Genomic DNA, 72,089 nt, shown 5'->3' on the forward strand with positions numbered 1-72,089 from the left:
TAACGCAGAAGAAACTTCCTGGAAGGAATTCTTTTGGAATGAAAGGGAAGCGATCGGCTTGCAGGTAAGGATGGGCATGGTGGGAGGATTCTTTAGGATTTATGGCATAGGTTTCAAGAATAATGGCATCAGTGAAACCATGAGAGAGGAGGAAATTATGAGGCAGGTTGATTTATTAGTTTTAATGCAAAAACAATAAAGGCTTGAAACCAGCCTTTAGACATTATTCTTTTTATCAAGTAGTACAAAATAGAAATATCGTGTAAATACTTCAATGAGAAGGATGGCCATCACTAAATCCCTCTAGTGAATTACAATTTCTATTCTTTGTTCCTACCCACTTCTTTTTGCATCCTATGTCACTATTTTTCTTCCAGAAGAAACCTATACCTCCAGTCTCTAAGAGCAGAGAGAACACAAGTAGGAATAATATTTCATAGTGATTATACTGATCAGAATTCCTGACTCCTTTTGCTGTGACATTTAGCCAGCTCCTAGTTTAGTCCCAGCCAGATCTCTGCTGTAATTTAAATGTGTACCATGCCACAGGTAGAGAAATGCTTCCGAATTAAGTGGGACTGCTTAACTTTAAAGTGTTGGGCATTCCTAGGAGATACCAGTTAAAACGCTATTAATATCTAATGTTTGTGCATTTTGAATCCTATTACAGGAATACCTCGTATTATTAGGCTTCACTTTACTGTGCTTCGCAGATAATGCGTTTTTTACAAATTGAAGGGAAGACCCTCCACCAGTAAAAACATTAGTACTCACTGAAGGCTCAGATGATAGTTAGCATTTTTAAGTAATAAAGTATCTTTTAATTAAGGTATGTACATTGTTTTTTAGACATAATGCTATTGCACACTTAATTGACTATAGTATGGTGTAAATATAACTTTTATATGCACTGGTAAATCAAAAAATTCCTGTGACTTGCTTTATTGCAATATTTGCTTCATTGATGTGCTCTGGAACCCACAATATCTTCGAGATATGCCTATATATTTATAATTGTTTACATTTTGAAAACCAAATAATATAAAACAGGGATCATTTATCAAAGTGAATATTTATGTGACATTTTATTATACATGGGGTAATTGCAGAATAGATATGCCCCTAATTCAAGGTCAGCTAACCTCAAGTTATCACTTGAGATAAGCCATATTTTCTAAAATACTTTTTAACACTATTCATTTTTATAAAAATGAGAACCTTTGTGCACCTTTTCTTACCTCAAGCTCAAGTCATGGGTCGAGTCCCTCAATTCAGGATGATTCTGAGTACAAATCCCAGCTCCAGAGCCCCCTCTGGGATTGTTTGAGGCCTCTATTGCACATTGTTCAGTTCAATTTCTCCCTCTGCCCAACTCTGCTTCCATCACTCCATTACAGGTGTTGTTCCCAAGAGTACACCCCAATAATTCTCCTGCACACAAATCTCCAACTCCAATCTGTTTCCCAATGCACTCAGCTTTAGAGAGTTGGTACTGAAAGTGGTCCTAGAAACGAGACTCTAAAATGGGACTTTGGAGCTGAATCCTGTAGTCACCTAGAACATACAATCCCATGGGTTGGAGTACTAACAGCATCTGGCAATGCTGTGGCAGTGTACTAATTTGAATCTACTTATGCTAAAGCTGTGTCCCACCTGCTTACCTGTTAATTTAAAATAAATAAAACACAGGGCTTTCTGCATGTATTGTATTGCATTTTCTCTCGCAATAGCTTGGACAAGACTGCCACCTCCTGGAGAAGCTAATGAATACTGGGGATTGTGGGGCTCACCCGCCTAGGGAATCAGTATGAGGAAGTTAAGTCTCAACGCAGTTAAACCAATTCCTAACTCCTCACAACCTCAGTGAACAAGTTTTTTGCATAGAACCAAGACTTCAAAGAACTTGCGCATCACAACTTTTTTAACCTGAAAATTTAAACAAAAGCTAACATTTGCAGAGCGCTATGTGCCAAGTGATTTAATTCTTAAACCTCACAACAGCCCTATGAGATAGGAATTCTCATAAACACATCCACGTTTCAGATGAAGAAATTAAGTTTTGGGAGTTGAAGGTGACTGGACGTTAACCACAACGCACCCTCGAGTAGTCAGAACTCTAAAGACTGCCTAGCTCTCCACCACTCTAGGTAATCGCCTCGCCCTCCCCGGGCATGCGCACAAAAACACGGAAGCAAGTTCTGTAGGAATTCCAGCAGGCCGGCACTGAGGGGCGTGGCGGGGCCTTTAAGATCCCAGCATTCCCTTCGTGTCGCCACCAAGATGGTGGCGCCCATGTTGCGGGGCATTTCTCGGGGCCGATGGTTTTTCACCGCTGGTCCACCAGGAGTCTTGCCCCTGGGACTTCGTGAGGCCCACTCAGCCACCCAGGGGTTGCTGGCGGTGCAGAAGGCTCGGGGTCTTTTCAAGGAGTTCTTCCCCGAGAGGGGTACGAAGATAGAGCTCCCAATGCTCTTCGACCGTGGCACGGCGGGCAACTTTCCCCAGACCATCTACTGCGGTTTCGACCCCACGGCCGACTCGCTTCATGTGGGACACCTGCTGGCGCTGCTGGGGCTGTTTCACTTCCAGCGAGCCGGCCACAACGTGATCGCGCTGGTGGGAGGCGCCACTGCGCGCCTGGGAGACCCCAGTGGCCGCACGAAGGAGCGCGAGATGCTGGACGCTGAGCGCGTGGGAAGGAACGCGAGCGCCCTGCGCCAAGGACTGGAGGCCTTGGCGACTAATCACCAGCAGCTCTTTAGCGATGGGCGCACGTGGGGCAGCTTCACGGTGCTGGACAACTCTGCCTGGTACCAGAAGCAGCATCTGGTGGACTTCCTAGCGGCAGTGGGCGGCCACTTCCGCATGGGCACGCTGCTGAGCCGGCTGAGCGTGCAGACGAGGCTCAAGAGCCCCGAGGGCATGAGCTTGGCCGAGTTCTTATACCAGGTGCTCCAGGCCTATGATTTCTACTACCTGTTCCAACGTTATGGATGCCGGGTGCAGCTGGGTGGATCTGATCAACTAGGCAATATCATGTCCGGATACGAGTTCATCCACAAGTAAGCGCCTTTAGACCCGGGAGAATTCCCGGGACCAAGTAATTTACATACGAATAGCCTGTGGTGCACTATTCAGATTGTGAAATAACGCCCTTCAAGCCCTTGTTGGTTTTATCCCCAGTAAGGGTCTGTAATGGTGTTGTTATCACCGGCTAATGAGAACTAAAGGGCTGAATTAAAGTATTAGGTATGGGATGTGTTATAGAGCTCTGCAGGAAGTAGACCACTAGTAAGGACTCGGATTGTATGTTTTGCATCCCCTCATTAGCTCTTTCTGTGTTTTTGATTTGAGAAACTGCTTTTCTTGGTTTATATCTGAATGCATTTGGGCCTCCTTGAGTAGCCTCTGCTTTGGCGCTGCAACGTCCATGAAGCTGTTGTTAGTCCTTGGTTGGCATCCAAAAAAATTTTTTAACTCCAAATAATTTGGCAAATAATGTAGATTTTAATGGCATTTTCTTGAGGGAGATGAACCAGGACTAGCCCATGTGCTACTTAAAAAATAACTTAAGTCATCTCCGTTAGTGTCTCTATCTGACTCTCCCTTTACCCAGGTCTCTTTCCTCTTCCAAGCCAACCTTTAAAAATGTCTAGGCCCTAGTGAAGCATCATCTCCCCCTGGTTTGCCCAGAGACACTGGTTCAATGGCAGTTCAGAATGATAAATGCTAAAATAGAATGAATGCTGTGAAAGCAGTAAGAAGGACAAGAATCCAGATTTAGGAGGTCAAAGAAGTTTTCTTGGATCGAGACCACTGAAATTTGAAGTGATTTTCAGAACCGACCACCACCTAGGCTTGATTCATAATGAAGTTCTTCTTTATGCATAGGTTGACAGGAGAAGATGTATTTGGCATCACTGTTCCTCTAATTACAAGTACAACTGGAGCAAAACTGGGAAAGTCAGCTGGAAACGCTGTTTGGCTAAACAGAGATAAAACATCTCCATTTGAATTGTATCAGTTCTTTGTCAGGCAGCAAGATGATTCCATAGAAAGGTGAGTTCTTAGTAGTGTGTTGAGAAAAATTAAATGCATAAGCTTGATACAATTTTAGCTGTTGAACCTCTCTGTATCCTTTATAATTTTTCGTTTTTTTAACTTAGATTCTATGTAAGGCATAAACCATTACATCACAGAACATTGTAATTTTAACTATTCTAAAGTTAAAACAGTTTTGATTAAAGCAGAAAAGCACTCTGGTTGCTAGAAAACTTATAGCCTCTGTTGTGATCTACAGCTAGCATATATTTAGAACATTATCATTTGCATATTCTAGTTTTTTCACTCCTTTCATCTTCAACTTCACTAAGCCTTATTTTACCTTTGTCTCTAGGGTCCTTTTTCTTTTTTTTTTTTTTAATTGGGGAAGGGGAACAGGACCTTATTGGGGAACAGTGTGTACTTCCAGGACTTTTTCCAAGTCAAGTTGTTGTCCTTTCAGTCTTAGTTGTGGAGGGCACAGCTCAGCTCCAGGTCCAGTTGCCCTTATTTGCAGGGGGCACAGCCCACCATCCCTTGTGGGAGTTGAACCAGCAACCTTGTGATTGAGAGGATGTGCTCCAACCAACTGAGCCATCCAGGAGCTCAGTGGCAGCTTAGCTCAGGGTGCCATGTTCAATCTTAATTGCAGGGGGGAGAGCCCACCATCCCTTGCAGGAGTCGAGGAACAAGCAACCTTGTGGTTGAGAGCCCACTGGCCCATGTGGGAATCGAACCGGCCGCCTTCGTTTAGGAGCATGGAGCTCTAACCGCCTGAGCCACCTGGCCGGACCCCCTTTTCTTTATTGTAACATAAAAAACCTTTTGAAAAGCCTTTTTAAAAATGATTTCCTCATTCATTCACATTATCTTAAACTCTTGGAAGAATTTAAATTAGAAATGAGAAAACAAATACAAATGCGACAAAGGAAATGAATTTTTCAAAAGTCATTTTTGATATGACTTATCAAAATAATATAAGAATAATTCTTCAAAATTTTTTAAATGTATAAGACACTCTTGCAGAACATTCAGAAACACTATTGAGCAAAAATAAAGAAGACCTACATAAATGTAGAGTTACAGTCTGATAGAACTGATAGATATCAGTTCTACTAGATTTGATCCATGTATTCAGTGCAATCTTAGCCATATCTAAACAGGGTTTTTTTTTGTATTTAGATATGTCAAGTTTTTGTGAAACTTGACAAGCTCATTGTAAGATTTGCATGAAAATAAAAAGGGTTGAGATTGGCCAAGACATTTTTTAAGGGCAGAGTAGAAGATATGCCTTATTGTAAAACTATAGCAGTTAAGGGGGTTCTTTTTCCTTTACATTTATTCTTAGCATATCTGATGATATAGTCCTAGGGTTTTGATGTATCAAGAACTGATACCTTTTGAAAACTTCATTTTCTATTTGGCTCTGGAATATAGAAATAAAATTAATTTCTATATATTAACTGTGTATTCAGCAACCCTGCTAAACTCTCTTATTAAATCTAGTAATAACCTTTAAACTTTGAAAGTACAAGCTTCAATGTAAGGTTAAGTAAAGAGACCAATGGAACAGATTAGAGAATCCAGGTCAACTCCAGCATATATAGTCACCTGATCTCAGTGGCACTGCAGAGTGGTGGGTGGGGTAAGGCAGTCTTTTCAGTAAATATCACTTGGATAATTAGATGTCTTATGTGGGGAAAATAATAAAACTTAACCTCACACTGTACAAAAAAATCAATTCCAGGTTGATTATCAACCTAAAGCTATTACAAAAGACAGAATAAATAAAAGCTTTTAGGAGATAAATAAGAACATATCTTCATGACGGGTAGAGAAAGATTCTTAAATTGTACACAAAGAAAACCTTGAGAAATTAGACTAAATTAAAATTAAGATCAACTGTTCATCAAAAATTCGTCTTTAAGAGTAAGAATATATTTTCAGTACATATACCTAACTAACTGATAAAGAGTTTATATTCAAATTAATATAAGGAAATTTCTATAAGCTGATGATAAAAAGACTGACAACCCAGTAGAAAAATGAGAAGAGACTTGAGTAGGCACATCACAAAGATTCTATCCAAAAGGCCAAAGACATGTGCAGAGGTTGCTCAGCCTTAATAATGAGAAGAAAAATACAAGGTAAAGGCACAGTAAGATGCCAAAAGTTGATAATCAAGGGCTAGGCGCTTGATCCCAAACCCAATAGGAAATCAAGTCGACTCATGTTTGGTCCAGAGCCTCCCGGAGGCATATTCAGGTATAGTCAAGGACAATCAGAATGTGGAGCCGGGTGGGACTGAAAGTAAGGCTTGTTGGGCTGTCTGTGGGGCATCTTCCAAAACACAGTTGGGCTTCGCCCCAGTGGGAGGTGACAGACTTGCATGAGATGGTGTGTATAAGGCAAAGAATTAATGAGAGATCAGGGATGTGTTGACCCCAGAACATGAAGAGACCCAGTATACATTGTACTGGTCTGAGTTTAATGGGTGGTTAATAGGAATTGATGTTTGACTGTTGGGATTTCTTGGCCCTTAGAGGATCAGATGATGCATGGAAACTTGACAAGGAGCCGTTACCCGGCCACACTGGTGTAGGTGGTGTGTAAGGATGTGTAAATCTGCCCGTACCGCTTCCACAGAGGGTATGCTTCCCTCAGTGTAATGTCATCAGTAAATGCCCAAAACTGCAAGCTTCCAGTTGTAAGGTATTTAAATCTTGGCAGTGGAGGTTATGTGCATTTGCAGGGCTGTTTAAATAACCCATTAGGAGCCGCATAAATGGATATTGAGCCCCTTCAAAAGTAAAATTTTAAAAAAAAGCAAATTGGGCCTGGGATTCCTCTACAATGGAAATAGAACAGAACGTATCAGTTCGGTCAGTGACCACAAAGGATGCGTGCTCCTTGGGCCCATTGTATGTCCTCACTCAATTCTCTACTATTAGGAATTGGAGCCTCCACCAGGGGAACCTGAACATTAGGTTTTGATAGTCAGTGGTGAGGCACCCTTCATTGGTGGCTGGTTTAGGTATCAGCCAAATGGGGCTATTGAGAGGGGAGGTGGTGGTCTTGTTGACTCCTGTCTCCAGCATGTCTTTAATAACAGGTTGTAGGCTTCAGTGCCCTGTTTAAGTTGCTATTGGGGGTGTTTATCATCTATACCCGAAGAGGAAGAGTCAACTGGCCATCCATTTGGTGAGTCCCACCAGGAAGGCCCAGAACTTGGAATTGTTCCACGTGGCATGCATAGCATTGGGTCAGTGCATTCACGCCTGTAACAGGGAAAGAAAGAGCCAAGGGGGCCTCCATCCGAGGAATCTGAAGAGTTTGGTCCCATTAGTTACATCCGAATGGATTTGTATACCTGTGATTGTTTCACTGGCAATGCCCTGTAGGTAGGGCTTCCCTTGCAAGAATTTAGAGGGATTGCCTGGAATGACTTGGGCCCTGGTCTTACAGGGCCGAAAAGGACTGCCTTTTTATTGTTCTGGTGGCCTACGAGAGTGGTATAGGAGCAATGGGCCCTGCGAGGTGGGACGAGTGCTGGCTGCCCACCAGTTCCTAGGGTAGGGGCTTAGGTGGCTGCCAGTCTTGAAGGGTAGGGAAGAGGGCAGAGATAGTAGTGGCAACAGGGTTGGGGATAGAGGGTGGCTGTGTGGCAAGAGAATGGACAGCAGAAGGAGGCTGTAGCTGGGAGAATGCTAAGCTTAGGTCTGGAGTTTAGAGACTGGCTGTCCAGAGATTAAGGCTCCAAGAACCTCAAGGTTTCATAACTCCCGGTAGAAGTTAGCCGGTGTATTCCCATAACGGGGGCAAAATTAAGTTGGGGGTCTCTTGAAGAGGGAGTGGGGATCCGTTTTCATTGAGGAAGACCTCTAGGGGCAGTGTGGGTGTCGCGGCATAAGTTTGACATATCTGGGTGTCTGGGTGGGAATCTCCTGTCCAGCAACCATGACGGTGCCCTCCAGTGCCTTCTGAATGGTTTTGAAGTCCCAGTAAAATGGAGCACTGCTCCATAATTAGGGGGAGCTCCTTGGAAAAAGAATTCTCAGGACTTAATGTCAAATGAGGCCTCTTTAGGGTTGGAAATGAAGAGGTCATTTGAGTCACTATGGTCAAAAAGGATAAACCCACTGGGCCATGCAAATTTTGCACAGGAGACAGGCGTCATCTAATTTTTCCACTCACTGGATCCTTAGCAGGGATCCATGATGGAAGGATGGGCGTAGTGTCAGACAAATACCCAGGTGAGAAGAGCGGGGGCCTCTGCCTTTCTTCTCCCTCTTCATCCTCACTAGAGGCCTCGATAACTCTGCCAGCTTTTCCCTTGGTGGCAGGGGTCCTGCATGAGGTGTGTTGATTTTGATCTGCCCCATGCAGGGGAACGCTGAGGGGGGTCAGGATATGTGGTATCTCAGAGGAAACGGACATATAGCCTGGATAGATATCTGGACATTTATAGGTTTTAGGGTCTTTAGAGAGACCGGCCAGTTGGCGCATTTTGGCGCCATGAGTAACAATTTAGGTTCCAAAAACCTGCAATAGCCAATCAGCTCCCTTTTCCTGCTGCACAAAGTCTTTAAGGAAGATTAGAATTTCAGTTAAAGTGTAATTTCTAATCTCAACTTTTACATCCTGATTTACTTTGTTACCTTGATCTTGTGTATTATTACCAGAAAGTTTGTGGAAGATGTCCACGTGAGCCAGCTGCCTCCCTTTCTAGGGTGTCCCGGTCAACCTCCCCAGGATTGGGGTCTGCCTCCACTGGCACAATACCCCACGGTCTTTAGGAAAGCCGAGGCCTCCCTGGAGCCTAACCCCAGAGACTTGGCATGTTAGTAGTACACAGCGGCACTAAGCAATGCCCAGGAAGCTTCTGTGGGGTTTTACATTTATCAGGGGCTGGCGTACCCCCTCAGGGATCTTAGGAGGCCCTGCACAAAATGATCAGGACATTTATATTTGCCCATCAATTGTCTAGCAACATTGCACCAGAGATTGGACCTGTGATGTCCCATTGGGTTAGGGGACAGAGAGGAACAACAGTGAATATAGTGGCCACAGAGGTACAGCAAGCCTTGGCTGCATTTCCCCTTTCGTGGTGCCGTTAGTTGTCTGTTGCATGGCTGTTCAATACATCCAGGTTAGGACACATAGTCCTGGTGTGACCCACCACTTGGTGGTTGCAGCGGGAGGTCTCCCTCCTCCTTACCTACAGAAATATCCTTTCCTGGGGGAGGAGGATACCGTGCTTAGCTCTCTTGGCCCGAGGCATGAGGACCCTCATGTACATTACTAGTCAGTTACAGTTGTTATAATTAGTGGTCTCATCATCTTGTTAGACCATATGGCCTTGATCATGCTGCTCTGTGGAGATCAATGAATGATTTATGGCAGCAGTGACATTTTGGAATGGATACCCTGCAGAGGCTGTATGCAAAAGCACATAACAGCATGATGGACCTCCAACAAGTGGGGCTGCCTTCCCAAATGGTGTTACCCACTTAGGTCAACTAGTTAATAAGCTAGTGAAGGCTAAAAGGCATTCCCCTTACCTAATTGCACGTGCAACCATACAACCCTGCCAACTACACCAATTGTATTGATCTCAGCCTGTTAATAGCGATGCTGTTGGCTAGAAATGGGCCCATACTACTGTGGCGAGCCCCCAGACATTTCCTCCACAGGAGACGATGCTGTGGCTGGACCAGCCCTTGTGGGTCTTATGATTGCGGGACGCACCTCAGCAGCAATCATCAGGGACTTTGAAAAATCAAGATTTATTACTCCCAAGTCCTGGAGAGTACATGGCACTCTGAGCTCATGGGTAGAGAGGGGTGAGGGAGTGTGTGGACCTGGGGCCCTGCCTTTATTGGGGTCAAGGGTGGCGTGCCCAGGGTTTCATGGGTTCACTCTATTGACAAATGTAAAACATAAAAGTGGGAGTTTAGGAGTGGGAAGGGAGAAGCAGGGTCACTCCCGCAGTCATTATGTAGATTACTCAGGGCTTTCTAAAAGGGAAACTTCATGAGTGGGGGGATCCTGCTTCCTTATCTAGTTGGTTTTCGACTACTCGTGTCATACAGCTGGTAGTATGTTTATTCAAGATGGATGTCTGCATGGATACCTTGGCAATCAAAACTGAGTGTCAGGCACTTATACTACACTTACAGAACCACTTTGGGAAAATATGTGGCTAGGCCTCCTCAAGCTGAATACGCACATAACCTATGAGCCGGAGTTCCTCTCCTGGGTACATCCCCAACAAAAATGAGTGCACGTGTGCACCAAGAGAAATACGTGGGAATATTCACAGCAGCATTATTAGCAATGGTCCACGAGCAGAAACAGCATGAACACTACCAGTAGAATAAATAAATACACTATGGAGTGTTCATAGCCTGGAGTGCTGTATACAACAGCTGTACACATGGCCGCAGGGACGAATCTCCTAAACATAGTGATGTTCCTAAGAAGCCATACACAAGGATAGATCCCGTGATTCCATTTACATCGTCTGCAAACAGGCAAAACTAAGTGACGCTGTGTAGGGAAGCACACAGCGATGGTAAACGTGTAAAGAAAAAGAGGTGGTTACCAGAAAAGGCAGACGCGTGGTTGGCTTGGAGGGAGATTTTTTGGGTTGAGGCGATGTTGTATATTTAGACAGTTGATGGTTACACGGTGTTTGCTTTACGTTTCCATTACGTTATATGTTTGTGGCTTGTGTCCTTTTGTGTGTTTTTCACCTAAGAAAATATTTTAAAAAGAGAATACATATGAAATATTGTCAGTTTTTTAAGTGCACAGTATTTTTTATTTATGGGCACATGCAGAGAAAACAAGTATAAAAATATGCTTGGGAAGGACGCACACAAATTTAGATTGGTGGTTTCTCTGGGGGCAAGAAGGAGATTGTGATGTAGCTGGGGCCTTCATCTATACCTGTATTATTTTATGACTTTAGAAGAGGCAAGATCTGAAACAGAAATGGCAAAATAGTAACATCTTCAATGATTATGTTGTGTTCGGTACATTTCTGCATGTTTGCTATGTTTCACAATTAAAAGTAAATTTAAAGAGGGGCCGGCCTGGTGGCTCAGGCGGTTAGAGCTCTATGCTCCTAACTCCAAAGGCTGCCGGTTCGATTCCCACATGGGCCAGTGGGCTCTCAACCACAAGGTTGCCAGTTCAATTCCTTGAGTCCCGCAAGGGATGGTGGGCAGCGCCCCCTGCAACTAAGATTGAACACGGCACTTGAGCTGAGCTGCCGCTGAGCTCTTGGATGGTTCAGTGGGTTGGAGTGCATCCTCTCAACCACAAGGTTGCCAGTTCGACTCCCGCAAGGGATGGTGGGCTGTGCCCCCTGCAACTAGCAATGGCAACTGGACCTGGAGCTGAGCTGCGCCCTCCACAACTAAGATTGAAAGGACAACAACTTGACTTGGAAAAAAGTCCTGGAAGTGCACACTGTTTCCCAATAAAGTCCTGTTCCCCTTCCCCAATAAAAAAAAAAAAAAAAGTAAATTTAAAGATATTGAAAGGTTAGGAAGCTGGAGATAAAAATTAGGTGTCTGATATAACTCTACCAGTTGATTTCTCGTCCTGCAGGTACCTGAAGCTCTTCACGTTTCTGCCCCTGCCGGAGATTGACCACATAATGCAGCTGCATGTCAGAGAACCAGAAAAGCGGGGTCCTCAGAAACGACTTGCTGCAGAGGTCACGAAGCTTGTTCATGGACAAGAAGGGCTGGATTCCGCTAAGAGGTGGCCTTTTAATATAATTAACACTTAGTAGATATTTAGTTAATAGAGAAAATGTAGAACTGCACTCCTTTAGAGTTGTCTTTTACGACTAACGAGAATTATCAGTGTGTGACTTCACTGCTTTACAATAGCCTCCTTTAATGGCAAGAGTATCATGAGTTCAGTTTATAAATTAGGCAGATAAATGTTGCTATTACAAAAATGTTCCGTCTAGAATATAGCGGGCACTTCCTAACTGGTTACTGGGTATTAGAACGTGTATCTGAAGCGCTCACATGGCTGCTCTCAACATGTCTTCCAGGTGCACACACGCCCTTTATCACAGTAGCATCGATGCCCTGGAGGGCATGTCTGATCGCGAGTTAAAAGAGTTGTTCAGAGAAGCTTCATTTTCTGAATTAGTTCTTGACCCTGGAACAAGCGTCCTCGATACCTGCCGCAAAGCAAATGCCATTCCCGATGGTCCCCGGGGGTAAGATTATTTAACTGTGATTCAGTTAATTCCACGTTAAATGTTCCGGTTCACAGCATGTGTTTCCAGAGAGTGTTTACCTGGTAACACCTTAATGGCATCTCATTCCTTCCAGAAGTTGGGTTAGTCTGAGAATCAAGTGAAAACAGAGTACTTGTTGCTGAAAATACCTCAAATTTTCTATGAAGTCTAGTACTACTATACTGTTTCTTATTCATTCTAACCCAGTCAGTTTTTCTCCAGTATTGGAAAAGGCTTACATTTAAGGGACCACTATGTAAATACACTAGGATTAGTCAGCTCAGGGATGGTCACAATTTGAAATCACAAGAACAGAGGACCTAAGTGAATAGATTCACACAACCCCTATAAATTCAGCCTGTATCCTTTTTAGTTTGGGGAGTAGTAGAAGGGTTGTCCAACCTATTTAAAATAGTTGAGTTTCTGAAAATGAAATAAGCATATGATGTAACTTCATAAGTCTATTATAAACTACATACTATTCACCTTGAGAATTGGATTTTCTTATTCAGGAAGTTGGTAGAATATTTAAATTCCTTAACTATGTAGTATTATTAGGAGATAAGATGTTCCACAAAGAAGTTATTGGCATGTGCTTGATGCTTAAAAATGAAACAGTGTGATGTAGAAGAAGCATTAGTTACCCCGAAGACCCTGGGGTGCCTCGTCCACAGGAGTAGTAGCATAAATCAGTTATCAGTCTGGGCTCACAGTGACGAAGGACATTTGTTATAATTGCTGGAGTTTAGGGTTTTTTCCAATTGTTTTAGATTATTTGCCTCTATCCTAAAGAGCCTTAGATTATACAGAGAAAATACCCATTATCTCTCTGTGTATCACCTGCCACTCCACCTTAATGATTTCCTAATATACTATTTTATTTAATATTCACTGATTTGAGGCTGACGTCATATGTATACCTCCCCACAGTGAATCACTGATTCTAAGAATTTTCCTCACTATGGAAGCACTTTTCATTTACTGTTCTATTTACTGATACTGGAAATTTTACTGCTACTGACACCATATTTGATATAGTCAGAGTTCTAAGTAATACCGACATTTTTTAGATTGTATAAGCTAAGTAAGGTGGATTTGTGAATTTAATCAAAATGTAGAACATGATCTGGAAACTAGCAAACAGTCTAAATTAATATTTCTTAAGAGAAGGAAATCTGCCTTTAAATAGAAAATCTTTTACTATTGAGTGTTTATAAAACCATGCATAGTAATCATTTATTAATTTCATTTGGTAACATATTCAGATAACAGAAAACCAACATTCGCCTTGCAAAAGGACTTCCAAGGCCTTTCATGGAAATCCTCTTCTCAAATCTCACCTCGTTCTGGCTACTCCCATGTTTTCTCATCCTGCTTGTGAAAGTAACTGCTACTCATTCATTGCAGTTTAGGTGACCCTTCTTTAAGGAAAATTTCCAGCTGCCACCCTTCAGTGTGTTCCTAGAGGAACCTCTCATAGCTCTTTACAGTCATTTAATCAGTGAGTTCTAATTGTTAATTCGTTTGTCTGGCTCTCTCTACTAGTTTACAATACTACCATGTTTCCCCCAAAATAAGACCTAGCCGGTACATCAGCTCTAATGCGTCTTTTGGAGCAAAAATTAATGTAAGACCTGCTCTTATATAAGACCTGTTATTATATTATATTGTATTATATTATACCCGGTCTTTTATTATATAAGACCCGATATTATATTTTATATTAGATCTGGTCTTATTTTAATACTGGGTCTTATATAAGACCAGGTATAATATAGTAAAAGACCGGGTATATTTTATTATATTAAAATAAGATCGGATCTTATATTAATTTTTGCTCCAAAAGATGCATTAGAGCTGATGGTCCGGCTAGGTCTTATTTTCAGGGAAACACGGTATCTATATTTAACACCTAGCAAGGGCTCTGGAAATGTTTATTGAATGAATTGTATTACTAAATAATTTGACTAAAACCTATTTACATAGGCCAACAAAAATTCTGTTAGTAATCTGGGATTTATTAAATCAGCTATTGATTTTCTATTTCTGAAATCAGCCAACTTTTTAAAAGAAAATTTTTGGTTTTAACAAACAAAATTTGCTATTATTTGCAGTCTCAAAGTATAATTTGCAAGGATTTTCCAGTTTCATAAGCCAGTTTCTAAAGATTTCTATAGATTAACACTACAATAGCAGGTCCTCAAATAGTGTTTAGTAATAACATTGATGAGAAAAAAAAAGATCCCCAGCCAGGGCCACTGTCTGTGGAGTTTGCACCTTCTCCCCATGTCTGCGGGTTTTCTCCAGGTACTCCTGGTTCCCTCCCGCATCCCAGAGATGTGCACGTGAGGTGCACTGGCGTGTCTCTACTGTCCCAGTCTGAGTGTGCCCTGCAGTGGGTGTCGTGTCCAGGGGAGTTCCCGCCTGGCACCCTGAGGTGCTGTGAGAAGCTCCAGCATGAGACCCTGAAGTGGCATCAATGGGTTGGAAAAATCATTATCTTGTTTTTATCTTAAAAGAATGTATACCGCGTGTTTGTTTCTATGTTTATTATTAGAAGTATTTTGGGTCTTTAGAAATTTGGTGATATTTTTGTGACCAGAAATATGCCACAGGAACTTGACTCATTATCAGTCAGCCTGTGGTAAAATTGGTTTTGTTACATGTTGTTTCACTTGAAGTTGCAGTTTCCAAGAACCTCTAAACTACATTTAGTGAGGACTTACTGTAGTTGTGACTTGTATCTCATTAAGATCAGCACTGTCCTCCTCTTTTATTTCTGGAAATTTCTTTTCTGTGATTTTTTCTTTCTTGTCCCCAAGGTAGCGGCAGCCCTCCAGAAAATGATCCTTCATTATTCCGATTCACTTCATTTTTAAACCACTACTCATGATCAGTTCTGTGAAGAGCTGAGAGAGATCCCAGCTCTTTTTCTCCACTAAACAAGATACCTATTATGCCTTAAACCTGCTCCTTTAAAAGAGCATTAAAGGAAGGCAGAATCTAGTAAACATGAAGGTAACAATTCAGCACTAAAAGGTTTCAGTTGGAGAGCCTCTGAAATTTAAATGAAATACAGTAATGGTGTATCTGTATTATTGGGAAAGGGCAACAGTGATTGGATTTATCTAGTTACCAAACATTTCTATTTTTAGGTATCGGATGATAACAGAAGGCGGAGTCAGTATAAATCACAGACAAGTAACGAATCCTGAGAGTGTTTTAGTTGTTGGACAACATATTCTTAAGAATGGACTTTCATTACTTAAAATAGGAAAAAGGAATTTCTACATTATAAAATGGCTTCAGCTATGATGAAAAATCCTTCTGGTGGTTCAAACTTACCAGTCATTCATTCTCAAGACATCGGGAAGGTTGGCTCCAGAACTTTTACCTTCGCTTATGCAGATCAACAGAGAATGGAGTATACTCTAGGCCTCACAGTGTGAGTAACTGCATTATTTACATAGATTGATTAATAAGTGTTTATGTAATGATGGGATATTTTATTTCCCAATCCTTAAACATTACGGACTACCACAGAAAACCATGCTTTCCAGTGTTAATCTCTTATAAAAATTATACTTCATTAAAAAACTAAATGGCGTCTTTCCTATCCTATCCTTGCTCTCCTTTTTGGACATGAGAAGGAACAATGAAAAAGAGGTAGTATAAGGAACTGTGGATACTTTCACATCAGGCACGTATGTCGCACTGACCTCACTAGTGTGTATATTGCTCAAAACCAGTAGCATCCTATTAGAAACACGAAATCTAGTACTGGAAATTGATTTGTTTGTTTTTTAGTTGAGGAAGCAAATATAGTTCTCCTTAAAAAGAAAAGTTAAATAAAGCTTTAATTGGCATTAGAAATTATAAAAGGAATAGTTTCTTTTCAAAGAAAAAAATAAAAATCCGTATATGACTTTTCAGAAAGTTTCTCATTCACTTTTCCTGTCCCATGCCTGTGTTTCAATATAATTAAATTTATTCACAGCCTTGTTTTGTCAGATTACTAAGGTAGCAGTATTTTATAAATTTGGAAACTTTTAAATTAGTTTTAAATTTCAACTTCTGTCCCCAATTAGATTGCAACTTGAGATAAACTGAAAACTAAAGTAACCAAAGAGATAAAATAGAGGCACATATTATGCCAGATATCCAGTTACATGAGAATTTCAAAAGAAATTCAGGTAAAGGAAGTTTCAGGTCAAATTTAAAAGATCTGGTGTAAGACTTACTAAGCTCTACATACATTACACAAGTTTAATCTCTAGAACTGTTTCCACATCTGAAATCAAGGTGATAGCACCCCTATTTCCCTAAGGATCAACTGAAAGACAAGACACAAACATACAAAATGGTTCACAAATTTTTTCTAGAAAACCTTACAGGCAGCAAAGCATGGCTTTAGTGTTCAAATTCTAGCCATTTGCCACCTGGATTACTTGGAGCAAGTCACCTACCTTCAAAGGAAAAGGGAGATGTAATGCTACCTCAGTGAATTGTGAGAATCTAATAGAAGAAAGTCATAAAATTTTCATACGGTATAAGCTGTACTATTGTTCCAAAGTAGATTTACATGTTAAATCTATAGTTTAAACCTTTTTCTGCGAGTAAAGTTAGGAAGAATTCATTTATTGATAACCTTTAATGTCATTTCATACCAGCAGTTTTATTTACATAGGAAGAACATACAGGTATCCATTATAAATGTCATAGATCACCTCCACATTTCAGAGCTTCTCTCAGTTTGGGCCAACAGAGAAAGGTTTGCTCTTTCCATATCTTTCTTGCCTTTTTGTCCTTGTACAAGGTGTATATAGTACTAGAAAGTGCATTACCGTAGCATGTCTTTAAAGATAACATTGTTAATTAGAAATCTGGAGAAAGGTGTATTATAAGGTTTCTTTCTTTTCCCTTAAAATTCAAATTCAAAAAGCTAGAATGGTAGTCATCTGATCTGTCTGAAACAAGTAAGCCATGGATGGCTCTAATTTCAAAACTGAGGTTTAATGATGGCAGGTGATTTTTAAGTGTGCTAACAAACGGTTTGGTAGTATGTATTCTATCAAGATGGCCCTACTAACCAATTGAAAGTAGTAGTTCCATATCATGAGACAGAATCTGTTTTTTTTCTATGGGATTAGTTGCCAAACTTGTTGTTTCTTAATAAATGGGTACCATAAGCTAAAATTAACATACATTCATATTGCCAATAGTGCTTCAATAAATGTCACAATTTTTAAAAAATTTCAATATCTGTAATATATTACATAATTTATTTATTATCTGTTAGAGATAGAGCCAGATGCCTTAAGGATTTTGACCCTTTCACCTGGGGGATTTTAATAAAATGTATGTATGTTCTAAACCTCACCCCCAAGCCCTGAATGCAGTTCAGTAGTCTATAAGCTATTAGGTGTGTGTGTCCAGGTGGTTTTTTTTCAAATAATAAGGCTCCACCAGCATTTTCACATCTCTATTATAATGTATTTTGCTGGTATGAAGCAAAAGTAACTATTGTCAACTAAAACTCGTAGAGAAAAGATACACTTCTGTGATCAGCGCAGTATTTGGTTTTAAGTCCCACCTCCAAGTGTATCTTGGAGTGTGGTGTAAGTGGCCCAATTTGAAAATGTATATGAATTACTACTATTACATTTGGAAACCAAGGGGCATTTACTGGAACCTCTAAAAACTAAAAGGAACTGGTCATTACCAAGTCTTAGATGGTTGTTTCTAATACAGGAAAATGTAATTCATGCTTCCAGGTAAGAATCAAAGCTATTTTAATTTTCAGTGCACTAGAGCCACGTGGACCCAGAAGGGGAAGGGCTGTAGCCACACATTACGTACACCGCATCCTTATCATTGTCACAGATCCTCTTGTGCATCCAGCTTTCTTACTAACACATCAGAGATTGCAGAGAAGCTCCATAAAGCTAAATGGAAGGACAGGTGGAATGCAGTGACTATGCGAAGAACATGTCAGCCCACAGGAGTTCATACAGTGCATGCATCAGTCGTATGAAATGCTGTCTCGGTGCGCTCTTCCTGAAGGACTATGGCGGCAGCTGTAAGACTACTAACAGATCACACAGGTCATCTTATCCACAGGCAAACTGCTTTACAACTAAAACACTAACATTTCCTTAAGCTCATATGAAACTGTCACAAGACAGACTTGATGTATTTTATATATACTGGGAAACTTTAGAAACATCCATTTATTTGGATTAAATGTGTGATTTGTTCTGTAATCAGAGTATAATTTCAGTTTATAGCCAGTCTTCACATGAGCATATTCATACCATTGTAATACCCTGCAGTTCATAAATAAAAAGCTACTCAAGTAGGCAGTAACTAGCAAGTTGAGTCAACAAAGTCTCAGTATTACATAGTTCTCTTCACCAAAGATGAGTCTCTCGGATTTCAGCAATAATTTGACCTGCTCCTTGTAATGCCTGCATTAAAGATACAAATTATAAATGTTTATTAAGTTATATCAAGTAATCTGAATTAAGCAGAGTAATCTTTCTATATGTACCGTGTTCCCCTGAAAGTAAGACCTAGCCAGACAGTCAGCTCTAATGCGTCTTTTGGAGCAAAAATTAATATAAGACCTGGTCTTATTTTACTGTAATATAAGACCCGGTCTTATATAAGACGGGGTCTTACATTAATTTTTGCTCCAAAAGACGCATTAGAGCTGAGTGTCCAGCTAGGTCTTATTTTTGGGGAAACAAGGGTAGTCAATTTATATTAAGCGGTATTTTCTCTGGAATTTCAATCTAATCAAATACCAAGAAAAAAAAATTAGCCATCATATGAAGACTATATATGTAGACAAGGATCAGGATGCATTTTAAACAACAGATGTTTATATGAATGTTTATATCTACAAAGCAAGTGTGTAAGTCAAAAAAAAAAAAAAAGAAACCACAATAATACCTTTAGCATATCAGCTGCTTCTTTTCTACGCTGTGCCATGTCCTCAGATTCAGTCAGAAGATCATCCAATAATGATGATTTATACAGCTGTCCTACTAACTCACTCTGAAGAGTATCTTTCACATGATTAACCAAAAAATGCATTACTGCCTTTGGCACACTATAAAACAAAACAATGAGATGATCCATTTGATTTAGAATAAAGGCCTAAATTTAAAAAAAAATACATGTATTTTCAAAACATTACAAAATCGTCTAGCAGTATTATAGCCGATTTATATTCCATAGTACTAACCTGTCTTGAATATTCTTTCTGACAATAAGAAAGTATGATTTGATGAGTCGTTCAATAACCTCACAATCTCGCTGTTCACGGGCAGATAATTTTCGTGCAACAGGAACCGGCTAAATAGTGTGAGGGGGAGAAAAGAATATTACTTTTGTGCAATTTTGTAATAGTAACATTTAGCATTCAGAGATCAGTAAGTCTTTGAGACTTCTAGTTCCTTTTGTCTTTTGAAGTGTTTTCCTCGTAACCGGTTATCTTACTAGTTCCCACCAGATTCTCCCGGCTTACCACATCCAGCAAGTTCACAGCATGGCCTTTCTGTGGGCTGGCTGGCATCACTGGAATTGGCTTTGATTTTTCCTCAGCTAGTAACTCCTCAGCTTTGGAAGTTTTCAGCATTCCTCGCCAGTTGCCTGTTGTTGGTTCTTGAACAGCATCTCCAACCCCACCCCCTCCAGATGCAACCTGAAAGAAACAGATGTTCCAAAACCTATACCAACCATATCAAATCTGACACTAACTAAACAAAGTTCATTTTCTTTGACAGTAGTCAAGAAGAACACACATCCAGTACCCAGCTGGAGTTTAATCTATTCCGATGGATAAGAACGTCAGAAAGAGGTAGGGTGGCAAGTTTAACTGGAACTCTGAGTTATGTAAAGAGGTTCCGTTGTAAAATGTTTGCTAGGCCTCCGCCAATATTATTTCCGTTTTTCTAACTCCGCTAACACTAGATTGTGGCAAAGTGTAAGCTGCCCTTAAAAATAAGACTGCTTATTAAAAGCACAAGGAAAAACAGAACTGCCATTCAGCTTAATTTCTTCAGAGTAACCTTAAACACTGTTGAACTATAATCTCTCCAAAAGTTCTGTGAACTCATATCTCCAAAACTTACGAGTTTAAATATAAAGTGACCTGAGAAATAGTCAACAAAATATCATAAAACAGAAACTCTTTAATAAAAGAAACAAGAATTTACCCACAAGTCTCTCTTAGGTTGATAGTGACTTTAAGCTGCCTGAAATATGGAATGTGACATAAACACAACATAAGTTCCTTCAATGTCTACACTCTTGAGTAAGGATCTGCTGAAAGAAATCTGCTACCATTAATTAGAACTGCTTTTGCAACTCTTTTTCCTAGGATATCTGTTAGTGTTGATTTCTAAAGAAAAATAAATGTTCAGGATAATGGGGAAAACAGTAATTCATCAACATTTAAGGTCTTACAATCTGAAATGGAGATGACATCCAAAATTTATAGATAGAAATAAATCTGTCATATATATATTTAACAGGAGAGTGTTATGGTAACTGTTTAAAAATGTCAGTTTTCATTATCATTCTCATTGAATCAAAACATTTGTCTATATTTGTCTCTAATATGTTAGTTAAGATGAGTTTTGTCTAAATACTATAGGCATGGGGGCAGCCGGTTAGCTCAGTTGGTTAGAGCGCGGTGCTCTTAACCAGGTTACTGGTTCTATCCCCACATGGGCCAGTGTGAACTGCGCCCTCCACAACTAGATTCATACAACTACTTGACTTGGAGCTGATGGATCCTGGAAGAACACTTAAATAAAAGTTTTTAAAAAATAAATAAATACTACAGGCAGTATGTTTAGATTTATCAAATAAAATCTTAAAGAAAATAAGCAAATTCAGGGTGATGCCATGAGTGAAATAACACTTAAGCAAATGCTTTAGACAGTTCTCTTGAGGTCTGAGCATAGTGGGCTGAGAGAAGATAAGACATGTATCAGCTTTTGCTTGAGGTTCAGAACCTTAAATCTGGACAGTAAGGAAAGGAGCAAAATGGAGGTAAAACCAGAAATAAGAATGGGTCTTAATAATTTACAGACTCTTAATTTCCCCTAAAAATGTTGAGAATTGACAACAGTCTCAAAGTCTCACAGTTCCCTATTTGTTTTAATGAGCTATTGAGGCACATGTTAAGCTACATATACGGGAAGACAAATACAAGCTGAAGAGAAGCATAAGAAAGAAGTGTGAGAGGATTATCTATTAGTATTACACCTCGGAACTTTTAATGAGGAAATGTCCAGAAGTACAATTTCCATCTCAGGAATCTTAATTCCCTACCAAAATATTAAATTCAAAACTATTCTTGAAGGTAACAGAAAACAGTGGGAAAGCCTGTGATTGTTATCATTTAAAACAATGTTAAAACTAGAACTAATGCCATCTTAGAAGGGTTAGACAGATAAGAAACATTAAAAACATAACACAGACAACGAGATAAATGCCACTGTACAGACAGGTTCTTCACTAGTTTTCAAAGTGTTTCAGTTAGAACCAAAGGTACCAACATTGCCATTCTGAAGCAAGAGACTCACATTTTTAGTTTCTCTTCTGCTGTCCTGAATTAACTGTTAAAAGATATGTTAAAACATGCAGTTTAACAAGCAAAATTTCAGTATCAGTAGCTTGAAATTCAAAAAGTGCAGGATAATTTCCTCTTTAACTTCTTTTTCTCTGTGCATCTTCTATATCGCAAGCAAAAGCATGTTGACAATATTCTATGAAATATACATCCTTACATATATAACATTTCTATTAGACTAAAATGATCTGACCTTAGCACAGTCGCCCATATTAATATTAAGCTTAGTGTATTGTTTCCAGATGATATTTGCACCACAACTAGGCATGCATGCTTAGATTAAGAATCAGAACAGACCTTGCCATCAGCCTCAGCAGAAGCAGCAGGGGAAGGCTCCTGGGAGGCAGGTGCCAAAGCACTTGGAACTTTAGAAGACTAAAGGCAAAAAATGCAGGGGGGAAAAAAAAATCAAGGATGCCAAAAATGCATTCAGAAATGTTCTATAAATGTGAATTTTTCTCCTCTCTTCTGTCACCTTTGTTAAAGGCTTTCTTCAGATGAATACCTAAGAAAAATCCAAATCCAAAAACTTCACTTTTATTTTTGGAAATTTGGTAGATTTTGCTGGTAAAAAATTCAAGGCAGTAGATTTTTGTACACACAAACAGTTTAATATGTGCAACTATTACAGGTATTAACCTGTTAATGTGCATATTGTCTTCCCTCTTCAAAAAAACCTTGTTATAATAAAGTCATTAATCATTTCAACTAATTTTACAAAGTTGATAAAGTTGCTGTGATTTTCTTAAAAAATAAAGCTTGATGCTTAAAATCTACCTTTAAGCATTTATTCTAATGTATTAAAAATACTGTTATCTTTAAATTACTCAATGCCTGTTTTTAAATTGCATACCTTTACTCAATGAAATAGTTCCAATGGAATATTATAGGAGGAAAAAGAAAAAATTGCTCCTAAGACTAAGTAGTATCTTCAGGCTTACCAATCCATCTTTGTATATGGGAATGTGCTTTAAAAACATTTTTTTACCTTGTCTCGTGATACAGCTGAAGGTAATTCTCTTGCTAGCCTGTTTCTCCTTTGTTCCTGTAAAACACAACCAAGCAAAACAAAAGTGATTATCAAAGCATTGAGATACAAGCCTACTAAAAAACGTTCAGCCTAAATGAAAAGTGTGGAATAACTTACAGTATATATCCTCTCACTGTTGGGACTCATGTCATAATTATATTTTAAAACAAACAAGAAATCATTTAACCCAGTGCTTCTCAATCTTTTTTCTGCCCCAACACACCTGAGGGATACAATACAACGTCAGTAACAGTGGCTCCCCTATACCAGGCGTTCTCAAATGAGGGGCAATGGACTGACATCTCTGCCTTTCCCATTAAGGTAAAAACCACTAATTTTGTATAAAAGTCTTCAGCATGCTATGTAGAATTTGAAGTGCACAGATCACAGAAAACTAAACAAAGCCTTTAAAAATCACTCCAACCTGCACAACTTTGTGTTAAATTCACACAATTCCCACCCACAAAACCTTACCTTTTAGAAATACCTATGGTGGAGGTTATTCTGAAAGAATGTTCCATTTTCTTTATCCTAAGCTATCTCCAGGAAATAAACGTAGTGTTGAAAACTGGTAGTCCATTCTATAACCTGGCTAATTTAACAGACTGATCATCTGCCCACTCTTCTAATTTGCAAATATTATCAAAGTAACTCTAAAGCAACTGATCAAGTCAAATCAACAGGTACTGAACACCTACTGTATGTCAAGCACCATAACAGGTACAAGACTCGAAAAGACAGAAGGATGTAGGTGTTAATATGGTTCTCTCACACGCAACATCAAATACAATGGAAAAGCATTTAGGTTAAATACAATTAAAATTGTTCGTAAATAGAAAGCATTTCATGAGCACGCTCAAACTTTCCAAAAGTTGTAAGTTAACAAAGCTTCACAATGTTTCATGGTTAATAAAATTTTGACTGAAATTTGGCCCATTTTCATTTTTTCATGGGAGGTGATCCAGTGATTAAAAATAACAGCAGATAAAAACATGGATTTTAACTATATTCAGAATAAAAAGTTAAAATGTATGTTTTGAAGGGGGACACAAAGTAAGAGACGGGGGACTCCGAAGACCAGAAATTCTCATCCTCGTCTGTTCCCACCAGCTACCGGCCTTAGCTCGCCTGGAGTCCAGCAGTCCTGGCTTCTCTGCACAGGCCGTCAACTCTTTCTAAGCATTGGTTTCCCAATCTGTTAACATTACCTACCCTCACAGGATTGTTGTATTAAATGAGAATCCGCATAAGGTTTTTCAGCACAGAGTCATTAAAACCAGGACATACTCGTCTATAGAAAAATACTGATCTGAAATCATATCATAAATGTCGTTGTCAGTAATTACAAAAACTGTTCCAGACACCAGTTTTCCATGAAGTTGGTTTCAATGTCACAAGAACTAAATCCTTATCCTAAGAATGTCTACATGATAATTCACATAACTATTACCTAGTTTGCAGGTGTTTTAAATTAAGTGCCTTACTCTTGTGCATTTTAGAATTTTTTCTGACAATAGGAGTCACCTCAGCTACGTAGCTAACAAACAGTTCCTTGTACCTGTTAAAGAGAAGGTGCTTGTTTCCTCCAACAGTGCCCAACAACATAAGCACTAAAGTAACAGCTGTTATCATCTGTGGGCCTCAGGTTCCTCATCTGTTAGTTTAGCCAAAGGGTTGAAGTCAATAACCCATGGTCCCTTCCAGTTCCCAAATTCTGTTTTTATAATATTCTTTCCATCCATATGCATAAGAGGAAATGTGATAGAGAAGGGGACTCTGAGGTCTTACTGTATTAAGGGGCAGCAGAAAATTTTACTGTTCTTGGATAAAAGTGGCAGAGGAAAAAACTAGCATGCAGATAAATTGTTATATCCACCAGCTTTGGCTCCGTCTGTGATCTTATGCAACTTCCAACATTAACCTCAAATGGAAGAAAAATCTATGAAATGCAGCCACCCCCAATAGTGGTAAAAGGAGTACTCTTCTTTTCCAAATTTACTATAATTTGGGTTATTTTTGGAATGCTTCCTTCACAGACTTCAGAGACAAATGAAAACAATTTAAAACATTTGTTTTACACACTCCAACCTGAATAAACTGCAACAGTTACTGAAATGGAGCCAGGCAGTTCTTCAACACTAAATCAGTGAATCCCAGATTCTCTGAATCAGTTCCATAAGCAGAAAATGAGAATAATGCCTCCAGATTGTTTTGAAAACGAAACATGAGAAAACAAAATAATGCCCTTGGCATACTTCCTAGTGTATAAGACAATAATATGCTGCACGCATGTTTAATTATTACCCTTTGTTTAATACATTTGATTTAACTAAGTTACAGCAGATTCTTCTCTCTCTCAAAAAAGGTAATTCAAATTGTACTTACCTCTATGTTATTGTTCATTAGCCCACAAGCATCAGCAAAGTCTGGATGTTTGGTGTTGATATAAGCCAATTCAATTGCCACTAAGTTATGGACCTAGAAAATAAAATTAGGCTATATACAAAAATACATCAACCTAGTTTTAGTTTAGGAAACTATATATATCTTATGAAATAGAAAATTCTAAACGACAGCATAGGAAAACTGATGCCTAAATAAATATTTGGTAATTATACCCAAAGTGATAAATCATGCCAAATAGTAATTTGCTCTATCTTCCGAATTATTTCTTTTTCAGTATCTCACATTACATTTCTAAGGGGGGGAAATGACATTAAGGTAGTTGGTAGTATTTTGTTAGATTCTCATAAGGTAGGTAACTTTCCCCCCTATGTTCCAAGGCTTTGTGCAACTTTGGTATTAAAATTTCAGATCATCCACTATTCCATGTCAAAATTTTAGGTCACTTTCAACAATAAGAACACATTTCATAATCAGATATAAAGATGTTAATTTTATTTAGGTAAAAGATACATTTAAAAACCTGAGGTAATGATCAACTAACCTTAATTATGAAGCACCTAGTTTAAATATTATATGTGGTTCAAAATCCTAATGAAAGTAATCAAAAAGGAAAGTTAAAAATTTATCCGAGAAAGATTAAAATAAATTCATTTGTCTTGTCCTGACAAATCTCAGGTATCAGAACAGCATTAAAAGGTCAAGAACCAGGTGAAAAGGATCTTATTCAAATGAATCCCAATGCTTTTGTGGTATCAGTGTCTACCCACTGATCAGGCTATGTTCTTACTCTTCTCAGTCTGGGGGCTATGCGTGCTAGGGAAACCAAGCAGCAGCACTTACATTCTCTATTTCCATGGTTTGTACTCTTAGTAAACCTCCATTGGGACTCACCATCCTGAGCGAAGGACCCAAATGCACTTTTAGTAACCAGAAAGGAAAAAAACAAAAACAAAACAAAAACCACCCAACCAACAATTAGGCATAAGGGCAATTTCAAATGCCTATGATTCTGCGAATTTCAGGACTTTTATTTTTAAGGATAGCAGCAACCCATAAAATAGGAGCACGCAATCATGATATTAAAGTATTAGGTAATCAAACAAGCAAACCGTAGAAGTGGTCAAATTATCCTGATGTACCATCAGTTAAAATTAGAGCTTGCTATAAAGGCTCAGTTTACTGGGGCTAAAGATAAAAATAACTTTCCATTAGCTCAGCGGTAGTACACAATAGAGCAAAGCTATTCACAACCCTCAACAATAACTCCATTCTCATGAAAACCATTCTCATGTGGCTGCAGGCTAACAATGATTAAAATATGAAGAAAAATATACTTTGAATCAGAATTACTGAAGTTTTCTTTGAAATAAGACTGAAACTCACTTTTTCTTTCCAAAACACGGGAAACCTTTTGCCCAATCTCTAATTATAATGCTGTACAAAAAATTGTTTATTAATAGTGATTAACATGATGATTTGTGAAATAACAGCTCACCATTTCATTTGTAACTGGCAACCGTTTACGAAGAAGACAAGTCACTACTTCAACTATGGCATCATGAAGTTTAGGAAACCGCAACAACTCCTATATGTGATAGAAGAAGAAAAATGTAACAGTCTATTTTGCTTAAAGGAAAATTAAATAACCATTGAAATACTGAATTAGATTTGGAAGCTATCCATTTAAGTATACTATTTCAAATCACTTTTAGACAATGGAACTGCAGTTTTTAACTTTTAGCCCACCTTACACATTTCTTCTCACTCCATGAAATGCCACCACATGTCTTTTACTATTTAATATGAAACCTGTTAACATTTCTCAGTTACCTGTGTACTGTAATTGCTACAATGCTGAATGATCCTCTGCATTTCCTCATGAACCAGTTCCACACAACGGAGGCTGGGCTCTTCCAGGCGTTTGATCTGCCGCTTGACGAGTAACTCAAATGAAACTTCAGGGACAAACAGAGCTGGACGAGGACCCTAAAAAAATTTTTGAGCTCTTAGCTAATATATAATTTTAGTTCTTCCCAAAAATGAAGTCACATTTTCGCATTTTTCATGAAAAGTGCTTCCTAATTTCCAGTGTGAGAGCAAAGTAACAATCTGTACAATATGAGTTAAAAAATAATAAAGGTTTAACCTCATGTCAAAAATATTCTGAGTTAAGCATACTCACAGTAGCATTTCTAATGGCCGTCAAAATATCAATAGTGTTAAGGCCACCTAGTGGGTCAACAGATTCTAGCGTTCGCCCAAAAGTCTCATGGAAAATATAACAGATTCTAGCACCACCGCATCTGAAAGGCAATGAAGTACATGGTTTCTGGTATTACTGAAAGGGAAAGAAGCTACAAGTTAGAAGTCTTTCTATGAGCTTTAAGCTTGTCTCATTTTCTGAGTACATCTCAGATAAACAATTACATTTACACCATTGTTATTTCCATGTTTCCTCAACTCCATTTTGAACAAGTTTCTAAGTTTCTTTTTTTAAATGGAAAGGAGTCATTTGCATGTATAATTAGTAAAATCTGAATAAATTCTGTGGATTGTACCAATGTCCAATTTCTCATTTTGTTACTGTACTACAGTTACGCAAGACGGCAACATTGTGTGAGACACGGTGAAGGGTGAACAGGACCTCCCTATACATTCATGTGCAACTTCCTGGAAGCCTATAATTATTTCAAAATGAAAGATTTTTTTTTTCAAAGTGAAAGTTTAGAGAAATGGACATTCTTATATATTGCTAATAGTAAACAATACAATCTATTAATAGTACAGAAATAAGAGACTGAGGATGCTATATCCTTTGATCTAGTAATTCCATTTCTAGGAATTTATCCTAAGGGTTTACTTGGATACATGCCCCAAAGATAGTCCGTTACAACATTGTTCATATTTGTGTATAACTGAAAATAACTTATCAATTGTATGGGACTGGTTCAACAAATTATATCTAAAAAATAAAACACTATGTACATTTTAAGATTGATAATACAAATGTATATAATTGTTTGTGACATATTAAAGAAATTATTCCAAAAGAGCATGTATAGCATCTGATTTTGAAAGATGTAACACAGACATATTGATGCTTTATAAATGCAAAGAAAAATGTCCAGGTTACTGCCAGAGTTACCAGGGATTATTCCTGGATGATGAAATTAAGAGTAATTTTGTTCTTATGCTTTATTCTTTTTTCTTATCTATATTTTCTTATTTTTTTCAAGAACAATTATACTGTTATATTAAAGAACAAGCATTTTCTAAAAAAATTAAAATTAAAATTAATTTAAAAAGACAAGCATTTTCAAAGTTAAATTATGAAATATTCTTAAATGCTTATCAATTAAAGTCTTGTAAAAAAAAAAAAAAAAACCTGAAATTTTCACAATGCTTTACATAGTTTATAGTGTTTTTACACATATATCAGATATCATTCTATCATTTCTACAAAATGATATTCCTGTTTTACAGGTAATAAAATCACGATCAGATGATCTTGGAAGATCTTGTTCCCGTAACAAAAGATAAAGTAACCTATCAATCCAAGCAACCAAATGGATAGAGAAATTTCTTACTTACAGCTCTGAAGTTTCAATATATTTTGCAGTGCCTTCAATAGTGTTACAATATTCTGTGGCAAATTTGGTAATAAGCTGGAGTAAAGTAGCACTTTTATCATCCACAGGTTCACCATAGCTATTTAGAAGAGACTGGTATTGAGCAGCTAGAACATTTATTCTGGTTTTCAACTCCGGTAAGCAGTCTCTGATGTGATGCATCAGTAACCTAACAAAGGTTATACAGGAAGGATTTTAGAGTAAAATTGTGCATTTTGAAGATCCAAACAGGTCAAATTTTAAAAATGAAAATAACGGGGAAACCAGCCAAATAATTTGTCCTGGCAAGAAATGATGCAATCTTAGACTAGAGGTAAATACTTAAGTCTGAAAAATAATGACAGGAAGGAAACTGTCTTGGTCAATGCTCTTTAAATTTGCCTTCACCCATCAAACTGTAGCAATTGCTAGAGAATCTTTCAAACGTAAATTGAAAAAATTATTTTAAATTATTGTAATTACCTCAAAGTAAGTAAGCTACTCAATCCAATTTTACCTACATGATTTTGGTTCCTGACTTATCTTTTACAATGGGCACTCAGCATAATGAAAATCTTATGATCCAAGTCCATCAGCTTTTTAGTTATTTAGGGAATAAGACAAAAGTAAGAGAAAACAGTTTTTACTTCAGTCATTTATAAATTACCTAGAAAGGTCTTCCAGTCCCTCTCCCATCAGTGGATATTCAGAATTCAAGATACATAGCTTAAATCATTTTTATGAATAGGAACAGAAGACATGCTAAATTAAGATAGATTGTATGGAAATTATAAACTTTAATTCAGTGCCTAAAATACAAAGTAGAAATGAAGTCATCTGCTATCTAATTCTGTCATCAAAAGTAAATTGACTGTCAAGAATTTCATAACTAAAACCTTTTAAAATTCACGTTTAGCATTCCTAGACTACATGATTTAATGCCAACCACCCCAATAAAAATAGACAATCTACATTACAAGAACCTACTGTACAAGAAAGAAAAAGGAAAAGTGAAGTTATACATGAAAGAACATTATGAAAATGTAAGGAGCAAAAGTGAAAAGTTATTGGCAAGCCAAAAACATCTCATTTTCCAAGAGGTAAAAAGTGTTACCTGTTTAGAGTCCTAGCAAGATACTTTGTTCCATTTCTATTAGCCAGAGATGGGTATTTCTTTTGAAGAAAACCATATTCATCACGGATTGAATCAGTTACACTCTTCTTATTATTAATATCTAGCTGACTCCTAAGGATGAAAAATTTTTGAAAATGTTCAGCCGAAGTCAACTGTGGTCCTCAGTGTACCTTTGATGATGATGGTGATGATGGTGATGATAATGATGATAGCAGCACCAGGCAATGTGTTCATAATGCCTGACACGGATTGTTTAATTCTCACAATAATTCTGTATGATAGGTATTATCCCATTTTACAACAAAGGAATGGAAGCCCAGGGAGATTAACCAACTTACCAAAGGTCACATATTAAGTAGTTCAGCCAAGATTCAAACTATAAGACTTATAAGTAAAGCCTAAATAGTTTAGGCCTCATCATTAACATTACCATACCATCAAAACAGTACTCTTTACGGACCAGGGATAGACAGGTGAAAAAATGTGTCTCTTAACTCTATTTTTATCCACGGACAGGCCACTAATTTCTACCAGAATAATTAAGTTAACTCGAAGATTAGTCATCTACAAATACAACAAACAGTTTTATACAACCTCCTTCCCTGGAAAGAGAAATAGTGGGAATTTAAAAAGCAAGTTGGAGTCAGGGTGAGGTGGAAGGACACATGAACAGAAGTAGACAACTGTAATGGATCTTTAGATATCACGTAGTAAAAACATTTTCATGGTAAAAGGTCTGAGATCCAAAGATGTTAGGTGTCATGTAAACCCACATGATATCTAGTATGTGGACAAAATCGGACTAGAACCCAGATCTCATAATTTCAGTGCTTCCTACTTTACAAATGTTTTGGACTAGAGGGATCTTCATGTGAATCTGGCTCTGCTTTCACCAGCCATGTGACTTTGGTAAATGTGGGAGTTGGGTTTTCTGATTATAAAATTGACATCAATACCTACCTCACAGGGATGTTGTAAGGGTTCAGAGAGATACCATTTGCCAAATGCTCACAGTAGAGTGTCTAAAACATAATTAGACACTCAATAGTAATTAGTTTCCTTTCCAAAATTTTTAGTACCAGTTATTTATAATTAGGATACCTTGAATAAAATTTCTCCAAGTCACATCCTGACAATTACATAAAATCACCAATGCTAGGGGATAAACCAATCTATTAAAGTCCTACCACCTTAACAAACTCTTTCTTGATTGGGTGCAAATTATATAATACTTTTTCCCCTTATCCAGTGCCCTCCTCATACATAATAGGCAGGAATTTTTCAACCCCAACTATTAAATTTTCTTCCATTTCGTGACACTGCTTACTTTAGAAACATTTTCCATTAAAAACATCTATAGGAGGCTTTCATGAATCCCTTTTCTCCCTTTAGAGCAATGAATTCTTGAGGAATACCAAGCTTATAGTAAGAGGGGAAAATAGGGAAACTATCCCATGTCATACTGATTGTAAAAATCCAGATTTGCTTTGAAATGAGAATGCTGCAGTTCTTATCCCATTCTTGGTTGCTAACCTGTTAACGACTCCAATTATTCCAAGTTTCACTGGTATAACCCTTCCCATTAATACATCCATGGCGTCAGTACCCGCATCCATGAGATCAAGTTTAGTGATTACAGCTAGGGTTCTGCGACCTGGCAAAGGCAAAAAAGAAAAGAAAACGACCCATTAAGAAAAGCTATTAAGTATTAATAAAGGAAAACCCTCATCTATAATCCTGCCTAACATTACCTCTTGTCATTACTTTGGTAATGCTTTTCTCACCTTTGCTTACACATACTTTTAAAAACTCATTTTAATCATCACGTACATTTAAAATAAGTTTTCACATACAATTTTTTATTAGGTCTTAGGGCTAACTTTTTAATAAGCATTTTAAAATTTGTTTAAATTTATTTTTTACTGGTGTACAGTTCTGAGTTTTGACAAATGCAAAGTTATGTCACTACCATGTCAAGACAAAACAGTTCCATTACCCTCCTCCCAATTTTCTTGTACTACCTAATCAAACTCATTTTCCATCCTAGCTTTGCCTTTTCCATAATGTCATATAAATGAAATCGTATGCATAACTTTTTGAATCTGGCTTCTTTCACTTGGCATAATGTATGTGAGAGTCATCCATGTTGCATATATTTCAATTATTCACTCCTTTTTATTGTTGAATAGTGTTTCATGGTATGGATGACGTACTATGGTTTGGTTATCCATTCCCCATTTGAGAAACATCTGAGTTGCTTCCAGTTTTAGGAGATTACAAATAAAGCTACTATAGATATTTGCATATACGTTTGCCTATGAATATAGGTTTTCATTTAACATGGGTAAAAACCTAGGAGTAGAATTGAGAAACTGTTTCCCAAAGTGGCTGTACCATTCCCATCAGCAGTGTGTGACTTCCAGCTGCTCTGCATAGTGTTCAATTTCACATATGGTATTTTTCAATTACAAGCATTTTTTTTCATTTTTCCAAATCTACAAAACCACCCTTTTTAATGATATCATATTCTATTATCTTAATTTACTTAATCATTCCTGCGTGCCCCATATTGATTTTACTTTTTGATACTATAAATAATATTTGATTATTTCCTTACAATATATTACGAAATTAAGATTATTAGATCAAAAGTATATTTATGGCTCAAAAGGTCTGTTTAAAATTGAATTAATGCATATAAAATGCTTAACAGTTTACTTTAAATAAAATTTAAATATTTTGATATACTTTATCTTTTTAATCTAACTAAAATGAACATTAATTACTCATATAGTAAAAAAATTCTTAAAAACTTGAAATAAAAAAATTAATGACCCTATTTATGGGAATTTTAATTAGCAGTCTTAGCAATCACATTTCCTACCAAATTTTTATTCGAAATTCTTCTTCAAAGCAGGAAAAAAGAAACATGACAGAGCCCACAGACCCCCCACAAATACTAAGATTTTTTTAAAAACTGGCTCCTGTATGCAGCAAAGCATACATTTATTAGCAGCAGTAACTACTCTCTTACAAGCTGGCACTGTCTATATTCTAAGAGATGTACACTGCAACATTAGCCAAGTATCATACACTGACCCACAGTATGAATCCTTGGGGTTATGAATCTTCATAAAAGGATTTTACCTTTATTTCTAAGAATTTCCTCTGCCTTGAGCATGTCTGAATGAGGTTTTCTACCTCTGTAGAAAGTATTAAATCTACTAAATGTACTAATCTACTAAAACATAATCTATAATGATTATATACTGAGTTAATTATTCAAAATCAAGAGTCAGCCATTCAAAAACCTAAATCATAACAAGAAACTCATATTGCAAAGCCATATTATTATTTTTAAATCATTAGGTAACCATTACAAATACAGACATTATGGTGAAGTATTTTTGCATAACCTACATAGCAATTTATCCATTAAAATTTTATTTTCCGTCAGAATTTCTACTTGAAACATAAGCAAAATAGGAAAGCATTATTTTTTAAATCTGTATTAGCAGCTAGAACTTCTATTAAAAATAAAAATTCCTTCCTTGAGGGTAGATTTACCATTGTTAACCAAGCATCTCATTAAATATTAACATCTGGACTTACCATCTGGATCTACCTCTCTCGAAATTTTAAGTGCCTCTGATGTTGCCATATCTGTATTAGCAGCAGTGACAGCGAGAATAATGGAATTTGGATTACTGATGAACCGAAGAATGAGCTCTCTGATTTGAAGCTCAATATCCTTGGGCTGATCGCCTACAGGCACCTGAACCAAACAGATGAGCAAGGATCCAGTAATAAAAATCAACACAGCTTTTCCCCCCATTTAATCCACAGATTATAGATATTGCTCCATTTACAAATAGTTAAAATGAAGAAATTATGTACTACAGTAGTATATATGAATTTGTAGCATGTGAAAGTCTAAAAATATAACTCTTGCAAATACCAACTTTACCATATTAAGGATTGGTCAATGTTAATTACCTAGAGACAAATTCATTCATTCATTCAACTAGCAAGTATTTATTGGCAGCCTACTGTATTCCAGACATTGTTATACATGACAGATTATATCACAGTTGTGAATTTAAAAAAGACCAAAATTCCTGTCTTTATAGAATTTGTATTTTAGTATGAAAAGCAGATAATAAATAAACAAAATATCTAGGTAGTGGTAGGGCTATAGAAAAAATAAAGAAAAACAGGAGGCTATAGAATAGAGAAGGCTGTACTTTTATTATTTTAAATTGGGTTGTGCTTTTAAATAGAGTATTCAGGGAAGACCTCACTCAGATTATGACATTTGAGAGAATGAACAGAAACTGAAGGAGATAAGGGAGATACATGCAGATATCTGGGGGAAGAACATCCCAGAAAAATGAATAATAAGTGCAGAAGGCTAGAGCAGGAGGAGTTTGGAGAAGAGTAATGGGGACAAATCAAGTAGATACTTTAGATCAGGGGTGTCCAAGCTTTTTTCAACGTTTTTCACCAAGGGCCATATGCGGTAAAATACACAAACAGCCGGGCCATTCACTCGAGGTGAAGTACGTATTGCTTCACCTGGGTTATTTAAGTAAACTAAATACATTTTTGGAATTTGCTGCGGGCCAATTAACAATGGATTGCGGGTCGCAGTTGGCCTGCGGGCCACAGTTTAGAGACCCCTGCTTTAGATCTTTTCAAGAAGTTAAGCTTTTACTCTGAGTGAAATGGGAAGCCACTGGAGAGATTTTGAGCCAAGGAATGACAATGTAATTTTCACTTTAGTAGCTTCACTCTAGCTGCTTGGTTAAGAATAGATTATGAGGAAGAATTGTTAGGAAGTTATCGCGATAATTCAGCTGAGATGATAGTGGCTAGATCAGGATGGTAGCCATGAATGTGTGAGACATGATAGAGTTCTGGACATATTTTAAAGTTAAGGAGAACCAAGAGGATTTGCTGACAAGAGGAAGTAGAGTGAAAGATAAGTGCCAAGGACGACTACAAACTTTCTGGCTAAGCAACTGGTAGAACAGAGTTACCATTTACTGAGATGGGAAGACTACAGAAGGATCAAGTCAGGTTGAGGGAATAGATAGGTCAGGAGTGTGGTATTACACACACCAAGTTTGAAGTGCCTATGAGACTTTAAAGTGTGTGTGCCAAGTAGACAGTTGGATATACAACTCTGGAGATAGATATAAAGTCTGGCGATACTTGAATACTGTCAGCATACAGACACCCATGTGTTTAAAGTCATAAGATTGGATGAAATCATCAAGGGGCTAACTAAGTACCCCCTTCACAAGACGTCCAAAAACTGAGCTCTGGGACACTCACTGTTTAGACACTGGGAAGATAAGGAACCATCAAAAGAGACTTTAAGGAGTGGCCAGTGAGATTGGAGATAAACCTGTAGAATATGGTATCCCAGAAGCCAAGTGAAAAAAAGTGTTTCAAGGAGGCTGGGCTCAACCATGTCAAACGCTGCTAACTGATCGACTTGATTGCAAAAAAAAAAAAAAAAAAAAAAAAAGCTGACTAAGTCATTCTCCTATGAAGTTAAGGAAAAACCGCATTTGTTCAAGTGAAAACAAACATGACCAAATCCACAATGAGTAACAAGTATTCTTTACCTTGGTCATTCCTGGCAAATCCACAAGTGTCAGATTGACAACGTTGGGTGAAAAAATCTTAAGATGAATTGGTTCGGGGCTTACTCCCTAAAAATAAGTTTTAAAATACCATATTAAAATCACATTGAAATTTCAATGAAATATAAAATACTGAAATAAACCTCATTTCACACAGATAGACATTAGGGGCTTTTAAATATAGTAAATTAAACCATGATCCCTAAAACATTTCAATAATCAAAACCTGGTGAAACAAAACACATGGAAAGTAAGGAAACCAGGCATACAGCAGGTTATAATCCTATCAAACCCTATACCATTAATATATACAATACATTTCCCTTGTATTATTTCACATGCTTTTCTCTTGATTCTAAGCAGGTACCATTTCTATGTTTAACAGACTTAGTATGATACAAAAGAATAATATAACACTATTCAAATTTATGAGGTTCTTGAGTTCAGGGAGTAACAAGTTATCCAAATCAATTTGGTTCCTGATCTTTGAATATCAAGTGCCAAGAGTATATATTAAGAGATTCCTCAGAAAATTTATCTGGATCTCCAAATCTCTAAATTTAAATAGAAAGAATATGGATAGTGAGAGATACCCATATTTTCTCTCCTCTAGACTCCTCCCTCTTCACCACTGGCCTCTACAAATTTTAGAGTTGAGTCAGCTCCATGTAAAAAGACACACATGTAGTCTTAACTTGTTCATAACTTGCCTTTTTACATGCTCTTCTTTATCCTTTAAAATGTCCTCTCATCTATTTATCCACTTTATATTACATCTTCCTTCACTAACCCACTGAAAATTCTAATTTCCAAGAGAGGTTTTTTTGCAAAATCCTTTACTCTGAATTATCTATATAATTACATTTGCATATTAAACTACTTGCCTATTTTTAAATTCTCTAATGTTCCAAAGTCGTTATATGTTGATATTCAGTATATCTACCTCAGTTGTATATTTCTTAGGCATTCCCTTATCATGTCCAATACAAAGATTTGTCCAAAAGCTTTTACAACTCCAATCTCATAGATATTTTACATCCTTCAAGGCTTTATGTTAGGCATATGAAATCATTTAAATATTTACACATGTAAAATTAACTTCTTTTATCATGTACTTCATTACAAACATGATTTAGGAAAGATATTTCATAGATTTGGGGGTAGGGAACTTCTCATCTTTTGGACACTGTGGATGAGAAAACCTGCTAGGTAAGTATATCATATCCCCACCATAAATTAAACATCTTGTATGTACATGAACTCAATCTTTCATGACATTCTAAAAACTTTTCTTTATGAATCACAAATCACATCCACTCTAAATTCTAATACTGTGTAAAATTACCACCAATTTCTGAGTTCAACAAATCCATGGGGATTGCAGGAGAGACGATTAAGACTGGTGTTATGATTAATAACATCCCCAAAGTCCAAATTATCCCTGATATAATTACAGGACTGAGGACAAGCTAATTTAGTTTCCTGCCACTTTTTCTTCCTCTTCTGTACAACACAATTGTTAGAAATTCAGGGAACTATGGCAGCAGTAGCAGTAACTCAAAGGTTACCAGAGTAACTCCTTACCAGAGTTCAATCACGAACAAAGCTTAATCAATCACTGAAAGAGACAAATATCCAGAATAGGCATAAATAATTAACATGCCTCCTGGAATGCTCTTTTTGTCAGGAAATAAGCTCTCCAGCACAGTATCTGGTAAGTTAAAGGGCTCAATTAATCTTTGTTGAATATTAGTACTAGACTGGGCCCCACCTGTGAGATTACTCATAAATGTGCCTCCGGATAATACAGGATGGAGGTGAAAACAAAAAGAGAGCAAAGAGAAAGGTAAGAGGAATAAAGGAGAGAGAGAAAACAAATATTTAATGGAGGCAGTTTGATACTGCCTGGGAGTGTGAATATTAATGGTATCTTAGACAGCTAATTTATCTTAAATTCTCACAATGTTAGAAAACAAGAAAATAATTCAGTTGTAAACATTACAGTTGACTCCTCAACAACACGGGTTTGAACCGCCTTGTTCCACCCACATGTGGATTTTTTTCAATTGACCATATATTCAAACCCATGTTTTTTTACGGGTCAACTCCTCAGTTGAGAATCCGTGTATGCAGAGGGCTAAGTGAAGTTATAAGAGGATTTTCCACTGTGCTGGTGGTCAGTCAGTGCCCCTATTAACTCCTGCTCAGGGGCCAACTGTACTTTTCGTAGTCACTGAAATAAAAATACTTAATTTCTCTCTTTGCATTCATAAGTAAAGTTAGCCTTTCAGTGGTAAGAAAGAGAGCTCTTCAAAATATATGTATCTCATAAGTTATTTAATGCTTCTTGAACTAGATTATAATCAATCCATGAGAAAAATTTATTGTAGTAGTATTAAATAGAAAAATTATATAATAAAGTGGTATGTATATCACAAGATCAAGAAAATACATCTAAATGAAATATCTGATTATATATGAGTTTGAAGAAACAAAAGGGACGTTAAGTTTTTATATACTTGTGAAAATACTCCATTAATTTCATAGACCAGGATTATGAATTTACAGTATTCACACAATACACACAGAAAACTGTCAATAGATTTACTGATGTTTATACTTTTCAGCTCTAAAAAGATGCTTACCTTATTATTTCCTGAAATCCTTTCTGTTTCATTTTCAATTTCTTGTCGAATTTCATCAAAATCCGTGTAAAGCTAAAAATTATTGAAACAAAAAAGCATGATATTCAAAATAATATCAAAAGTTCTTAAGTGGGGTGGTTGATAAATTTCAAGGATGTCTATGGATCTGCTTCAGAGAATTAGTAAACAAATTCTAATATATACATATATTTTCTGAGCCAAGGAGTCATAATTTATATGAGCTTTTGAAGGATGCCTAATCCCACAGCAGTTAAAAATCTCCATACAAAAATAGTCACAGGGATATAAAAAAGCATAGGGAATATAGTCAATAATACTGTAAACTATGTATGGTGCCAGGTGGGTACTAGACTGATCGTGGTGATCACTTCATAAGGTACATAAATGTCTAATCACTATATTGTATGCATGAAACTAACACAATATTGTACATCAACTATAACTATTTAAAAATAAATTTTTAAAAATTAAATAAAAAAGAACCTCCAAATTAGAGACAACAGGGCTCAACCTAAAGTGTTTTCCAAATAAACTACTGTGGTCAGAAATGTTACTAAGATAAGCTTTATTTCACAAGGATCAGTTGCTTTGAGATAACATGCCACATTGCCAATGATAAGAAACTAAATTATCAGCTACTTGTACAAAAATTGATCTCAGCATGTTATTTCTTCAAATGTCCTTGTGTCGTTACCTTATTTTTGGTGTGAAGAAATTTTCCCCATTCTTCTGCTTCAACCCCTGGAAAAAGAAAAGCTCCATTTATTGGAAACTATGGCAATTACTTTTTATCTTTAGTTAGGGATTTAAAAAGGCAACACAGTATTATTTGTTCCAATATTGCCACTAACTACAAGTTAACAAGTATTTTAAGACCTGCTAAATTATACTTTCACATTTTAAAAATTGTATCATGTATCTCAAAAACATAACTAATTTCAGATAGAGTTGCTCACGGGTCTTCCCACCATTTGAAATGTAGATTTTATGAATAAAATTGTTCACTTCTCTTCATATTTTATGTCTGATTATAGTTAAAGCATATTCTTTACTTTTAAATATCTTACACATAAAAGCAGTTTAACTGATGAAAGTACTCAATTAAGCTAATGGCTTAAAAGAAAAATTAAGAATCTTAACTGAGTAATGCAAAAAGCATATATAATACATTTACACACATAACTCAAGACAAAAATTAGCCATATGTGAATGAAAGAGCTAATTTTTCAATCCATTTTGTTTTTTTAAAATTTGGTTTCCTGTTGGTTACCTATAAAGTCACAATTTATTGGTCCTTTAAAGAGCTCTCTCAGAAGTATAAAGCTATTCTGTAATTTATATGTACTGTTAAGGTGATTTTTTTCCCCAGAGCAAACACTAAGTTGTCCCTTAGGATTGAAGACAGGAAAAGAAATTAAATAGGGGGCAGTGGGGAAACCCTAGCATATGCACAGTATGGAGTCACTACTCTCCACTAGTTTCCAGTAGCCTGTTCCTCCCACACTTGCTGTAAAAAAGAACAATATATTCACTGTAGGCAGTTTCAAGTGGTCTAAAACTTAGAGAGTAGGTGTTGTTCTTTTTCACAGAGAAGCTAGAACTAACTTGTATACAAGTAAACTAACTTTACCTCCCCCAAGCTATTCTGCTTTTGCCAAATTCAGAGTTTTAAATGTCTTAACAACTGATTTCATGAATAATGCCACCTGAAATAGAAATAAAAATGACTATAAGATATTCAAATAAATGTTTATTGAGGAAAAACTAGATAATTTATTTGGTGGAATAAAGGTAAAACTGGATCCTTTTTGCAAGTAAAATGCTCACCTACTTGAAGCTTAGTACCTTCTTCCAAGAAGTCTCATTGGAGGACTGGAGTAATCTAGGCGAACAGAACTCACAGAAGCAGGTACTATATACCGAAGGGTTGTTTTGAATTTACCTTATATTAAAGATGCCTGGCTTTACAAGCATGTTTTTAAAAATAAAAATAAATTACATTCACCACCAAAAAAAGCCTGCATTCTAATGAAATGCCAAAAAGTAATAAGAACCACTAAAACCTGCAACAATAAATGTGGATATGCAAATAATAAAGGAAGAAAAAAATGCACACAGCCTGTAAAGAGTATAGAAGCACACATGCAGGCACAATAGAAAAAGGGCCCAAAACAAACGGATAAAGGAAACCTTTAGAAAGGTGTCTTGAGTTTTTCCATGTAGCAGGGTCTGTAGTTAAAGAGAAACAGCACAGAATGATAAGTTTAGTGCTTATCCCTAATATATTAAACCTTTTTTAAAAATGTGCAGAAACCTGGACACATTTTAAATGCACGCAGGATTCAATTATTCAAAATTTACAACTATATAATTTCCATTACAATTAATTCTAATTAGAGGGATGTATATAATATTTTAAGTGATATAAATGAAGCATGTTGTATGCCATAATTTATTTTTATTTTCCATTACCACTAATTATGTCACCTCTGGTTTCTAATTCTAATACAAAATGAATTAAAATTAATTTACTATTCAAAAATTTGCCTGAGATATTTGATAACTGACTATGGAAAAAAGATAAATTGCCTGGTCAAAAAGAAAAATCTACAAAAACATACCAAACACATCTTTCAAAACCTTAAGAGTAAATAAATATACACAAATATTTACCCGAATCACTAAGATTGAGCTTTATAAGGGATTATGTTCCTGGAAATACATACTGAATTTAACAGAACAGCAGAGAAACAATTTTAGTCTTTGATCGGCATGCTACTTTTGGATTTTGTCTAAAAGGAAATCTGAGGAAAGCATAATTTATTTCTTACAAATATATGAAACATAATCATGGAGTTCAAAGTTCAAATTACTCTACAACTTTAGAAAGTTTAGAACATCCCACTCTAAAACTGTTTGATTTTTATTAAGATTTTATCAGAAATTACATTGGCAGAGTGGGGGACAAGCTGAAAAATACTGTAAATCTATATACTGACACCTCAATTATCTTGTGTATTTGGCAGAATGAAGGATCTCACACTAAGTAAATTTTCTTGACAATTAAATTATACATATTAAATATTAAAATATTTTGTTTGAGCTAGTTTTGATGTCACTATATCTCAAATGGATTATATTGTTCCATGTCATCCCAGAATACACTCATCTTAAATTAACCTATTATTTGTAACTTAGGTCTTTGTTATATAACAAAACCCTCTGAGGCTGTAAATCCCTGCATAAAATGGTTAGAGACTGATTTTTTTTTCTTTTTTTGAAGTTCTTCTATTTGATTACATTTTCCTCCCTTTCTCCTCTGGTTGTCAGGCTGTCAGGTAGTTCATACTCGACTGGCTAACTAAATGTTTATCTATTTCATTGTTTCTAATTTCTTCTAGGTAGATCTGTTTATCCTGAGGATAAAGAGACTCTGCGGAGAAACTAAGAAACTATCTTAGTTATTAATAAGACACATGAAATTTAGTACTCAAAATTTATGAAACTATTTGGTGCTCTGGGTAGCAGAGTTGTTTTAAGGTGTTTTTTTTAATGTAAAAAATAAGCACTAAGCTTGGAAAATATATATATATGTATATATATATAATATATATAGGTAAAGATATGCAGATTTACTGACCAACCACCAAGAGACATCAAGGAAACAGTGGACATAGAAGCAAAGAGCAAGAAACTGACACTTCTATAGCTGAAATGTTCATCCTTTTTTAAAGACACTACCCACATCTGCAAAGAGGTTCTGAGAGACAAGATATCATGAAAAAAATGAAAAGTTAAAAGAAAGACACCTAATGCCATAGTTTCTTAAAGTCTTAGTTTAAGATATTTAGTAAATTTGATGAAATAAGTTAGAGGGAATAAAATTTTAAAAGTGTTATTCTGTATCTTTGAAGCTGGACTATAAATTAGTGCAAAATGATTAAATTCAAGGTCCAGAATTTCAATGATAAAGCAATGTTACAGAAATGCAAAGTAATGAATAATATACCAAGAAGCTACCTAGTATAATTAAAAGGCTTCTATGTATTCTCCGGCAGTCTATCCCCCAAAATCACTTGTTAACATCTACAACTTCATTAACTTGCTTCAGTGATTAACTTTCTACTATCATTGTAGATGCTCACAACAGGTCTTTATTCCCCTAAAATAAACGAAAAAAAATCAAGCCACCACCACCAATGCTCCTATAAGTGAAAGAAAAAAATTAGATACAGAAATTGAAGCAACTTCAATTTCATCAATACTATCATCTTATCTTAGATCAGAATACAAGAAGTAGAATGAAACTGTATTGAAAACAGATCTCTTCAGATGAGAAACATGGTACTGTGCTGCAAACATCAATAATTAGAACTATTTTATAGACTTTTATAAATAAGAAAAAATATGAACCAAACATTGAACTAAAAAAGGCAGATTACTTTCATCCAACATTTCAAACGTCACTCATATAAAAGATTAATATTGGAATCATATTTAATAAGCAAGTTCGAATCTAATGATGGACAAAGCATGATGGTGCATATTGTTTTATCTAAATAATCCACATTTACTACTTGGGGGGGGCGTATCTTAAAAATCAAAATAGTATGTCCTATATAGGTAAGCCTTAGCAAGAGAAGGAAAGTAAAAAAATAATAAAAATATCAAAATTCTTTCTAAAAATAATACTCATCTTAGATTGAAGGGCAAAAGATTCAAACTTAGCAGATACAATGTTAAGAGCAGAAAAGGGAAGGTGAGATAACATTGCTATGCTGAAAAGCAAAGTCACTTTAATCTTATTTAAAATAAAAACTTTAAACTAGAAGCTAAATTATTTAAATTCTAAGTCAAAGTAAAAAAGCAAAAACATTGTTTTAAACATTAGGAAAAAAGTTTAAAACACTCCAAAAGACACAAAAACATTTTCTTTAAAATAACTGATTCCTGTTTGCTGAGTATCTCACTAAATCCTCTATTTAGTAGCATTAACAATAGTTTACTAAGCTACTTACCAAAAAAGTACTATCCTAAACAAGTTTACTCATGGTCTTCAAAACAACAAAAATTACTCTTTTTTTCTTTTTTTTACATAAGAACAGATGAATACCACTTCTCTTCACAGGAATGCTGAGTTTGCTATAGCCACTAATTTCTATCTAATCAATTCATGTCTTTTTTAATATTCAACCAAAAATAATAATTCTTATTCCGATTCTAAAGTTTACCATTTTCTTCTCCTGTTGTTTTTCTTTGATCTTCAGGTGAAACGTGGACTAGCTGCAGAATGAGAGGTCTCCGGGTGACAATACCAGTGCCCCTGGGAAGGAGGTCCCTCCCCACTAGGCTTTCTAGCACTGAGCTCTTTCCACTGCTCTGAAAACAGAATATACAAGAGCAGAATTAGTTTTGTTTTGTTTTTTAAGATTTTATTGGGGAAGGGGAACAGGATTTTATTGGGGAACAGTGTGTACTTCCAGGACTTTTTTCCAAGTTAAGTTGTTGTCCTTTCAATCTTAATTGTGGAGGGTACCGTTCAGCTTCAAGTTTTTGTCCTTTCACTCTTAGTTGTGGAGGGGGCAGCTCAGCTCCAGGTCCAGTTGCCGTTGCTAGTTGCAGGGGGCACAGCCCACCATCCCTTGTGGGAGTCAAACCGGCAACCTTGTGGTTGAGAGGACGCGATCCAACCAACTGAGCCATCCAGGAGCTCAACGGCAGCTCAGCTCAAGGTGCCGTGTTCAATCTTAGTTTCAGGGGGCGCTGCCCACCATCGGCTCGAGTAATCGAACTGGCAACCTTGTGGTTGAGAGCCCACTGGCCCATGTGGGAATCAAACCAGCAGCCTTTGGAGTTAGGAACATGGAGCTCTAACGGCCTGAGCCACCGGGCCGGCCCCCAAAATTAGTTTTTTAACATATTTTTTTTTTTTTTACACCTCAGTAAGACTATACTAACAAGGCAGCATACATGAAATCATTTTAAAGAAAAAATGATTGCAAGTTTTTAAAATGAAAGTTGTTATATTTTCTATTACATGATCTTTATTTCTCTAAAGTTTTTAAAAAAATACAAAGAGAGACGTCCCGCTCCCCCATAATTTTCCTACCTTTTTTGATACTCTCCCAACTAGGTTTTAAAAACCTATATAATATTGGTATATATATAAAATTATGCCAATCATAAGTATATATTTTACTTTAAATGTGGTAGTACTATGTGCATTTTCCACTGACCTTTTATTTTATTTAATGTAACAATCAGGGATATCATTCTGTAACAATATATTAATTGCTGTGTTTAACAATTAAATAGTACTCTGTGTATAAAAGCAAACCCCAATCGATGGACATGTAAATCGTTTTTGCTACTATTAACAATGCTTCAATGTACATGCTTTGTACATACTATATAACCTTACTCCTATTAAACTCATTAGTTTATTAAATGAAATTGCTGTGATTAAAGATCATACTGATTTTAAGGAATCACAGTACTGCCAGGCTACACACAGAATGGCAGGCACCAAGCTGTACTTCCGATTCTATTTGATGCATTCCCATCAGCACTGGGCATTACCACTTTTTGAATCTTTGCTACTTTGATAGATGAACACTGACACCTCATTAAAATTTGTGGTCCTTTATTTTTCAAGTGAAGCATCATTTTGTTTATAGGCTTTTTGTATTTCTCCTTCAGTGATTTACTTGTTCAAATGCTGGCATTTTATGTTTCTTAGTAGTTTTATAAAGCTCTTTATCCATGTAAGTATTTCATTTTTTGTTGTTTTCAATATCTCTCCAACTTTTTAAATTTTCAAAGCCACAAGTTTTACTTATTAAAATGAATACCCATATACAGTAACAAAGATGCACTAATTACTAACATTTTGACACATTTTTTTCTCCTTTTGACACGTTTTGTCTCTTCTTACACACACATACATTTTCTATTACTGGCCCATTTGAGAGTAAGATATATATCATGAAACTTCACCCCTAAATATTGAGGCATATCTCTGAAAATATTCTATATAACCACAATTCAATGATCATACTCAGAAAATTTAACATAGATACAATACAGCAAGTCCTCAAATAACGTCATTTCCTTCAACATCATTTTGTTCAATGTTGTTTCGTTATAACATTGATAACATAGGAACTTAACTCTTGTTTATATCAATTAGCCTAAGGTAAAATGTCATTTCACTTGAAGTTGCAGAGCCTATCAATCTATTAATGATGTTAAGTGAGCACTTAACTGTACTAGTAGTAGATAATCAAATAATATATACAACCCTAGTCTCTGTTATACATTTTAAATACTTATAAATTTGCCGCTTTTCTTAACTTCATAATTAATATATTTTTCTGTACAGAATATTTTTTGTGCTATATATTTTCTTAGCAGTCAAACCTAGTACATCTTTTAATTTCATATTTTATACAAATGCAAAATCCTAAACTCATCTATTTTATCAGAAAGAGTCTACAGGAAGCAAGCGGTCCATTCAAGTTAGGTTTATTTAGGGAGTGTTTACTTACAAAGGGTCTATTTACAAAGCTATGGATGAGGCTTAGGAGAATCACAAGGGACATGCAATAACCTAGGCTGGTTAACAACAGAGAAGCTCTTATCACCCACAGTCCCGTAAGGAAGGACTAGGACTTTCAGAAGAGGAACAGCCAGACCACAGCACCTACATACCCAGACTGAGCCAGGGGAATAAATACCCAAACTTTAGTCTCCTCCTTTCCCCATTTCTTCCAAGGTCTCCCCATTTCCAAACCCAATCAGAAGCCAGAGGACATAAGGGCCCATTCATGTCATCCAGAAAAGTCCCATATTATAGAGAATAGGATATGGAGGGTCATATTGAAGATTCTGTGGCATATCTGGTGTTGCTAAGTTTTGATATCAAGGTTTATCCCTCTCGTTAAGTAAAATTGGGTGCTTTCCAACATTTCTTTTCTGTACTCAAATAATTTAAACAACATGGAAATTTCTTGTTCTTTATACTAGGGTGCCAAAAAATATATACACATTTTAAGAGATATTATCTATGCTCAAGCAGTAGTTCACCATAATCAGAGTGTCTGGGCGTTGATGGTAACCACTTTGAGCACCTCTTGTAATTGCAGAAGTCAAACGTGACTTGTATTCATCTTTTGTTATCAGTATATATTGAGTATTACAATTAATAGTTTTTCCTTTCTTAAAATGTGTGTACATTTTTTTGGCACCCTCTGTATGTTTGATAAAACCTGTCCATAAAAATCATCTAATTCTCCTATATTTTCAAATTATAGATGTAACTACTTACAATATTCTTAGAAGTGGTTCGCTTTTCTTATTTCTAGTATTTTGTCTTTGTGTTTTTTTCTGACCAGATTTTCCACTTGACCATTAAATTGATTTTATTGGTCGAACCTATATTTTATTGATTTCATTTTGTAATTTTTGTTTATACTGTTAATTTCTTCTTCCTGTTTTTATTCCTTTGTTTGTTTCTGGATAAGAGGTGTTATTTATCTGTTCTCCTTTTGAAAATCTCCTGGAATTAAATATTGAGCTTATTTTTCTCTACCTTGACAACCAACACTTGCCCTGCCCACCCTATACACACATATATATCCTCCAATCTAAGTTGTCTCTATCTTCTTTCTTTGATGCTGAGAATGGTGGTTTTCAAGAACAGTTTGTGACAGAATTAGAATAACACATGATTACTCATTTGCTTTTTATTTCACATTACACGCAGTCATCACACACAATGCCATCTCTATCACAATTCCTCTACCTACTGGCAAACTTAACACGTTGCGTACGGCGGGGTTTAAATCCCTCGTGAAGATTCTCGTGATCCTACGCAACGTGTTAAATCATTCTGATGTTTAAACCACTTTGGATCCAAACGATAAAATGCTACACACCTAAGAGTTCCTAGGGAAGAATGTTTTCTTAGTTAATAAAACTACCGTGTTTCCCCAAAAATAAGACCTAGCCGGACAATCAGCTCTAATGCATCTTTTGGAGCAAAAATTAAGACCCAGTATTATATTATATTATATTATATTATATTATATTATATTTATTATATTATATTATATTATTCTAGATCCGGTCTTATATTATATTAAGACCCGGTCTTATTTTACTATAAGACCGGGTATGATATCATATGCTATGATGTGATAATACAATACATATAATAATATAATATAATATAATATAATATAATATAATATAATATAATATAATATAATATAATAAATATAATATAATATAATATAATATAATATAATATAATATAATATAATATAATATAATATAATATAACAATACTGGGTTTTATATTAATTTTTGCTTCAAAAGAGGCATTAGAGCTGATGGTCCGGCTACGTCTTATTTTCAGGGAAACAGGGTAGCAACACTGAGCCAAAGTCTCAGGTTCATGTTATCTGCACTGGGATTCTTACCCTGGGTGGTGGTTTGGATTACAGGCCTAGAGCGCTTTCCCTTCCAATTCTCAATTTAACAAATAGTGATTAAATTTCTCAAGTTGACTCACAGAAGTTATTTAAGTCTTATCTCCTCCACCTGCAAAGTACACCATAGTCAAAAGTATCAACCTTTCTCTCTCCATTTTCTGTTCTTTCCACACAGACGATGTCAGCTAGAGAAAGAGGAAAGTAATTTATTTAGCTAAATCATAAAATCTGTGAATGATCAATAGTTGTAAACATGATTCCCTCTCCTCAACTCCTCCAACTCTCTAGGCCTCAAATAAGTATTGGGCAATTTAAGACATCAAATTTTAAAACATTTAGGGGTCAGCAAAGGTTGCTCGGGAGTTGATACTTTGGAGCAAGAATGCCACCGAGCTCAACATGCTACTAGATGGTGCTATGCCTTTAGACTCAGTTTCCCTTCCCTGCTTTTACCAGTTTCATGCATTTTAAAATCAAAGACTCACTAATATACTTTTCAAATTAGGCTCTATGAACCATCTACATCAGAATCACCTGTTGTGCCTGGCCCACCCGAGACTTAGAAAATCAAAATCTCTGGGGATGGAGTCCAGGAAACTTATTTTCAAAGTGATTCTTATATACACTAAGTTTGAGAATCACTGTTCTAAAAAGTTCAACAAATGGAACCTGCAGCCATTTAAGGTATAGGTAATGTGTAAGATACAGACTACACCTGTATTATGAAGACATTATCACTGCCACTGAGTTTACCAGTTAGAAATAAGTACAGAATACTTTTTATGTCTGTAACTCATTCACTGTACACTACTCATTAAATATGATTGTGAGGTGTGTGCTCTATGTATTTTACACAACATTAAATGGCACAGATGACAAAGTACTTGCATTCAAATCAAGTAAAAGAGGTTTTTCCAACACATAAAGGAAAATATGGAAAAAAGATACTGTTTCTATTCTTATCTATTTCTTCTGTACCTGAATAATAAAGGGTTGAATTTCAGCTAACAAAGACCTAAATGAAGATAACTTTCATTAAAACAAATCTAAAAATTGAGTAATTTTCCTTCTGAGTAATTTCAAACATCAACATGCAAACGTAGCATGAAACTGTCCCTACTAGGGTGGTTTTTGCTAGTACATATCAATGGCTACCCCGCTCCTCCCAATTTCACCCAACAGGTTTACTTACTGAAATAAACTATTCTGTGTAAAAAGTGCTCCTAGACTTTAAAACTATGTTGACACACATACACAATATTATTTTACTGTTTCAAGCTTAAAAAGTATTGACAATCTCTTAAAAATAGGAGGCATACTAGATGGTGAAAAACTATGGTGAATGTTTAAATTGAAAAAATGAATTGCAGAGGATGACGTCATCAAAACGGCAGCGTGAGGTGAGCCTCTGTAAATCTCCCCTGGAATTTACAACAAATGGAACTATAACTCCACAAAGGACTCCCTGCACAGCAGACAGACAAGACGAAGAGTCTCACTACTGAATTCACCTAAAGGTGGGCAAATCGTGTGAGCTGGGGAGGAGGGAAGGGAGAAGCGCAGAGAAGGAGCTGCGCTGGAGCAGAACACAGACCTAGCTCAGTGTTCTGAGCTCGGTGCATCCCAGAACTGCCCTGGCTGTGGTAGAGGGAAGAACTCGGACTGCTAGGGCTCCGCTTATGGCCCACAGGGCTGAGGGGACAGAATATAACACAGCTGAACCCAACACTCACGGCAGAGACTTCGGAGCAAAAACTGAGGGAAGAGGGCTGAAAACGGCTGTTTAAGCCCTCATTGATGCAGAGAAGGCAGACTTAGGCAGTGAGACTAGCCGCCCCCTCCCTACACTCCCAGAGCGCGCCCTGCCCCCGTGTGCCCAGTGCTAGAAGCGGAACAGTAGCAGCGCCAGATCAAAAGAACAGAATATTTGCAGCTCTGAGAACTGTGGTCCGCAGACACAGATACGCAGCCCAACTAGTTCCGGCAAAGGGGAGAGAGCTGTGGAAGCAGGACCGGCAGTGGTGGTGGTCACTGCCATTGCTCTGGGCCACCTCTACAACCCATCCCGCCCCTGTCCCCACCTATGTGGGCGGATCCCTGGAGGAGCAAACAGAACTGCTGAAACACACGGGCTCTGAATATGATTCAGGAAGAGCTTTGGGCTTTGGAACTTCAAAAGCTCTCCGCATACCCACAGGGACGCAGCACCCTATGACCCAGGTGAACTGTTAACAGAGGAGAAACCCGCCTTCCAGGGAATCCCCCCATTGTGTGAGAAGCTGGAACAGTGCAGAGAAAACATAACACTACAGAGTGAGAGAGAAAAAAAGGCTGTAGTTGGAGAGAAAATAAAACATTCTACCAACACGTACTGGAAAACAAAAGAAAGACCTCTTCCTATCAACCTGTTGCAGAACCCACTCCTGTAGATGTCTAGGAAGAGAAATAAATCGTTAATTGTCATGAATAACCAAGGCAACAATACAGCTCAGAAAGAAACTGAAAAGTCTCCAGAAAATGAACTTAAAGATATGGAAATATGTGACTTAAATGACAGAAAATTCAAGATTGCAGTTCTGAAAAAAACTCAACAAGATGCAAGAAAACACAGAAATGCAGTTTAATGAACTCAGAAACACAATCAAAGAACAGCACAAACATTTTACCAAAGAGATTGAAATTTTAAAAAAGAACCAAATGGAATTTCTGGAGATTAAGAACTCAGTAGAAGAAATGAAGAATTAAATAGCCAGCTTAGGTAGTAGAGTTGTCCAGATGGAGGAAGGATCAGTGACATCGAAGATAGAAACCTGGAAATGACACAGATGGAAGAAGAAAGAGACTTGAGACTTAAAAGAAATGAAAGAACTCTACAAGAACTTTCTGACTCCATCAGAAAGAGCAATATAAGAATAATGGGCATACCAGAAGGAGAAGAAAGAGAGAAGGGAACAGAGAGTATATTCAAACAAATAGTCGATGAGAACTTCCCAAACTTGTGGAAAGAACTGGATCCTCGAATCCAAGAAGCAAATAGAACACCTAATTACCTCAATCCCAACAGGCCTTCTCCAAGGCACATTGTATTGAAGCTGTCAAAAATCAACGACAAAGAAAGAATCCTCAAGGCAGCCAGGGAAAAGAAGACAGTAACCTACAAAGGAAAGCCCATTAGATTATCATCAGATTTTTCAGCAGAAACTCTACAAGCCAGGAGGGAGTGGAACCAAATATTCAAACTATGAATTATAAGCCAAGAATAATATACCCAGCAAAGATATCCTTTAGCTATGAAGCTGGAATAAAGACCTTTCCAGACACAGAAGTAGAAGGAATTTTCTAATACATGACCTGCACTACAAGAAATACTAAAGGAGGCTATTTGACCACCATCAACAGGTAAAATTTGTGGCAACCAAAACATAAAAAGGGGGAGAGTAAAGGCCTGAATGGGAAAATGGGAATGGAGAATGTAAGCATGCTGAAGAAAATGGAATACTCTAAATATCAAACTTTCTTTTACATAAACCTAAGGGTAACCATTCAAAAAAAATCCAGAACTGAAATATATAGTGCAATAAAAGAACAAGCAGAGGGAAAAATCATAGAATACCACCACACAGAAAAAATAGACAACAAAAAGGCAAAGAAACAACAGAGACACAGACTTACCAGAAAACTAAAGACAGAATGGTAGGAAATCCTCACATATCAATAATCACCCTAAATGTAAATGGACTGAACTCACCAATAAAAAGGTACAGAGTAGGAGATTGGATCAAAAAACTAAATCCAACCATATGCTATCTCCAAGAGACACATCTCAGCTACCAAGACAAGCATAGACTCAAAATGAAAGGGTGGAAATTGACACTCCAAGCAAATGGTATCCAGAGAAAATCAGGTGTAGCCATACTGATATCAGATGAAACAGACTTCAGGGTGAAAAAGATAACAAGAGACAAAGATGGACATTTCATAATGGTAAAGGGGACTATACAACAAGAAGACATAACAGTCATCAATATTTATGCCCCCAATCAGGGAGCACCAAAATATACCAAGCAACTACTAACAGAACTAAAGGGAGAAATTGACCAAAACACAATTATACTAGGGGACTTAAATACATCATTGACAGCTATGGATAGATCATCCAAACAGAAAATAAGTAACGAAATAGCAGTCCTAAATGACACATTAGATGAAATGGACATAATTGACATATATAGAGCACTTCATCCTAAAACATCAGACTATATACATTCTTTTCTAGTGTACATGGAACATTCTCAAGGATAGACCATATATTGGGACATAAAATCAGCCTCAGGAAATTTAAGAAGATTGAAATCATACCAAGCATATTCTCTATCACAAGGCTTTGAAATTGGGTATGAACTACAAAAAGAAAGCAGGAAAAATGACAAATACAAGGAGATTAAACAACATAATCTTAAAGAACGACCAGGTCAAAGAAGAAATTAGAGGAGAGATCAAAAGATACATAGAAACAGTTGAGAATGAAAATACATCCTACCAAAATTTTTGGCATGCAGCGAAAGCAGTTCTAAGAGGGAAATTTATATCGTTACAGGCCTATCTCAAGAAACAACAAAAATCCCAAATAAATAACCTCACATTACACCTTAAAGAACTAGAAAAAGAAGAACAAATGAAACCCAAGGTCAGCAGAAGAAGGGAAATAATAAAAATCAGAGCAGAACTAAATGAAATAGAGAACAAAAAGACAACAGAAAAAATTAATGTGACAAAGAGCTGGTTCTTTGAAAAGATTATCACAATTGACAAATCCTTGGCTAGACTCACTAAGATAAAAAGAGAAAACACTAATAGAATCAGAAATGAAAAAGGGAAAGTTATAACGGATGCCACAGAAATACAAAGGATCATCCAAGAATACTATGAAGGACTATATGCCACCAAATTCAATAACCTAGAAGAAATGGACAAGTTCTTAGAAACATATAGCCTTCCTAGGCTGAACCATGAAGAACTGGAAAATCTAAACAGACCGATCACCAGTAACGAAATTGAATCAGTTATCCAAAACCTTCCCAAAAGCAAAAGTCCAGGACCAGATGGCTTCACTAGTGAATTCTACCAAACCTTCAAAGAGGATCTAATACCAATCCTGCTCAAACTCTTCCAAAACATTGAAGAAGAGACAGTACTCCCTAACTCATTTTATGAGGCCAACATTACCCTGATACCAAAACCTGGTAAGAATAACACACACAAAAAAAATTACAGACCAATATCTCTGATGAATACAGCTGCAAAAATCCTAAACAAAATTCTAGCAAATCGAATGCAACAAAGCATTAAAAAGATTATTCATCACGACCAAGTGGAGTTCATCCCAGGGGCACAAGGATGGTTCAACATATACAAATCCATCAACGTGATACATCACATAAACAAAATAAAGGACAAAAATCATACAATTGTATCAACTGATGCAGAAAAAGCATCAAGATGCAACATCCATTTATGATTAAAACACTTAATAAAATAGGTATAGACAGAAAATACCTTAACATAATAAAGGTGATATATGACAAACCCTCAGCTAATATCATAATTAACAGTGAAAGACTGAAGCCCTTTGCTCTACGTTCAGGAACATGACAGGGCTGTCCCCTATCACCTCTGCTTTTGGAAGTCCTTGCCAGAGCAATCAGGCAAGAGAAATAAAAGGCATCCAGATTGGGAATGTAGAAGTTAAACTGTCACTCTTTGCAGATGACATGATGCTATATATAGAAAATCCTAAGGACTAGACCAAAAAGCTATTAGAAACAATAAACGAACACAGTAAGGTTGCCGGCTACAAAATCCACATACAAAAGTCCATTGCATTCCTATATACTAACAATGAAATCTCAGAAAAAGAAATAAAAAAACAATTCCTTTTGTAACTGCAACAAAAAGAATAAAATACCCAGGAATAAATTTAACCAAAGGTGTGAAAGACCTATATGCTGAAAACTATAAGACTTTTTAAAAAGAAACTGAAGAAGACACAAAGAAATGGAAAGACATTCCATGCTCATGGATTGGAAGAATCAACATAGTTAAAATGGCCATATTACCCAAAGCAATATACAGATTTAATGCAATCCCCATCAAAATCCCAATGGCATTTTTAAAGAAATAGAACAAAAAAATCATCAGATTTGTTTAAAACCACAAAAGACCCCAAATAGAGAAAGCAATCTTTAGAAAAAAGAACAATGCTGGAGGAATCACACTCCCTGACTTTAGCTTGTATTACAGGGCAACAATAATCAAAACAGCATGGTATTGGCAGAAAAACAGACATATAGACCAATGGAATAGAATTGAGAACCCAGAAATAAAACCACATAAATATGGACAGATAATTTTTGACAAAGAAGCAAAAAACACAATGGAGAAAAGACAGCCTCTTCAATGAAATGGTGCTGGGAGAATTGGAAAATCATGTGGAAAAGAATGAAACTGGACTGCTGTCTGTCACCATGTATCAAAATGAATTCAAAATGGATCAAAGACCAAAGCATAAGACCTGAAACAATAAACTGCATAGAAGAAAACATAGGTACTAAACTTATGGACCTTGGGTTCAAAGAGCATTTTACGAATTTGACTCCAAAGGCAAGGGAAGTAAAAGCTGAAATAAATGAATGGGACTATGTCAAACTTAAAAGCTTCTGCACAGCAAAAGAAACCATCGACAAAATAAAGAGGCAACCAACTGAATGGGAAAGATTTTTGCAAATAGTGCCTCCGATAAGGGGCTAATATCCAAAATATACAAGGAACTCACACAACTCAACAACAAAAAAACAACCTGAAGAGACATTTCTCCAAAGAGGACATACAAATGGCCAATCCACATATGAAAAAATGCTCAATATCACTAATCATCAGCGAAATGCAAATAAAAACCACAATGAGATATCACCGCACCCCAGTTAGAATGGCTGTCATCAACAAGACAAATAGTAACAAGTGTTGGAGAGGCTGTGGAGAAAAAGGAACCCTCATGCACTGTTGGTGGGAATGCAGACTGGTGCAGCCATTATGGAAGGCAGTGTGGAGGTTCCTCAAAAAATTAAGAATAGAATTACCATATGACCCAGCAATCCCTCCCCTGGGTATCTACCCAAAAAATCTGAAAACATTTATACATAGAGACATGTGTGCTCCAATGTTCATTGCAGCTTTATTTACGGTGGCCAAGACATGGAAACAACCAAAATGTCCTTCGATAGATGAATGGATAAAGAAGTTGTGGTATATATACACAATGGAATACTATTCGGCGGTAAGAAAAGATGATATAGGAACATTTGTGACAACATGGATGGATCTTGAGATTATAATGCTAAGCGAAATAAGTCAGACAGAAAAAGTAGAGAACCACATGATTTCACTGATATGTGGTATATAAAACTGAAAACAACAAAAAAACAAGACAAACAAATGAAGAAACAAAAACTCATAGACATAGACAATAGTTTAGTGGTTACCAGAGGGTAAGGGGGGCACGGAGGTTCTAGAAGAGGGTAAAGGGGGTCAAATATATGGTGATGGAAATAGAACTGACTCTGGGTGGTGAACACACATTGTGAGATATAGATGATGTATTACAGAATTGTACATCTGAAATCTATGTAACTTTACTAACAATTGTCATCCCAATAAACGAATTTAAAAAAATGTATTACAGTAAGACACATTGCCATTAATACCCCTCAAAATACCCCTTGCTTCGAACACACTTATCCCATCATTCTTGACACTTTCTGAAGCAGTTCTGGAAGTCCTCTTTCATGTCTTTAGTTGTGCTGTTGTGGCTGCTTCAATGACCTAAATGAATTCAAAACGTTTACCTTTCATGGTTATTTTAACTTTGAATAAGAGTCAGAAGGCTCACAATGACAGATGCAGTGAATATGGTGGATGAGGACACACGTAATGTTTTTATTTGACAGAAATTGCTATATGCCAGAAGCGATGTGTGACACGGAGCCTTTCTGTTGTGATCAACAAATATGGTGACTGCTGCTGCTGTGTGCCACCAGATAGAAAAGCAGGGATCTTTAATACGGGTGCATTGAACCTTAGTAACTGTGTGACAAGCTTCAATTTGTTTGGTGCAGTCAGTAGGGTGTGAGCTACGGTTGAGAGGTGTGTTTTAAAGTGTGCCATGAATCATCCTCCATCATGACAACACTCCATGTCACACATCACTTCTGGTATACGGCAATTTCTGTCAAATAAAAACATTACGGTGTGTCCTCATCCACCTTATTCACCGGATGTGGAACCGTAAGACTTGTGGCTCTTTCCTGAAGTCAAAATGATTCAGGACATGGAGGCAGCCCTGACAGTGCAACTAAAAACATTCACAAAGGCAATTTCCAGAACTGTTTCAAAAAGTAGCAAGAACGATGGGATAAGTATGTTGGAAGCGAGGGGTATTATTTTGAGGAGGATTAATGGTAATGTGTCTTTTACTGTAATAATTTGTTTTTATTTAAACATTCACCATCTTTTTTGATCACACCTAATATATGGAAAGTTTCCAGTCTACAGCTACAAAACACCTTGAAAATACCACCAAAGAAGATTTGATTTATATCATCTCCTCTGATTCCATTTACAAAACAGGTTTTGATGATAAAAGTCTCAGTGTTTTAAAGTATTATCTTGTTTCAGTGAACAATATTTACTCAAAATATTTATAGAGCACCTACTACATACCACAGTCTGTTCCATGGGCAAGGAATAGGACCACAGAAGTGAACAAAATATTCTCAATAAAAACATTACTCATAATTTGTTATATGTTGATGATTGAGAGTTGCCAATCATTAGAAATATTAAGAGTTACAAATACCACAATATGTGTAGGCAGAACTGAACAGAATCTATACATACCTTATAGCAGACCAAGGAAATTTGTTTCTGAAGTAATTTCTATTGCTTTAACTATTTAAAAGCACACAGTACAGGATGTCTATGGTTTCCACGGTTTCGTGTTTGGAAATACATGTAGCATTTTAAACATTAAGTTCCCTGTCATAATACTTATACTGTACACTTTAATTTTGTAGCAAGATGTAGCGATGCACCTCATGGAAAATGATCGGGAACCGTCCCCTTCTCAATAGAAATAAATGACCATCAAGAAATGAAAGGACTTAAAATAATTATACTAAGTAGTAATTAATCCCTAGCATCTCTGAACTCTGATCAAAGTCCTATGATTCCTCTTCAACCAAGAAAAGCAGCAAGCAGAGAAAATGGAACTTATACTTCTGTCACTCTAGAAATAACATTATTTCTTCAACATTTCTACATACAAGAAATTATGATGTCTTAAGACACCCAACATGGAAAGAAAGACAAGAGAACCTTGACGTTCAGTTTAGATGGAAGACAAAAACTACAGCCTACACAAAAAACTGGGATGTTCCTTCCAAATACCCAGGTCCAAGTGGTTTGAAGGTATTTTGGTTTTTAACTGATTTGGCGTTCGCCAAACCTTGGCGATTACACTGCAGAAAAACACTCAGGTGCTACACAGTAGCGGCCTTTTCAGCCCCCACCGCGCGATTCCAAGAGAAGGAAGGAAATAAAACACCCAGCCGCCCTGAAACCAACCAAGAAGGGGCTAGCAGGCCCACCACGAGCCAGGGCGACCCGCGTGCCCGGCGCGACCCCCAGGTGCCCTTGGAAGCAGCGGCCTGCGGGGAAAACCGCGCCCGGTCCCCACGGACTCCAGTTCCGCCCGCCGGGCCGTCCTTCCCCCACCCCGCCCCTGGGACCCGCCAGGCCCGCCGCGCCGGCTCCGCCCCTCGCCTCCCGGCCAGGCCCCGATTCCCAGCCCTGATGCAACGCAGCCCGGGGCAGCAGACGCGGCAGAGCCCGGGGAACCCCGGGGCCCCAAGCAGCGTCCTCCTGCCACAGGCCGCAAAGCCTGGCCCGAGAGCGTGCGCTCCCGCAGCCCCGACCAGGCCCGTGCCCCGGGCTCTGGCCTTGGCAGACGTCGCCCTCGTCTCTCACCTGCGTTCCCACCACGACGATCTGAGGCAACTGGATGATATCGGCGCCCACAGTGTTGAAGACGTCCTGGAGCTTGTTGATAACAGGAATTAGCGCCTCCATAACTCCGAAAACACAGGACCCCCGCTCGGCCGGCCGCGGCAATGAATGGGGCCGCGGCCCAGAGTCCGCCTCCTTCCTCCTCTCCTCCGCCTTTTCCTCGGGAGCCGGCACCCATTGGACCCTGCCCTGCCGCTACCTGCCCCCTCCCAGCAGGCCGTGCGCTAAGAGGGCGGTGGCGAGAAACAAAGCCTGCCGGGAGTTGTAGTTCTGGAGCGGAGGAAAGCCAGGGCCTACGGCTCCCAGAAGGCTTCGCGGCGAGGGCGGACCCCGAGCCGGGAGTGGGGAGTGCTTGGGAATGGGTGTCTCCCTGGCTCTTGTCAAAAGACTAGGGAGCGAGGCTCGGATTGTAGGAAGAAACTCATACATTTATGACTGTCCTTGAGGCGTATTGGGTGGGAAAATCCCGAACATGTGTTAAGTACAACAGAGTCTCTTGATTATCTAAGCTCTAAGGTGTCACTTCCTTATGAGGACGCTTTCGCAATAAGGGTAGGTTGGAAAGGCTTAAACAGCCCATAGCCTCAGACAGCCCAGCCAGGTGCAAAAAGTCTGTAGGCTGATAGTAGAAGGCATGGGGTACTATTTTACAATAATACAAAACCAACCGAGGTTAGAAGATGCGGGTTCTCGGGCATTTTTGTAAAAACGTGTTCAAAAAGAATCTTAAAAGTGTCAGAGTTTAGAGGGGAGACTTTTCTATAGTCTGTATAAAATGTTACTTGCTGTGGCCTGATTCCGGCAAAGTGGAGATCTGATAACTGCCTTTCTAGCATTTTGCTAAGTGTGCCTACTGTTCTGTTCCTAAATGTTGTTTTTCTTTTTAGACAGATAGTATCTCTCTTCTATGCCAAACCTCCAAGGTTTTCTATCTCAAAGTTTAAAAAAAAAAAGTGACATTTGAGCAAAGATCTAAAGTAAGTGAGGAGAAAACCCCCTTCCCTACTTTATTTTTCTCCATGGCATTTATGCCCATCTAACATGCTACACATTGAACTTGTTTATTCTCTGCTTTTGCTAGATTATCAGCTCCTAGATGCCAGGGACTTTTAACTGTTTGATTCATTGATGAATCCTTAGTCCTTAGAAAGTGACAAACAAGAAAGTCTCAATCTCAGTCCCCTCTGAGTTTACAATCTAACTGAGGACCATTATAAAGAAGTGGGTAAAGTCCTATGGTTGCATGTATTATGGACCACACAATAGGAGTTTTTCTAGCCTGAGGGGCAGGAGTGAAAGTTCAAGCAAGACTTCCTAGAACTCACTAGATTTAATCTCCATGAGGGCAAGGCCCACCAGCAGTAGAGCAAGTTGTGCACTATACAACTTTAGTGGGTATACCATTCACCAGCACAGCCTCACACAGTAGCCCTGGGGAACAAGCTTGAATTGTTTAGCAGGGCACATGGTATGTACTCAATAAATATTTTTGAACAAATGAATGAACTGTCATCTAAGCTAAGACCTGAAGGTCCACTAATGGTGTTTTGGCATCATACCAAGCTTCATGAACGTTCCCTGCTCTTTGATTCTTTTTAAAAACAAAAATTTCAGAGACAAAGTGGGGGAAAATTTCAAAACTCCAAAAAAACAGAGAGCAGACAAAAGAGAGGGGATAGGTTCATGGTGAACTTCCATGGGTATAACCAGTGACTGTTTCATAGGGGCACGTACCCTGGGGCAAAAATGATGCAACTACAAGCAGTGTTCCCTTATTTGTGGCCCCAACAGACAGTCTTTTCCTATTTGCTAATGGCAAAATTAAAAGAGCAACCATACATGTATTCCAGAAAGACAAATGTCATGAATTTTACATGGCATTATCTATTTCCATTTAAATTATAAAATATTTGTGATAACATATCCAGATCTTTGTATGAACATGCTTCAGGAACAATAGTGACTGCTTTTTAATTCTTTTTCTAGGAGAAGGAAGAATGAATCACATGGCCAGTTCTCACAAGTTCTCCTATCACTACCACCACAGTTAGGTTTAAGCAGGTTTGTCCAGTACTTGTCCAGACACTAGAGCATTGAGTTCCTTGGGCACAGAAGAGAAGTGTCTGAGGCTAGAGAGACAGGAAGTGGTGAGGCCTTGAAAAACAGTGGCTCTAATTTGATAACATTAAAAATAAATAAATAAATAAGGCAGGATACTCAACGTGCAATGTGTTTCACTGGAGACAAACAAAGCAAACCAATTTGGGTTTTGACATTTAAGTTCAGAACACTCTTGCTTATGGGAAAGCCACTTAGCCAAGTATGACTTCCCTCATCTAAAGTAGGATAATGTGTTTCTCAGTGGGTTACTATGACATCAAATTAAGCCATTATTCAGGTACTGTCTCCAAAGCCTTTTTAAAAAACTCTTTCAGCCATCCCTCTCTCACTATAAGTTTATGACTGAGGCAGGACAGTTAGGTTACAAGTCTCAGAAATTAAAGTCTAACTGGCTCAAAAAGAGGAATTAACTTGTACAACCAAAGGGCTAACATGACCTTGGCCTCAAAACTAACTGGAACCAGGGGCTCACACAGCATCAGAATTCTCTCTACCTCTTATCTCTGCTTCTCTCTGCATATCTACTTCATTCTCTCACGTCAGTTTATACCTGTGGATGAAGTGAGCAGGCAGTGGTGGAGGCTGTAGGGATCTCACCAAGCAAGATGCCTCAGGGCCAATGAGGTTGAGCTAATATGAGGAGGGACTGAAACTAGGTTTCCACCCTGGTCCACTGGTGTATGAGTTTCCTATTGCTGCCTCAACAAATGACCACAAACTGAGTGGCTTAAAACAACAAAAATGTATTATCTTATAGCCCTGTAGGTCAGAAGTCCAACACTAGGTCTCACTGGGCTAAAACCAAGGTATCATCAAGGCTGTAGCTCCTTTCTGGAGCGTCTATGAAAGAGTCCATCTCCTTGCCTTTTCTAGATTTGAGACTGCTCACATTCCTAGCACTTGACTCCCTTCCAACATCTTCAAAGCTAGCAATGTTACATCTTTTTGACCCTTCATGTGTCATCACATCTTTCTCTGATTGCAGCCAGGGAAGGTTCTCTGCTTTTAAGAACCCATGATTAGAGTAGCTCACCTAGATAAACAAGGACAATCTCCCCATCACATTCTGTGCCTTTCATTATATCTGCAAAGTCCCTTTGCCATGTAAAGTTCACAGGTTCCAGGAATTAGGCCTTGGACTTATTGGAGGGGCCATTATGCTGCCTACCACACCAGGTTAAGGTGATTGGTCTGGGGATGGACTTGACCCAAGCAAGGCCATTTAGAGGCCTTCCCGGAGAATTCTTTAACTTGAATTAACCAGAGAATTTTCTTTCTCGTTATAAGGATGTGACCTATAAGGATGTGAGTCACTGTCACCAGAGAGCATGTTTCCTACCACATATAATAAACTGGTTTTGGAAAATAAAGTAGATTCCTTATTCACCATAAAAAAATTTTCCAAATCCAACAATTGTCCCACACTTCTAAATGTACAAATATAAGACATAATCTAGGAATTCTAATCCCCACAGTTAATCACTCCCTTTTTCCTTGTTGCCCTTTTCACACATTATTAAACTATTATTTTTGTGAGTACTTACTGTATGTGAGCCACTGTGCTCAGCATTTTACAGTTTTTCTTGTGGCGTAGGTTTACAGATATGGAAACCAAGGGTCCAGGGGTTTAAGTAAAGTGACACATTTACATAGCTGGTATGTGGCAAAGCTGGGGTCAAAACAGGCTATTTGGCAAACTCTTAATCTCTATACATATTGCTGCATTTCTTCATTCATTTCCTCATTTATTCAATACATATTTATCAAGTACCCGTTAGGCATATGGATCTTAGGCACTGTATTTGCTAAAGAAAGGAGGGACTATGAACATGATAGTAACATGTCCTTCCCCCTTAGCCAACAGAGCTAGTCACTGAGAGGAGAATTAGTGTCAGGTTTAGCCAGTTATCTCCACTATCCAGTATAATGCTTGTTGCATAATACTACTCTAGTAAACTTGGGGTTCCCTTTTCTTTTACATGGAAAGTCTGGAATAGCAAGGATTTAACCTTCTCTAAATTGGTACAATTGCAACTAGGATTTGCAATCAAACCCAGCCAAAACATATAAGACTGGCCTGGCATAGGACTCCTCATTAGAATAGCTGTCAAATTACTTTTCTTGCTAGGGGGTAGACTGGCTTTGTTCTTAAAACTTCTAAAGAGAGAAAGTTTATCTTAAATTAAATTTATAACAGGAAAAAACTTAATAGTTTTTGCAAAAGATCACTGAGACTATTTTTATAGCATAAGTATTCAAATCATTTTATGCCAACATATTGATCTTTAATCATAGTCAAGCTGCCGTTATCCATGCCTTCAAGTCACAGGGGAAAGTTGTCAAGCGGGGTGTCATGCGGGGACTCTGGTCCTGCTCCCCGCATAAGAACGCAGGATATGGTGAGGCCAGAAAGGAACACCCACGGAGCCATAGATAGGGGAGTCATACCACTATATTCTCGCTGGCAGCTGGGTTGGAGACACGGGGCAAGAGCCACACAATCCGCAATCTGCCGTCCGCTTCTCTGCCGACTCCACTTGGTAACTGCAGTCCGCGCTTGCTAGCTTAGCCACGGCAGTTATATCAGTGGCTAATAGCTAACCGTAACAGCTGATGGCCAACTAGCCACAGCTGATGGCCATCTACTACCCGAGGCAGCACCTTTCCATATGAGGCTGAGAGCCTGGAAACTGCTCTCCTGGCTCTGTCCCCACAAAAGTGCAGATCTAATATTATTATAAAATATACAACTCTGAGGGGGAAGCCTCTTTGTCATATTTTGGAAACTGCCCTATTTTGCAAAAATGATAAAATAAAACGCTTTAATCAATTTGCACTACTCCATAGGTGTCAAGCTTCACACAGACATTGTCAGCAAGTGCAGGAAATGGTCTGCAGATGGTGGTCAGATGGTGGAAATGGTCGGTCAGATGGTTCAGAAGCTAGCAATTGAACCTGGCGAGATACTGACAGCCCATTAGAGGGCAGTGTGACAACACAATTAAGAGTATTAGAGTCCTCTCATCTCCCAAGACTGTTTTCTTCCCTTGGCTCCACACCCATACACCAATGGAATTTAGCCCTTCTTTTAATCCTCCCACCCTCAAAACAAGTGGCGTATTTTACTGTTTGAGATGATAGAGTGATTTTACATCACAGTAATGCCAACAACTGAAAGTTCCATGTTAGACATCCTTGTTCTTAAATTACTCTATTTACCCTGTCTCTGGGAATTTCTCAGTAGCCTCTTTTCTTTACAACTGCACTCAAGGATCCCAAAATGTTGTGTGGCATACTTAGAAACTCTTCAAATTTCCTTTCTCCTCTGTTTTTTAGGCTTCCTGTTTCTCTTCCCTACACTAACTCAATTAACCTACACTTTCCATCTTTCCATTGGAGGGACACTTATGTTTTCAGCCCTTGGATTGCTACCTTTGTGTATGAAAGGCTCACTAGTGTGACATCCACCCTGTATTTCTTCCTTCAGCAGCCAGGTCTAGTAGAGACTTTGAGTATCTTTCCTTTCTGATTCCCCAACCAGTTCATCTAAACAGTAGTGGGCAGTGTAAGTCAATTTGAGTTTTAAGAACCAATTGTGTAGAAATTCCATGTAATCGTGATGGATAAAACTTACACATTAGTGACACAATTAGTAAAATCAGTGAATAAGACAGTATATCATAAAGTACTAAGCACAGCGTATGTAATATGTCTAAAAGTTTATCCAACAGTGAGTTTTTGTTTCTTACTGATGGCTTTTACTTATTCAAGTTCCTTTTCAGTTACTGAATGTTTGACTAAATGGAGGAATGGAAGGATGGGTGAATGAATGAATAATGCTTTGCATATTAAATATACTTTATCCGGGCTAGTCAGGGACTAATATGTTGTTATTTTAGAACCAGTACAGTATAAGGGGAAAAGTTCTGAATTAGTTATCCTCTTTGAGAAGCCATGATCTTTACTCACAACCCCTGATCTATGAAATAGGACTACTAATATAACTACTAAGGTTGAAACCTACAACCAAATAGAAGTAAATTTTTAAAAAGCATTTGCAGGGGCTGGGCCGGTGGCTCAGGCAGTTAGAGCTCCATGCTCCTAACTCCGGAGGCTGCCAGTTCGATTCCCACATGGGCCAGCGGGCTCTCAACCACAAGGTTGCTGGTTCAACTCCTCGAGTCCCACAAGGGATGGTGGGCTCCGCCCCCTGCAACTAAGATTGAACAGGGCACCATGAGCTGAGCTGCCTCCCAGATGGCTCAGTTGGTTGGAGCACAGGCTTTCAACCACAAGGTTGCCAGTTTGATTCCTCGACTCCCGCAAGGGATGGTGGGCAGCGCCCCGTGCAACTAAAACTGAACACGGCACCTTGAGCTGAGCTGCCGCTGAGCTCCCGGATGGCTCAGTTGATTGGAATGTGTCCTCTCAACCACAAGATTGCCGGTTCGACTTACACAAGGGGTGGTGGGCTGTGCCCCCTGCAACTAGAAAACGGCAACTGGACCTGGAGCTGAGCTGCGCCCTCCACAACTAAGATTGAAAGGACAACAGCTTGACTTGGAAAAAAGGCCTGGAAGTACACACTGTTCCCCAATAAAGTCCTGTTCCCCTTCCCCAATAAAATCTTAAAAAAAAAAAAAGCATTTGCAGAACTAGTAAGTAATGAAAATACAGAAAATGATGTAAATATAGAAAATGATGTAGCCCAAATCCAGACAGCAGTCTTATATGTGTGCCACTATTCACACCAGTAGCAAAAACAAAAGCAAACAAAATAAAAATGAAAACAGTAACAGGCATTAAATACTATATTAAGTACTAAAAATACAAAGGCAAATAAAACATTCATTGGCATTCCTCCAAAAAAAAAAAAAATATCCTTTCTTCTCATTCCTTCCTCTCAAGAAGAAAACGAACAAGTAACCAGAATTAATATACCAGAAGTCAGCACATAGGAAAGAGACCTAGACTGGGCTTCCTGGATTAAAGGATGAATAGGAGTTGACCAGAGAAAGAGGATGAGAAAGAACCAGGCAGAGAACAGCTTGTGCAAAAGTGAAGAGGAAGGAAAGAACATGATACACTGTGGATACTTTAAATAGTTTATTTAGTGCAGCTCAGTGTAGAGCAGGAGGATCTGTGAGGGAATGGTGAGTGGCAAGGCTATTATCTGGTCAGTCAGAGGTGAACTCATGACAGTGAGGAGTTAGAGATGTAACCTCTAGGTAATGGAGAAGGAAATGGAGAAAAATCAGAAGCAGCAGCAAAGAGACACATGATCTTATGAATTTTATAAAGATCACCCCCATCCCACAGGATTGAGATGAGGTAAGAGAGAATGGGAAACCAGATAGGGAATGGTGCAGTAATTCAAAGCAGAAATGATGGTAATGTATACTAAGGTAGTAATATCGGAGATGGAGACACCCGGACGAATTTAGAATAGATGTACTTGTCCAGACGCCGGGGTGGGGAATAGCCAAGAGCAGAATGGGCAATAGGAATATTTAAGAGATGGAAGAAAGATGTTAAAGAAACCATAAAATAGTGACCAAAAACAATAAAAGGAAAAATAAAAGAGAATGGCTTGTTCAAAATGTATTTCAACCTCCTTGTGGGCTTTTCTTTGCTTCAGAGGCTAGCAAGGTTGGTTTCTGGTTAAGATATTTCTTTCTAGCTTGCAGTTGTCTGCCTTCTCCTTCCATAGCCTTTCCTCTATGCACCTGTGGAGAGAGAGCGCGCCCTCTGGTATCCCTTCCTCTTCTTAAAAGGACCCAGTCCTATCGGATTAGGGCCCCACCCTTATGACCATTTAACCTTAATTACCCCTTTACACGCCCTATCTCCAAATACAGTTATATTGGGGATTAGGGTTTCAACATGCATATTTAGGGGGACACAATTTGGTCCAAAACAACATCATTAAATAAACAATATAAAATATGAAAATCTCACTTCTGATCATACTTTCTAGATGGGAACCGCTGTTAGTAACTTCTTTCTGTTTATAATTTTCACTGTTCTGGCATAACATATAAATTAGATCACACTACACATATAGCTCTATTTTTTCACTCATAGTGAAAAAATCTTTTATATATAGATTTTCTTCACTCATTACTATAGTGTAGATATGTTCCATATCAATACATAAAAATCCAAAAATGTTTTTTCCAACAGCCACATAGTATTTTCTTGTAAGGATTATAATTTATTTAACAGTTTACTTATAATTTATTTAGCAGTTTTTTTCTTGGTAGATAATAGATCACTTTGAATTTACTATAGACGATGTTGCAAAAAATATCCTTATACATGTATATATTCATACTTTTATTAGTATTTCAGTAGGATAGATTCCTAGAAGTGGAATTGCTAAGTCGAAGGGTGTGCATCTTTAAAATCTAAATAAATATTGCTGTGGCAATTTATACTTCTAGTAGAAGTATGAGGGAGTACCCATTTCCCATTCCCACCATAGGGTAGTATCAATATTTTTAGTATTGCTAATGTAATAGGTTAAAAAAGCAATCATTTTTTAAAATTTGCTTTCCATTATTCGTGAATTTTTTGCATGTGTTAGTCCTTTATATTTCTTTTTCTGTGAATTACTTATTCATATTATTTGCCCATTTTCCCCATTGCATTGGTATTTTAAAATACTCATTTGTATGAGTTTTCTATATTTATTATGGAAAATAAGCTCTTAAATATGTTGAAAATATTTTCTCTCAATGTGTATTTTGTCTTTTAATTTCATTAACGGTATTCTTAAGTGTATGGAAGTGAAATTACAGGGTCAAATCTGGCCCTTTTACAGGTAGATGGTACCAGGTAAGTGTGTTGGGGGTTAGGAATCAGATTCCAGGCGTGGGAGCGGGGTCAGGGCAGAAATTGCCCCTTCAAGTGCCTTCTCAGTGTCTAAATGCTGCACTTGAATGCCTTACCTGGCAATCAGCCCAGCCTATTTGCCTGAGTAAAAACTTTGACTCTGGAAGAGGAGATTTTTCTATGTTTATTAGCACTAATGCTGAGCCCACCAGCTACTTATTTGCACTCACAGGATCCACTGATACCCAGGGGGCTTTGGCTGAGAGATTGGAACCTTGGCTGCACAGCAATGGAGGAAAGGTTCTCCATACTGCACTATATTAAGGAAGCACTTGAAGAAAATTTGGAAAAATAGAAGTGACAACATATGCTTATACATACAGCTAAATTATACTTGCATATGATACCAAATATAGGTTTTTTAAAAGGCATGAAGAATCAGGGGAACAATGAATAACAAAAATATAAATAAGAATCTTATCATACAAGAGCTTAAAGGAACATTAGCAATTTTCATCATTTTAAATCTTAGTCCAACCATAGTTTTTTACAAATAAGGAAACCAGGGCTCAGAGACGTAAAATGATGTGCCCATGTTCACAGTTCCAGTTACTAGAAGAGAAAGGATTAGAAATTCAGTTCTCTTGACCTTCCATTTGACAAAACCTCCTTGATTTAGGAGTTCCTTGTATCTCCAAATTAAAAACAAACAAACAAAACAAAAAAAACACGTATATTTTAAAAAGTGTCCTTTAGAAGAATTAAGATTTGATAAGTTACTAATCAGGCTTTTACAGTTATTTTATGTTCCTGCCTGAGACACAGCTGCACTCTTTGATAGAAGGCGAACCCAAGCCTTTAAGCCAACTCAAATCCCCAAGAAGTAGCATCCTAGAGTTTTGCCCACAGACTGGGACTTCACCTAGACAATCAGCTCCCGGTATCAGTGACTCAGGACTCTGTTCAGTGTATTTGGTAACGCTGTATTTAAGGGATCAACTAAAAATATTGTTTCTTGTGAAAATACCATAATGAACTGTGAGGTGCCATCTTACGGTATAAAAGAGCATTTGCTTTACTGAGACAAAACATGGCTTTGTTTTCACTTAAATGCAGGACCCACACAATGAATGAATCATTTCCTCTATAAGAGAGTGACTGCAGACTAAGTGCTCAGCATTCAGACTCTGGGCCAGGTCCACTCTGCCGGCCCCACTTCCTCAGGACATAAGTCTTTCAGCACCTCTGGCTCTTCCAGCCACAGTGACTAGCTGCTTCTAATTTCCTCACAGTCCAAGTGCTGTAGTGATGGTGGTGATAATGGGTTGCAACTGGTTTTTTTTTTAAAAGCAATAATCCATCATGCAAAGGTTGGCTAAGATTTTCACCATTATATTTTGAAGTCCTTGACTATGTTTTAAACCCTTAATCAGAAACCTGGCTTTGGTATGAAAACAATTTAGCTGCCGTGTGTCCCCGAAAATAAGACCTAGCCGGACAATCAGCTCTAATGCGTCTTTTGGAGCAAAAACCAATGTTAGACCTGGTCTTATACAATATAACCTAAGACCAGGTCTTATATTAATTTTTGCTCCAAAAGACACATTAAAGCTGATTGTCCGGCTAGGTCTTATTTTCTGGGAAACAGGGTATGTAAAATGTTGATTTCTTTTCCTGTCAGCCGCTATTCCAAATGTGTGTCTGTACCCATAACAATTTGATGCTTTAGAAGATCCTGTTCATTTTTTTTTCTTTTATATAACAAGCTTTTATATTCAGTATTTACTGAGTGCCTATGATGTACCAGGCACTCTACTGGGGATTGGGGACATCAGTAATCAAAACAGATAAAAATCTTTACCTTTATAGAGCTTAGGTATATTATAGAAGGTGTACACAGACAATAAAAACAAACATAAAAATCACTAATTATTTAGTTTGTTACAAAATTATAAGTGCTATGGGAAAACAGATCAGATTAAGGAGGAATGGGAGTGTCGGGTACATAGCGGAGGCAGTTGTAATCTGAGCTATCATGGTCAAGTGAGATTGTGATGGTGAGATTTGAGCAAAGACTTTAAATTGGCAAAGGTGTTAATCATGCAGACATGTAGGGGAAGGAGCATTGCAGGAAGAGGGAACAGCTAGTTGTGCGTGTTATAGGTCTGGCCTGTATTTGGCTTGTTTAAAGAAAAGCAAGGAAACATATGGTACTGAGTGGTAGTGGGTGGAGACATATAGGACCTTGTGAAGCCACTCAAAGAGTCACCAAACAGGGTCTACCACCAACCACCTATAGCCCTGGCCTATCTATGTTTTGACAATTCTCAGTTTGAAGGACAATGCACCTTAAGGGTTTTTAGGTCCCTGAAGCATATCAGTAACTATTCATAACATCATTCACCGCCAACCCAAACAAGCCATAGGACTTATTCTAGCCAGTGTTGGGGCTCCCATAGGTCTAGCAGCCCCTTCGGGACGATTTGCCTATTATAAGCCTACCTTACCCAACCTAACAAGGTCCATAGCTGCCATAGTTCAAGACACCGGCGGCGCCCTCCAGAATCTCCAACAGTCCTTTGATTTGCTTACACATGTCCCTGACAACCAACTAGCTCTTAATTATTTATTAGCTGAACAAGGGAGAGTATGTGCAGTAATTAATAAGACTGGCTGCACTTATATAAATGCCACCAGTCAAGAAGAGGAAGATATTACAAAAATATAGAATCAGGCTGAATAATTTTGCAAAGGAAAAAGTCCAACAACTGAATCCATCTGGCAGGCAACAAGAGATACTCTACCTTCCATAACTTGGTTTCTAACCTTATTAGGGCCTTTAGTTTGTATATTACTTCTACTACTGCTTGGCCCATGTCTTTTTAATCTACTTGTCAAGTTTGTCTCCTCCAGGTTATAGCAGTTGCACTTAAAAATGATGGTTCTCCAGGGATTCCAACCTGTTCCTCTGGAAATAGAAGCTCCAAATTTATAACTGTCTCCTCTGGACACTATCACTCACAACTTTCGCCTTCCACCTGCCAAAAATACGGGGACAACACCTTCTTCATCCTGACAGAGAACAAGAGAACGAGACCCTGACGATGACATGGCCCCTCAGCAGGAAGTAGATACAGAAGAGACACACCATCTGTCTCCTACAAGATTTCAGGGTCTCAAACTCTTGAGTGGGGGATGATAGGGTAGGTAGGTAGATAGAAATGTGCAGGAGGGAACCAGCTCCACTTAGGAGGCCCCTTGCAGCAGTTCCTATACAGGTCACAGATATCCTGCTCTGCAGGATATCGTAAACAAAGTTGGGCACAAAACAACTAGCTCAGCAAGATAGCAGGCTCACACATGCCCCTAAAGCAAGAAGAAGGGAAAATGCCGGAGAGGGATGGGAATACATCCTGCTTATTAGAATGTACATCCTGCTTCTCAGAGCCATTGTAATGAGCTCAGACAACCTTAGGAGCAAGAAGGGAGTAGTACGGAGGCATGCCAGGTGAGAGAATGAGAGATACTAGAGAGAGAGAGAGAGAGAGAGAGAGAGAGAGAGAGAATTCTACCCACAGAAATAAAAATTCTCACGTAATGTAAGGAGAGGCTGCTTCCCTCTCCTGGGTCAGTCCGCTCCATATCTCGGAGTGTACTTGCTTTTACTAATAAATTTCTTGGTGTCCCATGCTGCACAAACTCTGTCTCTTGACTGAATTCTTTCCTTCAAGAAGACAAAGAGCTGAGGTACAACGTCATTGATGGTAAGAAAGGGACTTTGGCTTTTGTTTCGAGCAAAGTGGGGAGCCCCTGGAGGAACTGGAGTGGAGAAGCAACATGATCTGACTTGTATTTTAACAGACTCCCCTGTCTCCATAATTGACATTGGGGAGAAGGGGACGAACCATCCAAAATTTTTGACAATCAAAATCATAACATCTAAGTCATTAGTGTTCATTTAATGATGTATTTATTTACAAGATACAAATATTTAATATTTAATAGGAATTAAAGTGCTTAATTTTACAATGTTTCCAATTCTCTGCTTTTATGACCAAATATACATATATTACACAATATATACACTATCTGCAAGTAGTTTACATTTATATAGCTAGGAAAGAAAAATTACATTTGTGTACACTTTTCACATTTGAGTAAACTCTAAAATTCTGATAACATACTTTTTCAAACTGCTCAGTCAACAATTCAAAACGCAGGTAACACTTATTCAAACATATCAGTCAATTGTCACTCACAAAATGAAATGCTAGTGTGGTAATACAAAAACAAAAAACAGTTTTATATACAGACATGATTGCTAATGAAGGGAGAACCCCACCAAGTGATATATTTCACTATCCATATAATGTGTAATATCTAATGCAATTCTGTTATCATAATGGTCCCCACAGACTATTATGTTTCTTCCTAAACCTACATATATATCACTCTATGTATTTGGTATTCACTTATTAAAATATGCTACAATGAGATTTCTTGATTTAATTTCTCACTAAATCTACATCTCACTAATTCAACCTATAATGAATTTTAGGAACGGATGACCATCATGTAACTGGCCCCAAACAAGTTAAAAACAATCTTGTAGAAGCCATGTGCTATCATCTCAAAACACGGAAAAAACACTGCATTCTGCCAAACGTTCAATCCAGGAAGTAGAAGACCATGATGGACTTCAGATGGATTATTTACCTCAGTAAACAGTGCAGAAAATGACCCCATAGAACGAAATTATTTAAAAAAAAAAAAAACCCAAAGGGAAAAGAAAGTAATGACAAGATACTAACTGTATAATTTAGAGGCAAAATGAATGGCCTGGGTGCAACAAATCCCATCAGTATGCAGTTACACAGATTTACTTCTTATAGTTTATATTCTTTCTGCAGTTTAAGTATTTTTCTCTTATTTTAACACACATTGCTCTGATCTGAAGACCAGCAGTCTCTTTCTGTGCACCTCTCTGTTCTTTCTTGCTCATTTCAGTTCCTAATTTTATTCCCCTCTAGCATATCAGTAAAGAAAGCAAAGTTATCATCCTCTCATGACAT

The 72,089-nt window shown here is 37.6% G+C and overlaps 2 protein-coding genes across 9 annotated transcripts; one reads left to right on the plus strand and one right to left on the minus strand.

Annotated features, from left to right (window-relative positions):
* The first annotated feature begins 2,242 nt into the window (after nt 1-2,242).
* YARS2 (tyrosyl-tRNA synthetase 2) lies at nt 2,243-15,928 on the plus strand. Its single transcript, XM_019736647.2, has 5 exons — nt 2,243-3,062; nt 3,892-4,059; nt 11,659-11,814; nt 12,116-12,286; nt 15,463-15,928. The coding sequence occupies exons 1-5, from the start codon at nt 2,281-2,283 to the stop codon at nt 15,620-15,622; spliced, it is 1,437 nt and encodes a 478-aa protein (XP_019592206.1). The 5' UTR covers nt 2,243-2,280; the 3' UTR covers nt 15,623-15,928.
* Nucleotides 15,929-16,939: 1,011 nt separating this feature from the next.
* Nucleotides 16,940-58,258, minus strand: DNM1L (dynamin 1 like). Of its 8 annotated transcripts, XM_019736587.2 has the most exons (21): nt 58,024-58,240; nt 43,681-43,828; nt 40,640-40,678; nt 39,144-39,190; nt 38,429-38,500; nt 35,766-35,852; nt 33,745-33,907; nt 31,666-31,786; nt 30,112-30,243; nt 28,981-29,187; nt 27,572-27,692; nt 27,220-27,375; nt 26,885-26,974; nt 25,369-25,461; nt 22,942-22,998; nt 22,251-22,328; nt 21,907-21,939; nt 19,839-20,015; nt 19,557-19,666; nt 19,262-19,421; nt 16,940-18,774 (listed from the first exon to the last, which is right to left on the minus strand). In XM_019736587.2, exons 1-21 carry the CDS (start codon nt 58,123-58,125, stop codon nt 18,718-18,720), a joined length of 2,250 nt encoding a protein of 749 aa, XP_019592146.1. In that variant the 5' UTR covers nt 58,126-58,240; the 3' UTR covers nt 16,940-18,717. The 8 variants fall into 8 exon arrangements, with proteins under 8 accessions (XP_019592146.1, XP_019592164.1, XP_019592156.1 ...); XM_019736605.2 differs by lacking the exon at nt 40,640-40,678 and having other exon boundaries at nt 58,024-58,243; XM_019736597.2 differs by lacking the exon at nt 21,907-21,939.
* Nucleotides 58,259-72,089: the final 13,831 nt, after the last annotated feature.

The sequence above is a fragment of the Rhinolophus sinicus genome, linkage group LG02 (assembly GCF_036562045.2).
Source record: "Rhinolophus sinicus isolate RSC01 linkage group LG02, ASM3656204v1, whole genome shotgun sequence".
NCBI lineage: Eukaryota > Metazoa > Chordata > Mammalia > Chiroptera > Rhinolophidae > Rhinolophus > Rhinolophus sinicus.

Excerpts from the sequence above, each read along its gene's own strand:
- YARS2 (XM_019736647.2), top strand. The coding sequence starts at position 2,281 with ATGGTGGCGCCCATGTTGCGGGGCATTTCTCGGGGCCGATGGTTTTTC. Across the intron at positions 4,060-11,658 it reads CAAGATGATTCCATAGAAAG|GTACCTGAAGCTCTTCACGT; the intron begins GTGAGTTCTTAG and ends CTCGTCCTGCAG. Across the intron at positions 12,287-15,462 it reads ATTCCCGATGGTCCCCGGGG|GTATCGGATGATAACAGAAG; the intron begins GTAAGATTATTT and ends TTCTATTTTTAG.
- DNM1L (XM_019736587.2), bottom strand. The coding sequence starts at position 58,125 with ATGGAGGCGCTAATTCCTGTTATCAACAAGCTCCAGGACGTCTTCAAC. Across the intron at positions 29,188-30,111 it reads CTTGCTAGGACTCTAAACAG|GTTACTGATGCATCACATCA; the intron begins GTAACACTTTTT and ends AACCTTTGTTAG. Across the intron at positions 27,376-27,571 it reads CGGCCATTAGAAATGCTACT|GGTCCTCGTCCAGCTCTGTT; the intron begins GTGAGTATGCTT and ends AAATTTTTTTAG.